The 70,643-nt window shown below is 44.1% G+C and overlaps 4 protein-coding genes, 1 non-coding gene and 1 pseudogene across 16 annotated transcripts in view; 1 reads left to right on the top strand and 5 right to left on the bottom strand.

Moving 5' to 3' along the window:
* The window catches only part of LOC133887029 (uncharacterized), a 7,010-nt gene extending 675 nt beyond the window's left edge, over positions 1-6,335 (bottom strand). Inside the window, exons 1-3 of one of the 3 annotated variants that reach the window (XM_062326937.1) lie at positions 4,759-6,334; positions 3,747-4,636; positions 1,317-1,542 (exon numbers count right to left, since the gene is read on the bottom strand). In XM_062326937.1, coding sequence (XP_062182921.1) covers positions 1,404-1,542; positions 3,747-4,636; positions 4,759-6,087 — 2,358 coding nt within the window. In that variant the 5' untranslated portion in view covers positions 6,088-6,334 and the 3' untranslated portion in view covers positions 1,317-1,403. Of the gene's footprint in view, positions 1-1,316; positions 1,589-3,746; positions 4,637-4,758 lie in introns of those variants that run through there. The other 2 variants (XM_062326936.1, XM_062326938.1) reach the window with 2 other exon arrangements.
* A 16,844-nt stretch (positions 6,336-23,179) lies between these two features.
* LOC133887416 (GDSL esterase/lipase At5g03610-like) lies at positions 23,180-36,084 on the bottom strand. Of its 3 annotated transcripts, none has more exons than XR_009903555.1 (5): positions 35,601-36,084; positions 24,523-24,747; positions 24,111-24,420; positions 23,770-24,047; positions 23,180-23,642 (listed from the first exon to the last, which is right to left on the bottom strand). XR_009903555.1 is itself a non-coding variant. In XM_062327363.1 (3 exons), exons 1-3 carry the CDS (start codon positions 35,629-35,631, stop codon positions 24,266-24,268), a joined length of 411 nt encoding a protein of 136 aa, XP_062183347.1. In that variant the 5' UTR covers positions 35,632-36,084; the 3' UTR covers positions 24,057-24,265. The 3 variants fall into 3 exon arrangements, 1 of the variants encoding a protein (XP_062183347.1); XR_009903556.1 differs by having other exon boundaries at positions 24,139-24,420; XM_062327363.1 differs by lacking the exons at positions 23,180-23,642; positions 23,770-24,047 and having other exon boundaries at positions 24,057-24,420.
* A 742-nt stretch (positions 36,085-36,826) lies between these two features.
* LOC133887432 (peroxidase 4-like) lies at positions 36,827-39,339 on the bottom strand. The gene is made up of 4 exons (XM_062327383.1): positions 39,033-39,339; positions 38,700-38,891; positions 38,422-38,587; positions 36,827-37,380 (listed from the first exon to the last, which is right to left on the bottom strand). The coding sequence occupies exons 1-4, from the start codon at positions 39,246-39,248 to the stop codon at positions 36,989-36,991; spliced, it is 966 nt and encodes a 321-aa protein (XP_062183367.1). The 5' UTR covers positions 39,249-39,339; the 3' UTR covers positions 36,827-36,988.
* A 16,368-nt stretch (positions 39,340-55,707) lies between these two features.
* Positions 55,708-55,779, top strand: TRNAP-CGG (transfer RNA proline (anticodon CGG)). Its single transcript has one exon. It is a non-coding gene; the product is annotated as a tRNA-Pro (tRNA).
* Positions 55,780-55,915: 136 nt separating this feature from the next.
* On the bottom strand, positions 55,916-59,469 carry LOC133886862 (PLASTID TRANSCRIPTIONALLY ACTIVE protein 6, chloroplastic-like; annotated as a pseudogene).
* A 180-nt stretch (positions 59,470-59,649) lies between these two features.
* Positions 59,650-64,248, bottom strand: LOC133886860 (uncharacterized). 8 transcript variants are annotated; one of them, XM_062326748.1, is made up of 7 exons: positions 63,347-64,248; positions 63,104-63,255; positions 62,944-63,018; positions 62,180-62,283; positions 60,486-61,328; positions 60,255-60,407; positions 59,650-60,167 (listed from the first exon to the last, which is right to left on the bottom strand). In XM_062326748.1, exons 2-7 carry the CDS (start codon positions 63,186-63,188, stop codon positions 59,787-59,789), a joined length of 1,641 nt encoding a protein of 546 aa, XP_062182732.1. In that variant the 5' UTR covers positions 63,189-63,255; positions 63,347-64,248; the 3' UTR covers positions 59,650-59,786. The 8 variants fall into 8 exon arrangements, with proteins under 8 accessions (XP_062182732.1, XP_062182735.1, XP_062182739.1 ...); XM_062326751.1 differs by lacking the exon at positions 63,347-64,248 and having other exon boundaries at positions 62,437-63,013; positions 63,104-63,224; XM_062326755.1 differs by lacking the exon at positions 63,347-64,248 and having other exon boundaries at positions 62,803-63,013; positions 63,104-63,224.
* Positions 64,249-70,643: the final 6,395 nt, after the last annotated feature.

The raw sequence follows: 70,643 nt of genomic DNA, 5'->3' as shown, positions 1-70,643 counted from the left end.
TGTATCTAAATTAAGATGATATATCCAAGAAGTGTATGGATATGTCATAGAATTTGAGAGTTATAAAGAGCGTGTGCCTGCCTGTGCAACCTTAACATACTGTCTGATAAAAAAGTTCAAAATGTTTCAAGCTTTAGAGAATTAGCAAAAGGCATCGATCAGGTAGCATTTGCTTCAATTACTGCAAGCTATCCGCAAGGTCCCATATTACTATCGTTTCTTTAGCTGAGCATATATCATCACCATTGTTAAATCAGGCACCCCTTGGCAAAGGAATAGCGAGACTAGCTTATCCGTGCCATTTTGGGTATGCAAATAAAATTTATGTGCTTTGACATAGCATGGGAACACCAAGAAGTTGCAATTGCAATCACAAAGAAGATGTCGGTACTAAATCGTTACTCGTTGCAGTCATGGATGTGGGAAAGAAATGTTAGTTCTTTGCGTTGGAACAGGGCGGGGCAACCATTACAGCGCAGGCAAGAAGCTAAGAAGAGGGCGGGGGAGAGGAACAGGAAAGGCGGCACCTTGGAACGGAGGGGCACGGGGGCCCTGGGGGATTCCGACTCGGAGGCCTTGTCGTCGTCTTGGAACTGGTCCGGCTCGGCGTGGAGGCCCCTGATGAGGAAGAATCCGACGACGGTGGCGGAGAGGAAGATGAGGATCACCCGCAGCGGGCACATCTCCGCAGGTTCCTTTTGATTATTGAATGAAGCGAACAAGAAGAAGAAGAAAAGAGGGAGATGGCGGATCCCCTTCCCGTCCCTTGATTTTCTTTTGACTTGTCCGCCCCTCCTCCCTACGCCGGCCGAGCACCACCTAACGCCTCTCGCAACTTCCTTTTGATTATTGAATGAACCCAAGAAGAAGAAGAAGAAGAAAAGAGGGAGATTGTGCAAAGGCAAGGCGAGCAGGTGGAAAGAGTAGCTGGAATCACCCCCACCCACCCCGTTCAACAGGCGAGCAAGAGAGGGAGAGGGAAGGAGGAAGACGAGGCTGCAAGGGTTGAGGAGGCGAGGCGAGCTCGGCGTTCCCTTCGATTCCTTTCCTGGACAATGGTGCTGGACCAGATCCAGATGGCAGCCATGTCAAAACGCGCTGGTACACTCTGGGCCCACCTGTCAGTGGACCATACCTTTTCTACGTTGTCCCAGGCAACGGTGCTAACACAAGCTGTAACCACAATAGACCCAGTGATCGATCATAAGTGTGAATGAACTCAGAAGGTTTAAGATGACATGCGCCCAAACATCAGGTGAGAGGCCTAATGCAGCAATGCGTGTTAATAGGTGAGTGCTACTAAACAAAATGATTACCACTTGCATCACAGCCCAACTCATCTCCTCGACCTCTACACCACTGAGAGAGTAGACAAGGAGGTCTTGTTCGTTCTATATTAAGTTCTATGCTGTCTCTTTTTCATTGAATGACCACACTAACTGTACATCAGGATTACATGAAAATAAGCCTCCGCCAACATGTGACCCAGACGGTGATGAAATATGACCACCTTCCTGAGTTCCATCCAGCACCAGCTCCTCCCTGCATAAATCATGACCCAACGAAGTCGTGAGTTGCGGTGATTCTTCTACAAAAAACAAGCATCTCAATTCATCAACCAAAGAAGGGGAAAGAAGGAAAAAAAAATGCAGCACATCTGTTGGAGTACTTTATTTATTGCCTAGAACAGTATTAAGGGTCACTTAATCTGAGCCGCACAGTTCCCCTACAACTTCTAATGAAATTGCAGTACAACCACCCTAAGGGCATGATTCATGGTACAAAGTGAAGATTTTAGGTATGCTTACTTTCAAGCAGATAGAAAACTCAAAACAAGCAAACTAAAGTACCAAAAGATTGAATTTGAACTGAAAAAGCAACTACCCTAGCTTGCATCTTGAGCAACCCATACATTTGAGAATTCAAAGTCACTAAAGTTCACACCATGTAAATTATAACACAGAAATTTGTGGGAGTTTAGCAGGAATCAGTATAATTCCCACAGGGATCCTCTGAAGTCCCTGCGTTACCAACAGGGCCTGAACAGTTAATAGTCCACAAAAGACCTAGAGGCATCAAACGATAATGTTTTTATATTTTTACCAGGATTCAGGTGCTAGTGAAAGATATAAGATGAACGCTATCTGATACAGGTAATATTGAGAAGGTCCATGAACACTGTTACAAAATTGGAAGATACTAAACTGATAAACCTATGATTAATTGTCTGTACTAATCAAACTTGAACAGCAGCAACTTTATAAGCATCTACTCATCTGGTATGTTTACTGTCAGCTAATTTTTTCTGCTTGGAGGAAGGGTTTCGTGGATGGCCTCTTGTTGCACACTCAGACTCAAAGAAAGTTCCAGGCCTCCTCTTGTTGCCTGGTTTGATGCTTTAGCTTAGTTTGTTTGTTATCCTTTCTCTCTCTCTGTATCTAGTTACTCTTTTCCCTTTTGGCCTTTTGCCATGTACAGTTCTTCTCTTTTATATATTTAACATAATCTTTACCAGTAGGGGCTTCCCCTACTGTATTCCTCGAAAAAAAAGGGATGCTGAACTTATAATTAATCCTCTGGCAGAGTCCTACTACTCACAATTGGAATGAACATGTATAAAAGCTACTTCTGCTAAGCTTCCATCATCTCAACGTCTATGGATTGGTCAAGTACCTCACTCCAGCATGCAACCTGGTCTGTTTGAACCTGATGCTTCCAGTCATGCTACCCAAGTATTCCAGGTTTCCAACCTGACTCAAAGTACTAGTTTTACTTGCTATTTTATAAGGCCATTAGGGCCATGAAGGCGACATTAAGACCAGGTTTAAGACTTGTTTTACTTGCTGTTTTATAAGATAAATAGAGCAGAAAATGCTGTGTCAGTTGCAGCACAAAAAATTCATGTGTTCTCCAGCGTGTTCGTGTGTGTTCATCAAGGTTGAGTCCAACATACATAACAATACTTGGTTCTACTTGTTCAAATACATCCATTGCATGTATTTCAAATATAAACATCCATGTAAAACTTCCACCTAGTCAAGTTCAAAGATGAAAGAATCATCCATAGTTTCCATACACTCCAAGCATCACATACTCACATGGTTTTCAAAATATAAGATGATACACATTCTAGCACAGGGCACTGTAGAACTCCAAGCACTTGGTTGTACTGTATGCCAAGACAATGCACTTTGCTTTCTGTGGCATCCAATTTCTCTGTTGGTAAACATTACATAAATTTCATGGTTGAAAACTATTACGAACCATATTGAGGTCCTAATAGTACAGCTCTTTTATGATGCACTTCCAATGTGGATTCACATAAACTTCAATAGTCATCCACAAGTACACATGCAGATGTCACATATGTGTAACTATGTACATACAAATAGATGCATATGATCACTTTAGTGTTTGTATGAATTGATACATGGAGCTATACTAAGCCATAAATTGAATAACCAGAATGACTCACACAATTCAAGGAACAATCATCAAGGTGAAGGATGACAACTATTAACTTTTGAATTGTATCCGAATGCCTAGCTAAAGTTGACAGTATTAATATTGGTATGCAAACAATGACTGTCACCGTCTAGGGGGAGGATGACAACTATTCTCTTATGAGTTATACCAAGTTCCTAGCTCAAGTTAACAGCAACATATTTTGGTGGTGATGAAAGCTTCATTGCACCAGAAAATTTTGAAAAGAATAAGAGGGAGTAAGGGACACTGGAAGGACTTACCTAGACCAAGGATGACCAGGCGGCCCAAAGGGGTGTGCACAGGCTGATTTGTATGGAGACCCAAAAACCAAGTTGTTGTGTTTGTGCATAGCTTTTTCTGACAAATCATGTGGAAGGAACAGACTAGGTGTATCAGGTGGCAATTGCTGGAGGGTGCTTCTTGTTCCACCATTCAAAAAATTGGCACCATGGTTAAATTGATTTGTGTTTGGTAGAAGCCATTGATTCTGAGGACCTTGCAGGCATAAACTTCCCTGAACCAATGGCGTGCTCCACATTTTCCATGTGCCTTGTTCACTGCTAGCCTCAGGCAAAATGAAACCATCAGACTCTTTTGTAACTGATAACTGTGGAGGCTCAATAGGCTTTTCTTCAACTGAACGTGGTCTTGAGAGAGGAGACTCAATTGGCGAAGGCCTCACATGCGATTCCTTGGTGACATCACTCGAGATGAACCCACAATCCAAGTCCATAGGGAAGTTATCTAGAGACTCTGAAACTGGCCCAAGCAATGCAATTGCATCTGGATCATAGCATGGGTCCTCAAATTGTTCTGGTTCTTCAAATACTGTAGGTTCTGCCTCATCGTAGAAGGGCATATGTCCAGCTGGAAAATGAGGCAGTGGCTTGTTGGCAGGTGCTTCATTAACTGGTGGAAAACCCGGAAATTGCACGAACTGGCTTAAATTCGGCTTGCTGTCCAGAGGAGGATACTGAGACAAAAAAATATGAGCATTGCTTATGTGCGCTCCATTTGCTTCTGGCTTCTTATTCATCTCATGAGCTGAAGCTGTAACATCAGGACAAGGGGGCACTAACGCTGAGCGACTGAACAGCTGATGCCATGACTTTTTAAGGCCAGTAGGATGTGGCTGCACATTTGGACTAACCTGCATATAGCACAGTACAAATAAAGGGAGGATGTCGGTTGGTAATTGGGGCGAGAATAATTAATGACATTTGTTCTAACAATAATAGTTTACACTAAAATAGCAATGCCCTTGTTACTCACAGGTCGATTAAAATTAGTCCACGAATTTCTGGTCACTCCAGCTGTAGCAGATTTGGGCACAGCTTGTGTGGCTGCAGGTTGGACATTTCTTTTGACTGCATTACTCTGGTCAATTGCAGGAATAACAGGTCTACTAACCTTGTTAACTTGAGGGACTGGGGCCTGAGAACTTCTGTCAAAGAAAGAACCACTGCCAAAACCTCTTGAAGAAGATAAGAAATCACCCGTAATACGGCCTAAGTACTTGTTCTTGCTCTCCACTATCTTACTACTATGATTGTTAGCTTCAAAGTAATGAGGCTTGTAGCCCTCACGCCTCTCTAGGACGCTCTTTCTGTCCAAGTCTCGCTTCCTATCGCCTTCACAGCCCAATCTTCTGTCAATGTCCTCACAATCTGAATTGCTCTTGCTTGACCCCTTGTCCTCTTTCTTCCTCCGATCCAGCCATCGCTTCTCATCCTCCCTCCTAGCATCCTTCTCCCCAACAGGGGTAGCACCTTTAGATTGTTCATCAGCCTCTGCTTTCTCATCCCTCAGCCTCCTGCGTTCCTCCACAAGCTTTGCCATCTCCTCCCGTTGCTTCCTTTCCTCCTCCTCCAGCATTTCCCTCTCCATCCTGGCCAATCTCTTCTCTTCCGCTTTCCTCTTTGCTTTCTCCACCTTACTCTCCTCAGCTTTTCCTCCATTCTCCGCTCTCTTGGCCAACCTTTTACCATCTGGTCCCAATCCTTCGCCATCCCCTGACGACGTAAATCTGAATATCTTCCTCAAGAACCACCTCATTGTCACGCAAAAGGACGAGAACAAGTGCCATGAGAGTCCCAAGAAGGAGTTGTTATCTCCTGGGCACCGCAGGTCAGGCCAGTATGCTGAATCACAATCCTGAGCACAAGGCCATCCCATCGGGACCTTCCCGGATGAACTAAGGTCGAGCACGGGGCGCTTGGAAACGTGACCGCAGTAGGAGCACATGAACTTGCCGCCGCCAGGGTTCTGGTCCCTGTAGGGGTTGTTGCAGTTGCGGCAGCGTCGGGTGGCGGTCTTGCGGAGCTTGTGGAGGTCGAGGGCGCGGGCGCGGCGCTCCTCGCGGAGTCGGGCGGAGCGGCGGGCGCGCCAGAGGGAGAGACGCGGGAGGAGGATCTCGTACCAGAAGAGGGTGAGGAGGAGGACGGAGACGCAGGCGAGGCGCGGGGAGGTGACCTCGAAGCGGTAGGCGGCGGGGAGGAGCAGCTGGGAGGTGCCCCAGAGGAAGAGGAGCGGGACGACGAGCCACGGCAGCATGGTGGCGACGCGCCGCGACCACCGCTGCACGGAGCACAGTATACACATTATCCGCCCGCCTCCCTCGCCGGCTGCTCGATCGCCAGCGCCGTCGGAGCCTCCTGAAACGATAGACCGGCGGTGGGAGAGGTTGCTTGCTCGGTCGGAAATGCTGCGATTTGATTTGATTTGATTTGGGAAAGGGGAAGAGGGAAACCCTCGAATGGAGGAGGGGAATCAAAGGCGGCTCCTTTTTTACAGATGCGAGATGCAGCAGCTAGGAGGTATGGGTACGCGGGGGGAGGAGCTTGAGGAGGGTGATTTCTACGGCGAAAACCCTAGCTTTTGTTTGGATGACCTGTAAATTTTATTTAAGTAAATTTCGTAAAACTACATATATTTTAATAAAATTATTATAAAACTATAAATTTAAACAATAATTTCACAAAACTACAGATTTAGTATTAATAATTTCGCAAAACTACGTATACTTTGGTAAAATTATCGCAAAATTACAGATTTAAGCAATAATTTTACAAAACTACAGATTTAGTGCCGATTTTATCGTAAAACTACATATTCTAGAGGAGTTGTTCTCAGCCCCATTATCATGATGACCGGGTCCCACTTGCAGCCTCACAGCAATTGCTAGCTTGTGAAACGGACCATCTGGAAGTTCATGTGACTGCAAGCGGGGCTTATCCGTCAGGTTAACAGGTCTGTGATAGAATCTATAGTTTTACGATAAAATCGGCGCTAATTTTGTAGTTTTGTGAAACTGTTGTTTAAATCTGTAATTTTACGATTTGTGGTAATTTTGTCAAAGTATATGTAGTTCAATGATCTTCCGGATGGTCCGTTTCATGAATTGGCAACTGCTGTGAGACTGCAAGCGGGTCCAATCGTCATGGTAACGGGGCTAGGAACAGCTCCTCTAGAATCTATAGTTTTACGATAAAATCGGCGCTAAATCTGTAGTTTTGCGATAAAATCAGCAAAAATATGTAGTTTTGTGAAAATATTGTTTAAATCTGTATTTTTGCGATAATTTTGTGAAAGTATCTGTAGTTTTGCAAAATTATTAGCACTAAATCTGTAGTTTTTTAAAATTATTGCTTAATGTAGTTTTACGATAATTTTATCAAAATATCTATAGTTTTACAAAATTTACTCATTTTATTTTGGTGAGCTCTGATCGATCGGCGGGTGAAGGAGGATGAAGGTGAGAGGGCTGCATACAGCATATATAGTAGAGATGGGGAAAAAAATAGAGCCATCGTCTCTTGTTTTTCTTTCTCTCTGAGGAGTTTTCCTTTTTTTTCTATTTGTTAATGTTTTCTCCTATTTTAAGATTATTTTATTTCTCATCCTTTAACCTAGCACTAAGTCCCTCTTTTGGAACCAAATGAATTTAAAGAAATTTATTACGAGCATAATAAAAGGAATTTATATAAATTCATGGTAAACAGCTTAATTTCAATTTTCCCCTCTCCGACACAAGTGTGAAACAGAGAATTTGAATAATGTCAATACTTTAAGTATACGTGACATAGCTTTCAATAATGAACGTATCTTTTCTAAAACCGGTTCACAGTTTACATTATGACTTCATAGTATACTTCGTTTACAGTGAAATGCCTAACACTAAAGGAAAAACTATGAATACCCATAATAAATCTTTTGAGTTTGATTTTCATCCTACAAGCAGGATTGTTGCTTGTTTCTCAAAGTTGATAATTATTGGAGATTCCCTCCCCAATGACATGAGCACCTTCTAGTGATGTGAACACCGCAGATTGTCTTTCTTGATATTCCATATCTAATATTTGTAGGATTTCCATATTCATATAAGAACTTTCCTCACAAAAACTTGTATTGCTAGATGATATATTTAGTATGGTACTTTAGCTACTAGTCGAGGTCCGCATATCCTACAATGTAGGATACCTATAGTATATTCCTACAACTAAATGGAAAGTCACGGTTTCCATGTCAATTTTGACAACAACATCAACAAGAAAGAATGGTCACGAGGATTCGCCAAAACGTTCAACTTCTAATGTACTTTTAACATTAAAGTAATGTGGTTTAACTTAAGCTTTTGATTTACATATAATGATTTTGCTCCAAACAGTCTAATTTTCTGTGTCGAGAGCTCTGGTCAGCTCGCGAGTGAAGGATGGAAGATGAAGGTCAGAGAGCTTCACGCAGGCAGCGATGGGGAAAAATAGATAGAGTGTCACCTAGTCGTCTCTTGTTTTCCTTTCTCTCCATGGAGTTTGCCCTTCTTTTCTCTTTGTTAATGTTTTTGCTCTATTTTAATATTCTTTCATTTCTCATTCGTTAACCTAGCACCAAGTCCCTCTTTTGAAACACAAGGAATTTAAAGAAGTTCTTTACAAGCATAATCAAAAGGAATTTACATAAATTCACACTAAATGGCTCAATTCTAACAGAAGAAAGAAATTTTCCCCGTCTCCGACACAAGTGTGAAACATAGATTTTGGATTATGTCAGTACTTTAAGTATCTGCAACATAGCTTTCGATAATGAAGGTATCTTTTATAGAACTGATTCACAATTTACATGAAGACTTCATAGTATACTTCATTTACTGCAAAACTACTACTTGTTGCTAAATATATTCGGGCTCTGAAATACAAGAGTTCCTAATGCCTTCTCATTCAGCTCCAAACTCTTCACTTTGCATAGCATTAAAAGAAAAATTATGAATACCCATAATAAAGCTTTTGAGTTTGATTTCTCTCCTACAAGCAAGATTGTTGTTTGTTTTGCTCTAAGTTGGTAATTATCGAGGCATGAGCACCTTTTCCATAATGATATGAGCACCTTTTAGTGATGTGGACACCACGGATTGCCATCTTTGATATTCCACATCTACTCAAGCATGAGTTCTATGTTCATATAAGAATTTTTTTAATAAAAAACTTGTACTGTTAGATGATACATCTAATATGATAATTTGCTTACTGGTCGAGGTCAGCATACCTTATAATATACTATATATATAGCATATTCCTACAAATAAGGTGGCAAGGTACGATAATATCAACAAGAAAAGAGCGGTCGTGGGGATTCTCCAGAACATTCGACTTTTGAGGTACTTTTCATTTTCATCATTAAAATAATGTGGTTTAACATAAGCTTTTGATTTACATATAATGACTTTGTTCCAAAAAAAACCTAATTTTTTTAAGTTCCTAGAGTGGAAATCTTAACTGTGCATAATATACTATTTCTTTAAGTAGAAAGTTTTTACATTATATTTTTCTTATGTTAATTTCATAAATTTCTTTTATATAATTAAGTTATCTACCAATAAAATTGTGAGGAATCGTCCAAACAGTATTCTAATTAATTATTAGGAGGATCATTATTCATAATCATAACCTCAATGGTTAACCAGAATATCATCCCGGTAGTCCCGGCACGTGTTCTGTGCTCAAGATAGGAACACATGTCTTTCCAACATGTACATCATAATATAACTTAAGAAAGAGCGAGTAATTAAAGTTATATTACAAATTCTTAAGCATACAACCATTTGTAACAGTTTACAAAAGAGAAACTACGCAGCGAAAGATTAAAATCTTAACGACAACCAAAGGAGGGAGGAGTCATATGCTCTTAGGCTCCACCCCAAAATTTACGCCTCATCAGAGTATGATGCACTACTCTTGCCCACCACCTGTATCGGCGGGCACGAAGTAGCCAAACACCGCCTCACCATCAGCAGCAGAACCTAAAAGCGCAGAAAGTGTTAGAGCCAACTATACCAATAGATGGCCTTAAACGATGCAAGCGGTTTATGACATTCGGACTCCTCTCCCGAACTACTCAGAGGACTCCTCATGGGCAGAAGATACCCCTAACACCACCCACATCTCGCCTCAATCTCACATCTCAACCATCCATCTCAACCTCATCGTTATATCTGTGAACAGCGATTAAGCCCTAAGCTTGCGAACAACGGCAGCACCGTCGCTCGACTTCTACCGAGGACCTAAGCATTGCTAAGCATTTCGAATAATCCTTTAAGCTAGACACCAACTATATCATTAAGACTACAAGGATAAGGATTCATCAATAAGTTAAGTTAGAGATAATGCATCAACATAGGTTCTACCCATATCAGCCCGACACTGGACTCAACATATGCAAACATACATAAAGCATAATTTATCAATTTAGACTCCAATTAATTTGAACAAAGGGTGCAGTATGTTTAGATGCTTGCCTTGCTGCTCCGAAGTTTGCCTGATACTTCCCAAATAGAACTCGCAGAAGTGGTGTGCCTCGGTGTCGCCCTCGATCACACTCGCGTCATGCTCCGGTTCTTCGTTCACTACTGAAGAACGCATGCAATGATGAGTACGAATGACATGCAATGACGGATGCTCCACAGTGCATGATAAGGTGGAGATGCAATGCATCATGACATGAGTTTTAAAGCCTCAAGATTTTCTTAATTTGGATTAATGTTAAGCATCTAATCATTTCTTGGATTAATTAAGCTTAACATAAAGCTTAACCATAAATAGGAATTTAATCATATATAACATGAGGGTGATTATTTTTAATAAGCAGTGAATCAATTAATAAGATTTACAAAATTAATTTCATTAATTTTGGAGTTACTAATATTTAATTATGGATTAATGAAGCTCAAACCTATTTTATTAACCCATGCAATTTAAATACACCTTTCACAGCTCCCAGTATTTTTAACATGTAGATAATGATCATATAAACCTAACAAAATTGGTTTCGTAATTTTTGGAGCTATATACAATTTTCTATGTATTTTACAAGTTTCAGCCGAATTATGTGTTGAACCAAAATTCAATTTCACATTTTCTGGAATATCCGAATTAAAAATAGCCCGAAATCCTTTTTGCACCCAAGCCGAGCTAGCCACGGTCACTGACAGTGGGCCCGGGCGCTTTGACTTGGGTCAAAATTGAACCGCGCCAAGGCAAACCACGGCGGGCAGCGCTGGCGCGATTCGCCGGCGGCGGACTCCGCCTAGTCGAGGGTAGCACAAGCATCAGCGCGCCAAGGGGAACTTGCCGGTGGCAAATGTGGTCAATGGCGAGGTCCGGAGAGCGATGGCAACAGCGCATGACGGTAGCAACATGACGGCGACCTGGTCCGAGCGTGCCGGCGGCGAACAACAGCCCAAACGGCCCAGTCGATGGCACCTACAGCTTCTACGCGTGACAGCGAACACAACGGTGCGACTGGCTGCCGATGGGCCCTACGGCAGCTCGGCTGGTGGCGTGCGTGGGGAGGCGGCAGCGGCTCAGCCACTGTGTAGGAGCACGTTGGCGACGCACCAAACAAAAACGGACACACGCAAAAGATTCAAGAGATCGCAAGGAGGCTTACCGAGCAACAAATTCGAGAGGAGGAGGCTCAGAGACGGTGGCTCAATGACGAAGGGGCGGAGACAGGTGCCGACAACGAAGAAGATGATGGAGCAAGCCTCAATCCGACTAGGAAACACGTCAATACAGTCGGGGAGGGCTCGGTGAAGCTCCACCCGAGCTTTCGGGGTCTTAGCCGGGGCGGAGGTGAGCTCGACGGCGTGGATTTTGCCGGCGGTCGGCGTGATGTTTGGCTGCGTTGCGCTACGGCTCTAATCTAGGTGCGCGCGAGAGGAACGAGGGAGAGGGAGAGGAGGCCAGGGAGGGATAAGGGCGACGCCCATGCCTCTAGCCACCGGTGCCGTGCCCAACTCATCCGGTGACATGGCCGGCCGCTTGAGTCAACAATTTCGGTGGTGAGAGGCTATGAGGGCGAAGGGGATGACGGGTGGGACCCCCTGAACAGTGATGACCGAAGCAAAAATATCCTCGCCACTTTTCTAATTCATTTGTATCTCTTCCTGTGGTCCAAATTTTATGGAACAAATTTTGTGTGAAACTATAATTCTTGTGCAACTCATTTTAACTTTTTTTTTTTTACCCCAATAGACTGAGCCAATTTCCAATTAAAATTCACCAAAAATGCAAGCTTTTCTAACTTATGGTAATTTTTATGCCTTCAAGATAATTCTCAAAATTTTTGAAAAAATTCATTTATATTCTTCACATGACATGAACTAATTTCTAAAATTGTTTACAGTCCTATGTTGTATAGAAACTTTGTGAGATGCTTCACAAAGCACCATTTAATATTGACTTTAACCATTTATGTTTAATTTAATTGCAAGCCAAAACTTGCTCAAAACAATAAACATGATGCTAATAATGTTCATTAATGCTTAATGGCTTGATTAATGATTTTTGGGCTATCACAAAAATGCCCCATATCCACGCTAGTAACCCGCAAACAATAGTGTGGTGTTGGTTGTGGGCTTTTCTGGCCATCCAGGGGAAACGATCATGCCCAAAGCCTTCCCCTCCCCTCCCCCCTCTGTCTGGTCTCTGCCTCACTCCACTCGGTATTCGTACCGACAGAATTTCTTGTAGATCGAAGGAAATCCTGCTATAATATTTGCAAGTTGTGATCATGGTAGCCATGGCCAACACTTGTCTCGTCTCCTCACATCCTGCAGTCTCTCAACCGGCAACATCAGTGCTAGGGGCAGTAGGCCAGCCATGGCCACTGCTGGATGTGCTCCGGGGGGGGGGGGGGCAGCAGGAGCCCCCGGTGGAGCGTTAGGGTTCTCCTGTGCCGCTCCTCCTCCATGGCCAGAGCCAAAGGGGGCAGGAGGATGGAGGACTACAACACCGCCATTAAGCAGATGATGCGCAACCCCTAAGAGTATCACCATGATCTCGGTATGGGCTTATCCCATTATTACATTTTGTGATAGCCCCCTACCCTGATTGCTACCGATGCTAGAAATGGGTAAAGGCTAGATCTTGCAACATGGGCTGTTGGTTTCTTATCCAAAAAGATTTGGTTCCTGTTGTGGTGAGAAACTACAGCATGAGAGAAATGGAATGGTGGACAACCGAATGAACTCCCCCTTCCCCCCTCCCATGACCTTCTTAAGGTCTTATATATAAGAGAGAAAAAAAAGGCTAAATCCTCCTCTTACCCTTGGTGGTATACGGGAATTAAAACTTGTGCTATTACATATGATTAGGCTGACTTCCTTCATGTGCCTATTCCTGGGCTATTGGGCCACTCCCCCAATAGTACTCCCTCATCTACGGGCTTCTAAGCGTGAAGGGCCTACATATACAACTAAGTATGACTCTTAGCTTCTCAAGGTTTGGAGCATCTACACTAGGAACCCATGACACCGGTACGCCTTGCTAAAAACTCCAGCCAAAAATCCAGTGGGAGAAAGAGCTGAAGAAAAGAGCGTGTAAGTCACATGGGCCTAGCAGCTAGCCCATCCTAACACCATAATGCCCAATCTTTGCATAGGAGCTTTCCAAACACAAAGGGGCTTCAAGCAAAGCCTAACAGAGTCGAGGGAGCCATGTCGCTCAATGTCATGCGGCTGCTGCGAGGCCGAAGATGTAGAACCACAGTGACGAAGCTTGTCGTAACCGAAGACGTCATACTCCCCAGGGCATGAGTGGCATCTCCGGGAGTACTCACTGAAGTGTGCTAGAGTCGAAGGTGTCGTACTACCCCGGACGTGCTAGGTGCCTCCAGGAATATCCAACGAAGCCTACTAGAGTCGAATGTGTCATACTCCCCTGAGCGTACTAGGCTCCCCGAGAGTACCCGATGAAGCCTTCTAGAGTCAAAGGCATCGTACTCCCTCGAGCGTACTTGGTGCCTCTGGGAGTACTCGACAAATCCTGTCGAAGTCGAAGGCGTCATACTCTCTCGGGTGTACTTGGTGCCTCTGGGAGTACTCGACAAAGTCTGCCGGAGTAGAAGGCGTTGTACTCCCTGGGGCATACTTGGCTCCTCCGAGAGTACTCGACGAAGCATGCAGGAGTCGCAGGCGAGCCGAAGCCATTGACAAAGTCCTTCGGCTTGGCGAAGTCAAAGGAGAGACATGGCAGTGAGACTCGATGAAGTCATAGACGGAGAGCAACGGCGATGTCCAGTGAAGCCGGGGGAGTCGTACTTTAGGGATGGCAATGGGTACCCGTTACCCGCTACCCGACAGGTATTTACTTTATTAGGGGTTGCGTATGGGGCATTTTTCGTATCCACAGGTTTGTTAGCAGGTAAAATCCTCACCCATCAGGTACAGTGGGTTCGAGTACGCTCTCATAGTACCTGAACCCGTTTACCCATGGGTCCGGGGTCCCCCACCACGCACCAGGCCACCAGGCCACTACCCACCTCTTTTATCCTTCACCCGGCCCAATCCCAAATGGCCCATGGCCACACTCAGATGCCCATCGCAACTCGCAACCCTAACCCCGCGACGGCGTGACCCCGTCACCTTGCCCAGAGCCATAGCCCCTAGATGCCCACTCTTGACTGCGAGTCTATGAGTCACGCTCGCCTGGCGGCTGGCGCCCCTGAACTGTGAGCTCGTGACCACCACATTCGCTGCTCTGTGAGACCACTAGATCGCCGAGCTTGTCGCCTGGTCCAAGACGAGTACGGCAGTTGCGTCCTCCAGAAGTTCCTGTAGAGCGCCGCCAAGGACATAAGTGCATTTGCGATTTGCATTGTTTGTTCGGTCATGAGTGTCCACTTTCTTGGGCATGCATGGGTTTGGTGTTTTGATCTTGGCATCTCTAATCTCATAGCGCGGTGCAGGAATCTCTGGATCAGGAGCCGGAGCGCGAGTTGGCACGGCGGATCAGCAGCTACTAAGTCTAAGTCGCCCTCGCCCGGTTCCCCGGCCGCCACACAAATACACGACCGCACCACAGCGTCGCATGGTGTCACACTCGCCTGACGTTCCAATTCACCAGCCAGTTGCGTCGCGTGGTGGCACTCCACCGGGATTGTCGCCCTCCGGGACGCCAGATTGAAAATCTGTGCGCTCTCTGCCCCAACCTTTTCTGTAGAAATTAGAATATTTTCTCCTGCATGCGATTATCTCAAGTGTTCTATAGGAATTCCTAACTTTGTGCCTGCTTGGATCCTCTGAATTAGTACGATTCATACTCAAATATACGATGGTGAAAGAATTAGAAATGGTGGCGTTCTTTGCTGGCCTCGATTGGGGATTTTCAAGATATAGTACTTCATCGTGCTATTATTGTGCTGCTGCCTGCTGAAGCGGGTGTGGGTAACCCGTCGGGTGCCCGTTACTCGCTCGAGTACGGGTATGGGTAAAAATTGTACCCGTGGACGGGTATGAGTATTGTAGCATGCACGTTTGTTTAAGACGGGTACGAGTATGGGGTGCTATTACCTGGCGGGTCTGGACCCTTTGCCATCCCTAGTCGTACTCCCGCACGTGTACTCCCTCATGCGTACTCCCTTGTCTCGAAGCTAAAAGCATCTAGGCTCCTAATTCGTGTTTTGGTAATTAATGACAATATATCTTTGTGGACTAACTTATTTATTTGAGTTATGAAAAGGTTAGTCACAAAGATGTTGCGGAGCTAGAAGATGAGTGAGTGGAAAGCAAGGAAAAGGCTAGCTCAAGGCAAAGATATTTTATAGGGCATTTAATTTTGCCCGTCAAAGGAGTTTAGAGAAGAAAATTGATCGGATTTATAGGATAAGTGCCGTACTATTAAGAGGGATTGATGTGTGTTTATTTGAGGTCTCTATAGTGCCAAAATTGCTCAAACTTGCATTTCATATAGAGTTGAAACTTTAGTTTGAGAGAAACCTTTGAAAAAGGTTGCCATTGGGAGCTTCTGAGTTTTGGCGGTCTGACTGCAGTAGAGGGCGGTCTGACTGTTGTATAGCATGGCAGCGCTGCTCGTTTTCATGTGTGGTGGTCTGACCGGTTCATTAGGCGGTCTGACCGCTGTATACCTTTGTTGGAATGAGTTCGGACCACAGTTGAAAAGTGTTTGGACTTAATGCCTGGTCTGACCGGTTTGTATCTCGGTCTAACCGCCAAGGAACAGAGGGCGCTGGAAAGCCTCTGCTCGGTGGGCGGTCTGGCCGCAGGGTAGGCCGGTCTGATCGCCAAGGGCCGGTCAGTCTGACCGCAATAGCCCTTTAGGTCTAACCGTGCACACTAAGAGAGTTTTGAGCCTGGCGGTCTGACCGTGATGGTTAGCGGTCCGATCGCCAGCCGATGTCCAAAGTCAACCTGACCGTTGTCTGTAGCCGTTATACGGGGGTGATCTGACCGCCATTTGTGCTACGGTCTAACCGCCACATGTGCAGAAGTGTCAGAACAACAGTAACGGTCACATTTGTGGTAGAGGGCTATAAATAAGGTCATGGCTGGTTCTTTGAGCTCTCTCTTGCACTCTAGCACTTAAACACTACACTTTGAGCTATTACCTTCCTCCTCTCGCTCTCTTGGCTTAGTGTTGCATTTTTTAGAGGTTGAGAGCATCTAGTGCATATTTTCTAAGAGTTTGAGTATTCAGGCACTAGTGGTTCTTTAAGCAAGCTTCATCATCTTGTTACTCTTGGAGGTTGCCACCTCCTAGACGGCTTGGAGGTTGTGACGCCGTTGAGCCCTTCAAAGAAGATTGTGAAGGAGCCGCGGTGGTAATTGTGAGAGGCTTGAGCACGCCTTGCCAGAGCGGTGAAGTGCTATGCTAGTGGAATCGAGGCATCGAGTAGTTCTTGTTCAATTCCGACTTAAGGTCAAGTTGCTTGTGTGAGCCCTTTCTCGTATGAGAATTGAATACTTGATAGAGAAGCGGATTGAAGCTCGAACTCACCTCAATGTCGATTAGGGGTGATCGGCAAATCACCGATACCACAAGAAAAATCTCTTGTGTTATCCTTGAGTTATTTACTTTATTGTCGAGCAATTTACTTTCATGCAATTTACTTTCCTAGAATTTAAATTGTCGCATGTCACCCTAGGATCGCAAACCTTAACATAACTCTTAGTTGTTTTTATATTGCTCTAGTGATCTTTAGTTTGTTTTCGCAAGTTTATTTGATCGCTTAGTAATTAGTTTTTAAAACCGCCTATTCACCCCCCTCTAGTCGGTATCCTTGATCCTACAGAAGCTCAGCATAGTCGAAGGAGAGCCGCAATGATGAAACCTAGAGTCATACTCCCTCAGGCCTACTCCAGTGTCGACGAACCCTGGCGTAGTAAAAGTTGTGGACTAAGTCTCGAGGACTGACAGGGTTGCAATTGTAAAGTCGCTCAAAGTCCGAAGTGCTGAAGACATGGTGAGCCAAAAGGCTAGAGCCAACGGAGGCACTTGTTCAAAAGTAGCAGTTAAATTCATGTAATGTTACAGGGTTGGTCGTTATCCCTGGTATAACCCCCTACTCCCTGTTTAACCGGCGTTGGAGAACAGGCTATGTACTCCCCCTAATACGAAGCCGAGGGAGTTGTACTACCCCAGGCACGCTCCAATGTTGACGAAACCTGTTGGAGGTGAAGTCATCGATGGATTCGAAGGCATAAAGTTACTTGCTGTCCAGTGGTGGTGGCGACACCTGACAAAGCCGAAGGGGTCATACTCCCCCAGACGTACTCCTCGCATTGACGAATCCTAACGTTGGTAAAGTCGACAAAGTTGGAAGGAGCTCGATCTGTGAAGGCTGAACCTTGATGTGGAGAGACCAGTGCCAAAGTGGAGCTCGATCCACAGAGACGGAACCTCGATGCGGAGAGGCTACCGCTGAAGCGGAGAGGAGCTTCATCCGCGGAGGTCGAACCTTGACACAAAGAGGCTAACCTGGACTTGGAGAGTCTATCGCCGAAGTGGAGAGGAGTTTGATCCACGGAAGTCAAACCTCGATGCGAAGAGACTATCACCGAAGCGGCGAGGAGCTTGATCCGTGGAGGTCGAACCTCGATGCGGAGAGGCTATCGTCGAAGCAAAGAGCAGCTTGATTCGTGGAGATCGAACCTCAACGCAGAGATACTATCGCCGAAGCAGAGAAGAGCTCGATCTGCGGAGGTCAAACCTTGACATGGAGACACTCATCCGAAAATGACAAGCTTATGATGGTAGCCCTTAGAACCCCAACCAATTTCATTTTGATTCCCTGCTAGCCTGCTACCGGACCTTTGTCTTGCAAGTCCCTTGCTGTGGGGAGCTTAACTTCGGCCTGACTTCTGTGCAGGGAACCCTTAGGCTTCAGCCCGGCTTCGGTGGTAAGTCCTTAGACTTTGGTCTCGAGGAGTCCTTAGACTTCTCGGCGGGGAGCCCTTAGACTTGAGCCCATCTTCTCTGCGAGGAGCCCTTAGGCTTTGGTCCGGCTTCGATGGCGAGTCCTTAGATTTTGGCCTCCAGGAGTCCTTAGACTTCTTGGCGGGGAGCCCTTAGTCTTCGGCCTTTCTTCTCTATGGGGAGCCCTTAGGCTTCAGCCCGGCTTCGATGGAGAGTCATTAGACTTCGGCCTCAAGGAGTCCTTAGATTTCTCGGTGGGGAGCCCTTAGGCTTCGGCCCGTCTTCTCAGCGGGGAGCCCTAAGGCTTCGGTCTGGCTTTGGTGGTGAGTCCTTAGACTTCGGCATCAATGAGTCCTTAGACTTCTCGGCCTCATTTTTACGACATCCATGTGTGCAAAAAGTAAACACTTTGGCGCATTATGACGCACATGCATGGAGAAAATTAATACTTCGATGCGCTTATGCCATGCATGCATACGAGAAGCAAATACTCGGAAGCGCTCATGCAATGCGCGCATGCGACAACATGATATTCCAAAGTACTCATGCAACATATGCATGCGAAAGGTACAAATTGCGAAACACTTATGCAACACTCGCATACTTAATGCAAATGCTTCAGCACTTGCAACATGTATGTGTATGAGAAGTAATTGCTTTGGTGCGCGTATGTTAAAAACAATGCTTCGGCACATCACAACAATTCATTACTGTAACTTCCCGATAGAGTCGCGATTATACACGCGATGAAATGATTTAACTGAGCATACACACAAACGAATCTTGACAAGCTAAACAGCTCGTGCCGCTTCATGTAGGTGAGCTAAATATGTTGCGAAGGGATAGCACTCCTCTAGTGCTAACAGCGATCATGCTCTAAACTAGAAAGATTGCATCATGTCATTTCAGATACTTCCGGTGATATATATTTGGTATGAAGCAGCAATGCAGACAGTGCCTTAGCCATGCACCAGTGTCATACCCATTTCAAGAACAATTTGACTGCACACCCTGCTGCTACCACCAAGCAAACAACAGCTCCGTTGGCAAGCCAGAGAACTCCTAACGCATGGCTAATCTCTCGGTTGCATCCGAACCCTCTAGTTGGCACAACATTTTTGCAGGGAATGATAGTAGAGGGACGGTGTGTACCTAGTGACTACAGAACCTTTCATCACTGTTGGTTAAAAACCGTTTTACTGGTCCGTGAAGTTAAAAAACTATATTACTACTTTGCGGTTCAAAAACTAATTACTAAACCCTAGCTAGCCGTCATGGTAGAACCAAAGTCGGCCTGCGAAGATGAGGGTGGAGGCTTTGCACGGCCTGTGAAGAGAGATGCTTCAGGCGACCAGTGGATTGCCCGGGATGTAGACGACACCATTTGCCTATAGACGCTAGCACGGCCTCCCGTCCAATGCATGCCAGGGTTAAAGTTACCGACCGGAGCTCGGTTACCGAGCTCCAGCGGTAACCGAAAATTCGCGATAACCGTGGTTACCGGTCAAAAATTTAAAAAAAATTCGGAGAAAATTCATTTGACAAATTTTGAAATTTGAAAAAAAAATCGCGATTTTAGCCGTTCGGTAACCAGTCGGTTTGGACCGGTTACCGAGCGATTTTTGCGATTTATCGAGCGATTTTCTCGAATTTTCCACATTGTCGGTAACCGCTCGGTTTTCTCGATTTATCGAGCGGTTTTCTCGATTTTCAGTGAAGTTAAAAAAACCCAAAAATTATCTCAATCTTCTAAAATCAATAACTAATTCATCCGAGCTTAAAATCAAGTGAAACAAATTTTGTTGGTTTACTTGTGACATGATCTACATTATAAAAGTATTTATACTCATAAAAAAGTTCAAAATTTTCTGTGAGAAATTGTATTTGTTAAACCAAGTTAAATGCATAGTTTACTCTTTGCTAATTCAAAAATCATGAAACTAATTTTGTTAGTCTTCTTACATGATCCTATGTCTTTTAAAAATACATGAACTCATGAATTAGTTACTGTAACATGGATGATTGTGTAAATGTGTTGCGACTAGATTAATTCATAACTGACCTATCACACCTCAAAAATTAGTGAAACCACTTTCATTAGCTTATTTGTACTATGATTTACATAGAAAAAATAATAGTAGACATGAAAAAGTTAATTACAGTATTGTTTCTTAACATATTCACATTATGTTTGTGAACTTTGTAAAAAACATAGAGAAATTAATAAAACTCTAAATAAAGTGAAATCAATTTTAAAGATTTTCTTAAAATAATTTTTACACAAGAAAAATATATGTTTGCATGTTACAATTTTAAAGAGTCGCATGCTTCAATTTTTTTTTCAAACTTCCTCCCCATAGAATATGATGCAAATGACATTATTTTTGAAAAACATTTTCACAGAAGGTCTTAGAATTATGTCTATTTTTTTAAGATCTTTTTTTGAATTTTTTTATTTTTTATTTATTTTTTCGAATTTTTTGAATTCAAATTCGGTTACCGTTCGGTTTCTGAAACCGAACCGGACTGAGAAGGTCGGTAACCGCGATTTTTGAACGGTTATCATCGTATTTGTGAACCGTGATGCATGCTTCGCAGAAGCTGCATTAAACTCGCAGCATGTGAGCTTCCAACGGAAACCGAGGCCAATTTTGTTTACATAGATCTCTCGCTACACCAGCCTTAACATAATGCATGTGTTCAAGGGTAATACTCCCGGATCTATCAGCAATAATTCGAGGCTAAGCTATAACCATTCTCCCAAGTGAGGTTGGAACGAGCTAGCCATATATGCTTTTAAGCAGTGTTGTTCTTTGGTTTGTTATCGATATTATTTGTCTTCCATACCTACACGTCTAATATTTAATATCTCATTATTTGTTTTTCATATCTAGATATCCAATATTCGATTTCCATACATTTTAAAAATACATTCAATCTCTTATTATTTAATTTCCTTACATTTCAAAAATATACTCAATCTCAATTATTTGCCTTACATACTTAGACATTCAATATTTGCCTTCCATATATTTATCGTCGGGTTTCTGTACGTCGCCTCCCGCACTTTGGCTACAGCACCGGGTTTCTCCAGAGGGTGCGTCGCCGTTTGCACGTCGCCTCCAGAGGTGTGTTACGCTATATTCTTTTACTTCTTCGGATTGCTATATACTGAATTAATTTCACGTGTATGAAACACGTGTGCAGTTGCTAGTGCTTTTAAGCATGGTTGTTCTTTGATTTGTTATTGGCGTTAACTTGGTACATGCAAAAAAAAAAAGGGGAGGGTGCTACTAGTATATGCCAAGCGCCTGCACCGGCTACTTGTGGGTGTGAGACTACCCCTCGGCACACCGATGCATCAGCAAGTCCGGGTTCCACTCCAAGCGAAGCCGAATTTCTCTTTGTGGAATGAACAAGGATTGGGGAGAGACTTATCTGCCGTGGAGGTAGGCCGGCTCCGCAAGGCCAATGGAGAGCGTGTTGGTTGGCTGCGGAGGTTGGCGGCTCAGGCTGGGCTAGGCAGAGGAGTGGCCGGTTCGAGGAGAGGAAGAAGATATACAGTAGCATGATGAGGCTGGGCTGCGCCCCCCCTGAGCACCTGGGCCACCACGCGCCAGGCCAGGACGCGCCTGGCTGGGCCGCTCGCCCATGGCTGGCCCACAAGGAGCACCAAGAGCGATTTTTCATTATATTTTTTAATTTAAAAATTACAAAACTATATGACTATTTGAGAAATTTGCAAAATTAGGCTCCTCTCGCTCGTTTATTCGGCGTGGAGAACTTCCCGCCTATCAAATGGACGGGAAGTTTTAAATTACAAAAATGGCATGTTCCAATTCTCTCAACCTTTAAAACACTACCAAAATAGTTATGACAAACTCTGAAAAAAACTATGATGCAGAGGATGCTAAAAAGGAATATGATTTCGTTTGAGAGAGACTGTGATGATACTTGAGAAGGATGCATCGTTGCAGGTCCAATCACGTGGAATAGAGTTGTATAGATAGCAGTGTCGCGTGCAGGCGGTGAGTCTGATGTCAAGCCAGGCTTGTCTAGCAGCTCTCGTTGAGTGGTAAATGTGAGGAACCAGCGACTTAACAAAACAATACTTGAATTTAATTAGCCAAATAATTTGTTCATACTAATTAAACATGGTAATTTAATTAATTATTTATAGGTTAAATGGAGAAGGTAAATTCTACATATGGCCCACCTGCCATAGATATACAATTTTGAGTTCTTCTAGAATCACCTTGGATATGGATGAGTATAGTAATTTAAATATTTTAACTTGGAGGCGCACATGTATGCCACACATGAGAAAACGTAATTTTGTTGTATGGATAAACTCAAGCCAGCACATGGTTACTTTCATTGTATTTATCTTCCACGTAACAGCACCCACAATAAATAAACCAGCTCCTAGCTTTGCCATCATTTATTAAATAAGATGAGACACTTCCTTGTGTGACCCATTGATACTGAGGTATATCCAAACATGATAAACACTATGCGCCAAAACCAGCAGCACATCAACTGGTTGCTTTTACTTCTGTCCAAATCAATTGACGCACATAGAATACTCAATTTTTATTGGTTGGTGCTGAGTCCACCGATTAAATAGAATCCCTGACTCATGGGGCCATCAGAGAATGTTTGTTTCTTTTTTTGTTGGCGCACAAAGCTTCAACTGGAGTAGCGGCCAATCAAAGTCACTGGATCATGATGACTTTTTGTAGCGGCCAAGTTACTCTCTTTTATTAGGTTGATTTGACATTAATTTACTTCGTACATTGTAGATGGATCGTGGCTGGATAAATGGTTCTCGTACGAACCAAGGGTACCTTAATGGATCTGCTGTGTGTATCACATACTGTTGTGTGTATTTTATTGTTGATATGTCAGTTACATTCAGTAATATATGGATTCTATACTGTATATATGAATATACATACGATTTTAGAAATACAACCATTGGCCTCTATTATATAGTACAGACGGTCACGAATAGCTTTGAACAAGATCCGATCAGACTTTAAATAATGATGAAAGGTACATACTAGAAAGCGTGTCATGTCCAAAACATTTTTGGCCAGAGAGATCGAGTATAAGCCTAAATAACCTAATTAAAATAGACTCGATCTTAACTAATGGAAAACCTAGCTAATTAACAAGAGCACTCATGCGTGGTACGTAGCTAATAGCTACCAAGAAGAGATGCCAAGAAAACCTTGATGGGTCCTTCCGGGAGCTCCATTACGGCCATCCAGGCGGCCTGCATCGGATGTATGTAGTCCCAGTAGAATGACTTGTTCGGGTTAGAGCATAGGGTGTACTGCGCGTTGCCGTTGCGGTCATCTTGCCCACCGTAGCCGTTTGGGTCGGAGGTATCGCAGCACGGCGTGTACTTGTGCTTGTGCTTGAACTGATTCAACAGCGTCGAGCCTGGAAACCAGAACAAAAAAGTAAAAATAACAACCGTTCCATCATGTACAGGTGGATCCGATTAACAACGGATGCATTGTCATGCATCTAAGAATATAAAGCATGCATGTATGTAGTACGTACGTACCGGAGTTGGGTTGCACGAGGTTGCTGAATATGGTGTAGAGGTCTGAGCACGAGTGCGATTTCTGATTTATCCAACTTCTCTTTGAGAGCCGTGTTGTGCATGTTGGCGAGCATGTTGTCGTGGCTCTCACAATGGTTGTAGTTGTTAGACCAGGACTGCCACAGCGTGCAGCCAAGAAGGGGCAGCGAGTTCACCAGCACCTTGCCCACACCCAGCTTATGTAGTCCCCTCACGCCGTCGAGGATCTCGTTTGTCATGTTTCCGCTCAAGGCGATCATCTGCATGCATGAATTAATACAAGCAAAAAGCAGCAGAATTATTTAACATCAGCTAGCACCCACCGCGTGCACTTGTTGAATTAATAAATACTCATGTCGTCGGAGCTGTTCGTGTGGTCGACGTGTGCATAGTCATAGCCGACGGAGATGGCGACGAGCGCTACCGAGTCCTCAAGGTCCTCTTCCTCGATGATTCCGTGGGTCACTAGCCTCCTGAATTAATCGATCTGCCTGCCGAGCGAAGGCACCTCCGGCGACCCCTTGTCATACATGCCGGAGCCGGCCACGGCAAAGTTCACGCCAAATGGGTCAGCATCGTTCCGCTTCCGAGACCTGTTCGGCGGAGAGGACTCGTCGCGCCCCAGAATCTTTGCTGTAAATTAATAACGACCCATGCAAGCAGTGACATGCATGAATAATTAATCTTTAATTCTGCTTCAGTAAGGCAGGATCTGCATGAGCTTAGCTTAATTACCGAGGAAATCTGACTGTATTAGGCCGTCAGAGAAGCGCCCGGCTGCACGGTTGCCGTGGGCCGAGTCTGAGCTGTTGTACGGGTAGTACCATTCACGCGACATCAGGCTCTTTTGTGATGTCGGCAGGTGGTTGCCGGTGTCGGCGAAGGAGTCACCGAACACGAATAGCTTATAGTTCCACCGCTGGACGGAGGGCCCCTGGCGCCGGGACTTCACATGAGCACCTGCATGCTAGCAACCATGATAAAGCTAGCCGATTGATATAGCGAGAACAATGCAGAAATCTAGCGACGAGAAAATTAAACCCACGGCTTAGAACGAGGAGGAAGCATATGGCAAAAGGAATAATCTTCATGGTCGCTAGCTTGCAAGCACATGAGAAGGAAACCGTACGTGGATGCGAGGGGACCTGAATATGTAAATATGGCTACACCCTCCGTTGCTATTTATAGATAGATATTGGCAGCTATTCTATAACGTCAGGCTTTGACTTTTGCATGGTACTGTGCTAGCATGCATGCGTACGTGACGTGTGACTATACGAATACGTGGCTAGCTGGCCGGGGTAATCAATCTGTTTGAAAACAGAATACGATTTATCTCTAAGCGGTACGTATGCATAATTGTGAAGAGCCAGCACTGCGTACGTGAAGGGCTTTAGAATCTCAGCATGCATGGTTAGAGGGAGGCGTAACATAATAAAACTCAGTCGTCCGGGCTAATCTATTGCTACTTAAAATGTACCAAAAGAGTCCCGCGCTGGACTCATGAGTCCTACGCGCTCCCACGCCTTCATGCGCCCTCCCGCATGGATCCCGCGTCCTCCCGCGTGCTTTGAGTCTCGCACCCACGTGGTGAGTCCTGTCTTTTTTTCAAATCTAATCATCGAGTAAAATATGATCAGTTGTAAATTGTTAGATATATAGGCTTAGCCCAATATATTTAAGGAAATTTCAAATAAATCTCAAAGGGCCAACAAGTGGAGTTGGGTGTGTATTTTTAGTCCCACCTTGTTAGTGGAGGTGGAGGGGGATCAACTAATAAGAAATTGTCTCATCCACCCACTTAGCATGTGTGGATGAGATGATTAAGAGAATACACGCGCGCTAGCTTGCCTCGCCGAGGCCGAGGGAGCACTGCATCCTGCGTGAATGGTCCGCCGAAATCGGGTCCAGTTGCTTGCGCAGGTGCGGCCTCTTTTGCAGTTTTATTCTTTTGCTGCATGGGCAAACAGATAAATATGTAGGAATGGTGTCGGTTAAGAATCTTATCGTGGCACATAATAGAGTCTGATAGTGGCGCGTCTCAACCGCGCAATTCTCCCTCTATATATGTATCTGCCAGCCGCCGCCACAAAGAACATACACGCATTAGGGTTTTACCTATTTTCTCTCTGTTGTGCCATCGCACATAGTCTACTCCATCCCGTTGTGCCAGCGTGCACCGACGAACGGTAGAGTAGGTCTCCGGAACCCGTCACTCTTGGGATCCTGCACTGGGAGAGGGCGAGTAAGGTTTTTGGGAAGCGCTCGGCGCGACTGCTCACGATCTGCTTGCTCTACATCATCGCGATCTATTTCGACTACTTCTTCTTCTTCATCGTCTAGTGAATTGACATAACGGGGGCATCTACATCTCACGCTGCCATCGAGTACGTACATCGCGATATATATTAGATACCTAGTCGAAGCTTGTCAGGCTTGTCAAAACCTTGTCGAGGATCGACGAATCTAGTCGGAATTCTTCTCGAAAAGCTAGTCGGGTGTAGTCGGGGCTCATCGGAGCTTGTTATTTGCATATGTTCCTGTTCTTGATTCTACCACTCTTCACACACGACGGGCAAAGGTGGGAATCATAGATTTCCAATGAGGCTTCATAGACTTCCCCCTAGTCTCAGGAGAACACGGACCCAAAGTTGACAGAGGAGTAATTCTTCAAGATAAGGATTTGTCATTCTCTAATTTAAGAACACATCAAGGAAGCAAGCGTCGTTGACTTAGATTGTACCTACTACCTTTAACATGGGGAGGTTAATGTCTGGATTTATGACTCCTTGGTGAGCGCCTTTGCGGCACCTACTGCCAGGTGTGCGGCTTCACAAGATGGGCCACAGATGTGAGTCGAAGTGACTCTTGATGCAGTCTGTCGGAAGATCTATTTTTTATTTAGCATCTCCCAGATATTAGGATGCCCAGCTAGTCTTGGCCGCTCACTCTTCGGGCCGAAGACTGGAACGACACTCGTAGTGTTTGACTCAACGGGTGCCTTCGCCTTGTTGCCATTTTCGGCCAACTTACTTGAAGACCTGAATCGTCTAGTGTTGTCAACGGAGCCTGCATTCTTGTACATCTACATGATGTGTGGTACTTTCTTGAACTCAAGCTTGGTAGCCGCGACGGCATCGCCAAGCGAGTTGAACGTCTTCGGGTCGTGTCTTGATACGTCGACCAACCAGTGTTGTTGCATGCTGTGAATGCACATTTGCACAGCATCTTCTGGATACATATCTCTTGTGAAACGGACATTGTTGTTTCTAAAGTGGATGATGTAGTCTTCAATCTTCTCATCATGCATTTGCTTAATTTGGGACAACTCTAGCGAGATGTCCTTCCTCATGGTGATGAATTTTGATTTTAATAAATCCTTCATAGCGATCCAACTAGGCACCGAACCCGCAGGTAGACGGCTATACCAGCGGAAGGCAGCTCCGGTCAAGGAATCTGAGAACTGACGTAGTAGCAATGACGGGTTGTTTGCGGAGTCTCCACACACCGACTCGAAGTAGACGAGGTGCTCGGTGGCATCATCGGTCTAGTTGCTTGCGCAATGCAGCCTCCTTTCGCAATTTTATTCTTTTGCTGCATGGGCAAACAGATAAATATATGAAAATGGTGTCGGTTAAGAATCTTATCGTGGCACGTAATAGAGTCCGATCATGGCGCATCTCAACCGTGTGATTCTCCCTCTATATATATCTGCCACCCGCCGCTGCAAAGAACATACATGCATTAGGGTTTTGCCTATTTTCTCTCTGTTGCACCGTCACACGTAGTCTACTCCATCCCGCTACGCCGGCATGCACCGATGAATGGCAGAGCAGGTCTTCGGAACCCGTCGCTCTTGGGATCCTGCACCGGGAGAGGGCGAATAAGGTTTTTGGGAAGCGCTCAACACGACTGCTCACAATCTACTTGCTCTACATCATCGCGATCTACTTCGACTATTTCATCTTCATCATACTGAATCGACATCACGAAGGCCTCTGCATCTCATGCTTCCATCGAGTATGTACATCACGATCTATATTAGATACCTGGTTGGAGCTTGTCGGGCTTGTCGAAACCTTGTCGGGGATCGTCGGATCTAATCGGAATTCTTCACAGAAAGCTAGTCGGGTCTAGTCGGGGCTCGTTGGAGCTAGTCGGAGCTTGTTATTTGCATATGTTCCTTTTCATGTTATATTTAGCAATTGAATTAAATTAAATCTAGAAGTGCTATTTATCTAACAATACAAAAAACCTTATTGTAGGCACTTTGATTTAACGATGGCTAGTTGCTGATGCACTGAGACCGAACAAGTTTACCGGTGTGCACTTTAAGTTTACCGGACATTGTTTAGAATACATTGACACAGTCTTTTACATATGAAAAAGGTTAAAAACATCAAACAAATGCACATCACACATTGTTCAGAACACATAAACCTAACTAGCTAAACGCAATCCCTAGCTATACATCATTGGTCGATCGATGCCATATTCCAAAAGGATGAAATGATTGACATCATGCGACGCTGTCTTCCAAAAAGACGAAAAGTGATCGACAAACTTAGGTCGATCGGCGCTGTCTTTCAAAAAGATGAGATGATATACATCATCTCAACATCCTACGTTTTCAGCATAATATCAACCCAAGCATCATCTTCAATGAGCAGCTCATAGTCATCTGGATCTCTGGCTGCAACTTGACTATCTCACGCATGAGCCAAAACCAGACAGCATTGCTACCAAACAACCACCCATGGTTTAGCAAGAAATGTGCGTTCAAGCCTATCTTGCAGTTGACGAAAATATCTCTATTGTGACCAACAACAATGAAGAAATTTGCAACCGGAAGAATAGAGATGAGAACGTGGTTGACAACATACACAGGGTTGACGGAGGGGGCCTTCATAGCAGCGAAGAAGATGAAGTCCACCCAGCTAAAGTCGATGCCAGGCATCCACGCCGTTGAAGTCGCCATAGGGACAACCTCATCCTGCCACCTCCTGATTGCCGTGAACTGCACCATGTAGATCTACGATGGAAACAAGGCTCTGCCATCAGTTACAAACCCTAACTAAACATCGATGGGAAGCATATGATACTCACCTCGGTGCAGTGAAAGGGATTCGGCCTCCGGCAAGATTTCGCTTCTCCGACGCAGATGCATAGTGAGGACTTCTCAGTGCAGTGGAGAACACTTGGATATGGCGAGTAAGGAAGAACACTCTTTCTCGCTTTATATTGAGGGGAGACGAGGGGTTGTGTGTGTGGAAAGCCAAAAGAGTCTGGGAAGATGAGCGGGTTGTGTGTGTGTGTGCGAAGGCAAAAGACACAGGGGAGACGAGCGGTCAAATTTGAAACCATTCGTGGGTCTTTAAATACGGACGGTTTTCATAAAATACATCTGTGTCTATCATCCAGACATAGACGGATCTTACAAGAAACCGTTTGTGATAATATCACAGACGGTTTTTGTGTAACACCATCTGTGTATGTATGATAGTAACAGATGAATTTCTAAAAATCGTCTGTGAGTTCAGACACACCCAAACGGTGGACCTGTTACAGACTCGTCTGTCTTAACAACCGTATGAGAGTATTTTATCAGTGATATGTCCTAACAAAACATCTGTGACACACCGTCTGTTTTCACTGATTCTGTGACAGTGAGTGATGAAGGCTTTACAAATAAAACAAAGTCCCACCTACAGGACTATGCATCCATGCATACACACGTGCAGCTTTGTGTACGAGTCAAAGAAGGCAATGATCAGTTTGCTTCTTCAATCTGTTGGCTGTCAACTTGAGCCATTAAGGCCTTGACTAGACACCTGAATGTTACTGAATAAAGCAGCTCAGCAGCTCAGCGCCCCCGGCTTGCTGTACGGCTATTAGGCAAGCTTGCATGTCCATTGACTCGTTTAACCCAGGAACTCTACTTGCAAGCATGTGCCAAGTATACTCATCCACACCATGAGACGAACCAGCACTCGACTAAGTGTCATGCTGATGATTTCAGAAGTTTACAACAGGAGAAATCTCCTATGTGTCAGCATGAGCACAACCCTACTGCTCACATACATTCGTGTTTCCGCACCTTCAAGGCGGTGTACCATTTGAAGTCTCCTTTTCTCCCTGACCAATGAGGCTGGCACTTTCCCTCTTCCATGACTGACAAGGTTGGAATTTCTTTGTTCGCGACCGACGAGGACGAACACTTTTCAAGATTTCATTATGGGATCCGCACGACGAGGCCGGATGTCTTTTTGCTAGAGGCCGATGAGACTCTGGCACTCCACATTTTATGCATTGTGTTTATGCATACTTAGAGACAACTCTTATTTTGAAAACAATGACCATTAAGTGCGGCTTAATCAAAGTTGCTTTGCAGCCCAACACTATGGATGTAATTAACTGGCAGCCTCACAAGGCCATAGGAACCAAGAGCCGTACAATCGTCAGTGTCAAATGTACTTGGCGTAATGTAAAGCGTGGGAAACTGTACTTTGTAATTCAATGATGAATTAATAAAGCATTGTTTCCCTCGTACTTTGTCTTTGTGTATTTATGTTGTATATAGTATACTGGCATACTCGCACTTATCTAAAATCTAAGTCGTAAAGCAACTCCTTCAAGGAGAGTTTCTCGTTCGCGAAACAAAATGGCGCGCCTGGTGGGACTTGGTTCTCCTCCCATCTTGTTGCGTTGCGCTGGTCATCAAGATGGTCTCTCGAGTCTCTAAGTGCTGCTTGCGAAGAGGTTGTCGGAAAAGTACTAATCAAGAGATGCTGTTGTTGCAGGTGGATTCATCCCTGCCCGTGACTCAATTCCCATGACCCTCCAGTTCGGAGCGTTTCCACCCGTGGTCTTCTTCAAGCACGAGGGCGAAGTCTACTCGAAGATGACGCAAGAGATCACTCAAGCTCACACGATGAAGAAGTCTCAGAAGAGAGATTTTGCACTGATCAAAGAAGAACGCCGCAATGTTATCATTGAGGCTAACGCTATGCTAGAGGGAACCGCCCTCATTAAGAAAACTGAAACCGAGTTGGTAGTAGCTTTAGATACAGTTTGCGAGAGCTTGCGTCAAAGCACTGCCCTCGCCCATCAAGCCGGATGACCACATGCACGTCGGAACTGCTGGCGGACGATCGTCAAGACCAAGAGGCTCCAACACGGATTTCCTCTCGTCTCACCTCACTCACTACTCCAGAAGAGGAAGCGGCTCCAAGTGAAGCCATTCCTAACACATGGACATATCATGCGTCGTGAGCTGGGCTCCCTGCCCGATAAGCTATTATTGAAGAATTTCTATCTCAATGCCTTGGAAGGAGGCGTAGACTCTACAACCCCACTCTAGCTGGCTTCCAGTACTAGGTGCCTTGTTTCCACGTCAGCGTGATGTCCAACCCATCTACATCTAACCACAACATGAACCAGTTCGCCGTGCTTCTGAGTGAAGTGCCGGCGCCTCGTCCTGATGAACCGCAAAGACAGCTACAACAACTTAGAGACCAAATGAATGGTATCGAGAGACAACTTCGAATTAGCACTACAACAGAGACTCCACGGACTGGGGGCAATCCCCGTCCTACAAATCGTTATGAACATCAAGATCGTCACGTCGAAGCTCCTCGACAAAGAGGTCCTCCGTCTTCGTCCTATCAGCCACACCAAACGCGGTGACCTACTAGGTGGGATCAAGAATCACGTCATCAGGATTATTCATATCCGAGAAGGCCAAAAGGCATGACTAGAGGCTCCCCTATGACGCGGCTTCTTCCTATCATGAGGCCCTGAGGCGTGAGGCTCCTACACGACCGGCGCGTCGTCTTGCTTCACCTACGAGATACCAAGCCTAGTATACTCTCAATGAGAATCAATGGAGGCGCGAGCGAAAGAAGAGAAACCGGCAAGCCTGGTTCCGCTAATTACAAGACCTCATGCTACGTCACGTTCAAGTTCGCGTCCGGGCAGATGGTCAAATACGCCCGAAAGACGGGAGAGTTAGCGTTCGAATAACCCGAACCTCGAACAAAACCTGAAATACAACTTTCTTTTAGGGCGCTTGGCCCCAAAACCATGACAAGTTCAAGACGTTGGCATCATCCCTGTTTCAACAGGGTCGGCCACGCAACAACAGAGGGTCGATCCACCTCAACCCTCCCTCATCATCGTAACTAAAGATAGTGAAAAGCCTATAGCGGAGGACGAACCTACAAATGTCCCCGAAGAGATTGCACCTCCATCTACTATTGCACCTCAGCAGCCTGTAGAGCCAGGCTCGGACGCTTCGTCGAATTACGATGCTACGTCCGAAAGTTTGAAGAAGTCTAATGACAGAGACGTCATAATGTGCGACACGATTAGTGTCGTCACACCCGAAGAATCAGACACCGACTAGGAACCTCTTCCCATCACACACGAGCTAGCGTACTCTTCTGAAGAGGAAATTATGCCGAATCCTGGAGGCCACTATCGGACTCTATTACGTGCCACGATAAGATTCTTAACCGACACCATTCCCACATATTTATCTGTTTACCCATGCACCAAAAGAATAAAACTGCAAAAGGAGGTCGCAACTGGACCCGATTTCGACGGACCATTCGCGCAGGATGCAGTGCTCCTTCGGCCCCGACGAGGCAAACGAGAGCGCGTGAGTTCTCCTAATCATCTCATCCACACATGCTAAGTGGGTGGATGAGATAATTTCTTATAAGTTGGTCTCCCCCACCTCCACTAACAAGGTGGGACTAAAAATACACACCCAGCTCCACTTGTTGATCTTTTGAGATTTATTTGGAATTTCCTTAAATATATTGGGCTAAGCCCATATATCTAATAGTTTACAACTGACCGTATTTTACACGATGATTAGCTTTGAAAATAGACTAGTTATGCGCGTTGCAACGAAAGCCATAAAAACTTCACTGAGAAAATCTTTAAAAAACCAAAATAACATGGGACTCATCACGTTGGTGCGCACGAAAAAAAAAAGACAGGACTCACCACATGGGTGCGGGACTCAAAGCACGTGGGAGGACGTAGGATTCATGCGGGAGGGCGCGTGAAGGCGTGGGAGCGCGCAGGACTCATGAGTCCGACGCGGGACACTTTTGGTACATTTTAAGTAGCAATAGATTAGTCCGGGCGACTGAGTTTTATTCTGTTACGCCTCCCACTAACCATGCATGCCGAGATTCTAAAGCCCTTCACGTACGCAGGGCTGGCTCTTCACAATTATGCATGCGTACCGCTTAGAGATAAATCATATTATGTTTTCAAACAGATTGATTACCCCGGCCAGCTAGCCGCGTATTCGTACAGCCACATGTCACGTACGTATTCATGCTAGCACAATACCATGCAAAACTAAAAGCCTGACGTTGTAGAATAGCCACCAATATCTATCTATAAATAGCAACAGAGGATGTAGCCATATTTACATATTCAACTCCCCTCGCAGCCACGTACGGTTTCCTCCTCATGTGCTTGCAAGCTAGCGACCATGAAGATTATTCATTTTGCTATATGCTTCCTCCTCGTTCTAAGCGGTGGGTTTAATTTTCTCGTCGTTAGATTTCTGCATTGTTCTCGCTATATCAATCAACTGGCTTTATCATGGTTGCTAGCATGCATGTGCTCATGTGGAGTCCCGGCGCTAGGGGCCCTCTGACCAGCGGCGGAACTATAAGCTCTTCGTGTTCGGTGACTCCTTCGCTGACATCGCAAAAGAGCCTGACGTCGCGTGAATGGTACTACCCGTACGGCAGCTCGAACTCAGCCCACGGCAACCGTGCAACCAGGCGCTTCTCCGATGGCCTAATACAGTCAGATTTCCTCGGTAATTAAGCTAAGCTCATGCAGATCCTGCCTTACTAAAGCAGAATTAAAGATTAATTATTCATGCATGTTGCTGCTTGCATGGGTCGTTATTAATTTGCAGTAAAGATTCTGGGACACGACGAGTCCCCTCTGCCGAACAGGCTTCGTGAGCGGAATGATGCTAGCCCGTTTGGCGTGAACTTTGCCGTGGCCGGCTCCGGCGTGTATGACAAGGGGTCGCCAGAGGTGCCTTCGCTCGGCAGGCAGATCGATCAATTCAGGAGGCTAGTGAGCCACGAAATCATTAAGGAAGAGGACCTTGAGGACTCGGTAGCGCTCATCGCCATCTCCGCCGGCTACGACTATGCACACGTCGACCACACGACCAGCTCCGACGACATGAGTATTTATTAATTCAACAAGTGCACGTGGTGGGTGCTCGTATTAATTCATGCATGCAGATGATCGCCTTGAGCGGAAACGTGACAGACGAGATCCTCGACGGCATGATGGAACTACAAAAGCTGGGTGTGGGCAAGGTGCTAGTGAACTCGCTGCCCCCGCTTGGCTGCACACCGTGGCAGTCCTGGTCCAACAACTACAGCCATTGCGAGAGCCACGGCAACATGCTCGCCAACATGCACAACACGGCTCTCAAAGAGAAGCTGGATAAATCAGAAATCGTCCTCGTGCTCGACCTCTACACCATCTTCAGCAACCTTGTGCAACCCAATTCCGGTACGTACGTACTACATACATGCATGCTTTATATTCTTAGATGCATGACAATGCATCTGTCGTTAATCGGATCCACCTTTACTTGATGGAACGGTTGTTATTTTTACTTTTTTTTGTTCTGGTTTCCAGGCTCGACGCTGTCGAATCAGTTCAAATAACAAGTACACGATGTGTTGCGATACCTCTGACCCGAATGGCTACTACGGGTAAGATGACCACAACAGCAACGCGCAGTACACCCTATGCTCTAACCCGAACAAGTCATTCTACTAGGACTACATACATCCGACGCAGGCCGCCTAGATGGCCATCATGGAGCTTCTGGAAGGACCCATCAAAGATTTCTCTGGCATCTCTTCTTGGTAGCTATTAGCTATTAGCTATGTAACACACATGAGCGCTCTTGTTAATTAGCTAGATTTTTTATTAGTTAAGATCGAGTCTATTTTAATTAGGTTATTTAGGCTTATACTCGATTTTTCTGGCAAAAACGTTTTGGACATGACACGTATGTACCTTTCATCATTATTTAAAATCTGATCGGATCTTGTCTAAAGCTATTCGTGACCGTCTGTACTATATAACAACCGAAATCAATGGACAGGGACAATCCTTGCGAGAACCCTCTGGATGAATTGGTGGCAGCCTGGCTTATGTGCAAGCACGACGGCGGTGCAAGCAAAACAATGAGAGAAACACATAGCAACCGGAGAGACGCCAGCCGTGCCATAAACAAGGCACAACGGCGAGTACAGGCGGCACGACGGCAAGGCTATCGTGACTCGCGGCCGGAGCCCGGGCTTCAATAGCGCATGGCCAGAACTTGAGACTTCAACGGCACACAGCTGGAGCCCGGTGCTTCAATAGCACACAGCCCGAGCTCAAGCGTCCATGGTGCACAACAGAGAGAGAACCGGCGGCCGGGCCGCGCATTGGCTACCACCTCCGATTTGGCTGTTCCAGGGATAGGGTCTGGGCCGATGGCGACACGGCCACAAGCACGGCGAGCACCACAGCTGGAACGGCGATGACACGAGCACAAGCGCAGAGAGCAACACAACACGAAGGCTGGGGACAAGCATCCAGAGCAGCAGCATAGCAACAAGCACGCACGCGCATGGCTCCCCGCCTTGGCCACCACCCGAGAGGTGGCCAGAGGACGAGCTGAACCGACGGTGGCACATAGCATCAACAGCGGCCAACCACCTATAGGAGAGGAGGAGGGGAGATCGCGGTCGGGGACTCACCAGAGAGGGCAGCAGAGGTTCGGCCGGCCATCGGCGCAGCACTATCGGTGACGGCGTGGGGATGAGGAAGACTGACGAGCTTGAGGGCGGCGGCGGCACAAGACCTGAACGGCGGTGACGGCTTGATGGTGCAGCATGGCTTCGCCGAGGCTCTCCAAAACTGATCCCCCTCGGGCACCCCCTGCCTCCTTTATAAGGAGCGGCCCAGGGTTCCCTCGAAGGAGATAAACGCTTGGCCGTCGAAGAGTCCGCGTGAAACACGATTATGGGCAGAGGGGATTCCGCCCAAATCCGCTAGAGATAGGAGGGGATTCAGTTGGGGATTTGACTCAATCCGACTCAAACCGGGTGGAGATAGATAAGGATTTGATTTGAACTCGTATGCGGCTTGGATAGAGAGGGGAGGCGGTCGGGAGCAAGGGCGGCACGCCCGTGTTCTGGCTGCTGGGGCTGCTGCGGCTCGAGGAAGAAGAGAAGCAAGGGGGCGCCGCCCCTTGGGCTGGCTCGGGCTGGAGAAGAAAAGAGGCTGGCACCCTGGGCCGGCTCAGCTGGGCCAACTGAAGAGAGGAGAAGAAGAAAGCGGGCTGGGCTGTTTTGGGCCAGAGAAGGAAAAGAAAGAAGTGGGGAAAAGAAAAAGAAAAGGCAACAGCCATGGGCCAGGCCGGCTGAGGGGTAAAGAGGAGCATGAGCTGGAGTTGGCTTGGGGCCAGCCTGGGCTCTTTTTTTCTTTTTTTTCTTCTTTTTCTCTCTCTTCTTTTTTCTCTTTATATATAATATATATATATATGGCGAGGCTATTCTACGCCTATGCGTAATTGCTATTCACACTGTGCATATCCCCCAGTTAAAATTCCAAACACTGTGATTTACAACCTATGGGGTGTGCGCAGACATAAACTATAGTTAGTATACCTGCAGAATATACATACAGTGTATCTATATATATATATACATATACGCCCGCTATGCATTCAAAATATAATAAATGTGAAACCGACACTTACGTCAAAATACTGTCGTACATGCGCAATCTTTGGAGCCTTACTTCTAACTCTTCGTATTCGAGCCCCGGCGCTGGCACAAGAGGCCCCTTTGTGACCACCTATACTGAAAATATATATATATATATATATATATATATATATATATATATATATATATATTTGTTTGCATTGCTGACGACACTTTTTTTTCTCGTGCAAAATATATTAGACATAAAAAAGGACTGTGAAGAGAACAATCGTTACATATTCATTATTTAAACAAACCGACATGTGAACTCATCGACACGACACAATGATTTCACAATTGTGGAAACAAAAAATGTAGAAGTTACAAACATGTTAAACGTGACTGATAAGGTCTCAGTAGATAGTACGCATTGCCTCTTAATTAATCCTTCTGCAGTTGTTCCTGATCTCCCCATTGGAGCCCGTCAGTGGCATAATGTCACCCATCTTGATCATGCCTGCCACAAAATCTGCGAAGAATGTGCTTTGGCTACTAACATATGATTGGACTTGTGCGTCGGTGGCTCCGCCATTGAAGAGCTCCTGATCAGAGTGTAGAAGCCCCTTCTTGCTGACAAGGTTCTTGTAGTAGTCGTTCTCAAAGACGGTTGGGGTTTGAAGATCCAGAGGCGCCAAGTTGTTGTCGCCTGAACCTGAGGTGCTAGGGCAACCTGATTGCCTTGTGCTTGCAAAGGCGCCATCGATGTTGGTGTCATTGTATACATGTGCTCTGAAGTTTGTGCAGCGTGCTTGACCTATCGTGTGAGAACCTGACAAAATTAAGAGGCAAAGCAACACATAAGAATATAAGTTAGATTTACAAAATGATAATTCAATACTACTTGCTTTGGGGGCATTGTTTTGGAAGCATTTACAAAATGATAATTCAATACTTGCTCTATTTTATGAAATTTCGATAAATATTGCTTGATGCAAAATCTGTGTGTCGATAGTCAGATCATTAAAATCTGCATCTAGATTATTCAGCTAGTGGAAGAACAGAAATAAACATGATCCAATATTCCAAACCATATATGGAACACATCAATGATTGGCCACTTTCGATCTTTTCACGAGAAGGTTGGTCACTTTACTTAATTAATTTAGAACACATGTTTGTATTAAAAAAGTATTCTCCAAATTTATAAGAAAGAAAAAAGGTATTTGATTCCAGACATGAAACGAAAGAAAAGGAACAATATGTGTGGCTGTAGTTAGCTCGTAATCTAGTTGCGGGGAGATGCCGAGCGATCGACTTTATATATGCATGCTTTTAGTATTTCGACGAATTTGAGATTTCTGATGGCAGACTGATCTTTCAATTACAGATAGTTCCTTGAAGCTGCCATTGTCATCGCCAGGTTTATAACATGCAAAAACTTACAGCTTTTGCAAATAACTTTCATTTTTTTCTTCCAGAAACCCAAACCAACAACCTGTGGGTTGTCTCTGTCACCTTTAGAAACTTTTTGTCATTCCATCGATAACCATCGTTTACCAACTCTCTTTGCTACGTGTTTGTTTAATAATCCAGACAAAGAGGGAAGTTTGTTTATTCTTTGAAAGTAACCACAAGCTCAAGTTAAATTCTGAAGCCAAAACCGAGCTATCAGTTCCGTTGGTGATAGTGTCTACCAGCTACCATCGAGAAACAGAGTGTGGAGTGGTTCTTTATTTGATATCTTTGTTATAATTTCCACAGTTGACTTTTGACGAAGTTGATCACTACAAGTTTATTTGGGGAACATGATAATTAATCAGTTTGTTAATGCGTGCAGTGGGAATGTTATTTTGCATGTAGTAGTATGTACCAGAGAGGGCAACCATGTCCGTTTGGGAGAGGCCTTGCGCGGCGAAGAGGGAGGTGAGGTTGGCGAGTCCGGACGTCGGCGGGGGGATATTGTTGTTGGCGCCGTTGAAGCTCGCCGTCCTCGAGTCCCTCCTCCCGACTTTCACGTCCCAGCTCGGCCCGCCCAGCTGCACCATGCACGTACGTTAATTATGTACTGCTGTTTCAGACTTTCAGCTGTTAAGAGCAGCAGCATATATATATATATATATATATGTTACTGCCACTACAGGTACTTACGATGACGACGCTGTCCCTGGCTGCGATGGCGAGGATGTCGGCGCAGGAGACGACGCTGGGGCACACCCTCTCGACGGCGGACTTGATGGCGTCGATGACCTCGAAGCCTCTGACGGACCCGTTGTTGGGCGTCGCCATCTTCTCGCCCTGGAAGCTCGGTGTGTCATCCAGCAGCAACGACGCGTCGCACCCCTGCATATGCATGAGCACACATCCACAAAACTAATTAACAAGTTCATCGCCACCACCAGAGTATATATATAACACTTGCATATTAATATTAATCTCTGGTTAAGTATATTAGTCAGGTTAATTGATCATTGTGGTCCGTACTTGGACGAAACAGTCGTGGAAGAAGAGGCGGACGATGGATGCGCCCATGCGCTGCTCCATGGCGATTGCCGACTGCACCACCGGTTTGACGGCGTCGAACACGCCGGGGCACGAGTAGGAGTAGAAATCCGTGGAGAGCTGCGCCGACGAGGTGCCGGCGAGCACGAGGAGAGCGATGATGGTACCTCTGCATGTTGCAGCTGATGGTCGAGCCATTATCGATCGGTGGATGCTATACTCCAATTCCTATTCCGCAGCAAGATATATGTGCAGATTGCTGCTGCCTGTCTTGCCTTGAGCTAGCTGCTGGGACATGGATATATTTATAGCAGAAAGCCCTGGAGTTGGTATGTATAAACTATAGTAGCGCACACACCATACGCATCAGATATAATTAGATTACATCATGTATATATGATCCTCACCTACTCTGCTGGACTTCGAGTTGAAAAGGCAAATCAAAGGGCGTTGGCCGCACACACAGCACAGGAATGAATCCCGCGTTTCACACAGGCCAGGCCTCGCCTAGCTACAGAACATATTCTACGTACGTACGTACGTACGTGCCTTTGTTGGAACGAATTGAAGCAACAGATCGAGCAGAGAAGTTGAAGCCTGGTCTGGTTGCAATCATGCATATATTCCGGCCGGCCGTCTGTGACTTTGTAAGAGTGACATATATATTATGGACTGTAGCATAATGCGTGCACATCGGACATCACTGTAGACTGCTGTTGACGACTGTAGTCTAGGACAGCGTGCAGAATGCAGATAGCAGTTCGACTGGGGTCCGTTCTGGTGACTGAGACCAAGCGCTAGGACCACACCAAAAAAAAAAATTAAAGCACCAATTTTCTTGGGGACGGTTAAGCAAAGCAGCCATGCATATGTTCCTGCTAGTGCATGCTACCTGTCTATGTTTCCGCCAACAATTTCTGGATGCGTTCCCCGTAATATAATTCTGGTAATCTGACCAAATTTTCCTGCAACAGTCTCTTACAGCACACATATGTCATGGTTTCACTACAATCCTGCAAGTATCAGCATGGCATGATCCTGCCATCCGATCCGCTTGGTTTAGGGTTATTGCATATTTGCAATTTACAAATGGTCGAGCTTCACGGGGAGAAGAATTTTCAATTCTCTTACTGGCCTGGAAGCATTCTGGTCATCCACATCATGTATAGATACTGCAAACATGCATGGACCATATATGGTCAAATTTGTATGGCAGTGACTAGTCAACTATAAAGTCTCATTTCAAGTTTACAGTCTAAAATCGTCATGGTTTGCTATCGCCATTTGTCTGCCACAATATACATGAGCAGGAGTCAACAGTCTCCAGTCTGAGGAGGATATTTTGCTTCAAAGTTAGGTTGTTTTGAGTAGGATAGGGCATGTACATCCACAAGCCCAGAGCAGTTCAACCTGTGAAGTTCCTACCATGCCTGGACCAGAACACTGCTCCTATCTATCTATCTATCTGTTAGTGTATTTAAATTATACTATGTGGATTGGCGAGCCTACTCCATGTCTATTTTTTGTTGGATAGAGTATGACAAAAGAAGACTAAAAAAATTAGGTTCATCAAATCTGGGCATCTCAATATTGATTTATGAATTTATCAATATGTAACACATTCATTTAATTATAGGAAAAACGGTGGTACTTTCATGTATGCACATAATTTTAACATGTAGAGGACAGTAATATGAACCTAACAAAAAAAAATTCATATTTTTTTGAGTTTTAGATATTTTTCTATGTATTTTAGATTATTTTAACTAATTTATCAACATGCGTATATGTATATATACATATACAAACCTATAAGTATATATATATATACACACATATACATATATACATACATCTAAAACTATATCTAACCTTGATTCTAAAACTATATGTATATTCTAACCTATGTCTAGTGACTATCCTACCATATTTGTAAAAAAAATCTACATCTAACATATGTCAAAACCTAGCATTATTGGTTATCCTACCGAGTTTGTAAAAAAAAATTAGAGAAAAAACATAGCTCTTTTCTCCAGCAGAGCTTTGGCGCAAAATTTCCCCTCCCATTCCATCTCCTCTCCTCTCCTCTCCTCCCTCCCCCTCGGCTCAACTGGAAGAGAATAGTGTGCTGACGTCGATAGGGCAGTGCTGAATTATATATTTAAAAGGTCTTATCCGTTCAATAGGCAAGATCTCGCCCATCGTTGTAGCACACGAAGATCTTGCCCGTTCACTGAGCAAGATAAAGTTCTTATCTGTTCAGCGGACGAGATCAAATTCTCACTTAATAAACGGGCAAGACATTGCTGCAACCATTTATTTAATGCACTAATCGTTGGAACCCACTTGATCTCGCTCGTTCAACAAAGAGCGAGATCTTATCCTCGCCCGATGAACCGGTAACAGTAACCTATAACTGATATTTTAAAAGCACTGTCACCTTCATGCAGCTATATTTTTCTTTTATTCAATAGCGCGCATGTATGATCCAAGCTAGTTCTTTTCAACATTACTTACACAAGTGTATTACCCATGTATCACACAAGTTTTATGGTAAGTTACTTTTGGTCACTAATTAAAATGGTTTTTGCTTTGCGTGCATATGATACTATAATTGTTGAAAGGAAGGGGTGGAAAAACTTTTCGATTGTACATGTGTTGGATGATACTAAACTAAAGAAATAAAGTGAGGCAGTGAAAACATGTAACCATCATGCATGTTTGTTTCCTCCGATTTTACCTGAAAGTCGAGCAATATTTGTGTTTTCCGTTTCTGACTTCTCCATGGCAGGACTAAACGGATGAAATGTCGCTGATCTGCAGAGATTCAGTGTTGATGGATTAGTTCATGAGTAGCCATCACTTGCGATAGGTACCATCGTAGCAGGTTAATTTGCAGGTGACCACTTTAATCATCTCTCTGTTAATTGCAGTGCATTACACAAACGAAGAGGCAATCTTGCTGATGGACATATATATACACCCTGCGTAGAGAAGAAGAAAAAAATATGGATGGAAAAGAGTTTCTTCAGGCTAAAAAGAATCGACTGAATCGCGTGTGTTAGATCTGTCCTTTTTTTAGTCTACTAGTCATCATTCGCTTTACTTTGGATCGATTATTTATTAAACGGGCAATCAAAGAGGATGAATGATTGCGTAAGTTAAATTTAAATTTAAATTTATTCTAATTAAAAAATCTAAATTAATCTCATATTTCGTACTACATAGATTGCTATTACATCATAAAAATAATACATATATATATATATGGGTCTGATTACTGTCAAATTTTAACAGTAAAAATTAGATAAAGTTATTGAACTAACTCAATAAGAATTAAGTCAATCGGATCTCTAGATCAAGAGTTATAACCCTCACAAACAAACTGTAACAGATGGTGACGAAAATTTATTAATTCATAATTTCACAATTATGAAAGAATTACAAAAATCAACTAATCAAACTTTTCATAACCAAGACAAGTAAGTTAAACCAAAAGATAAAAAAATCAAAACCGGAAGACAAGAACGATAACTTAGAGAAAAACCAAATCACAAACTCATCAACTTATAAAATTTAATATTTATTGTATGGATGAGTTGACAGGATGCATATACACAACGTCTCTACAAGAATTTCTACGAAATCCCAAACCTGAGATTTTTCTCTAATCTTTCTGTTTAATCCCACTCGATCCGTGTCGCTCGTCAATCTATTTTTTATATCCAGCCAGCCTCTCCTGACCAAAGACTGAATAGGTTTCCCATCCACATAGGCAACAACAGACCGCCAAGTACCATGCCACTTCTAAGCTAGTGTTCGCGTGGTAGACGACATGACTTAGATGCTAGTTGAGGTCTTGACATCTAGTTTAGTTAAGGTCTTGGCGTCCAGTCTAGACACGTCTAGCACGTCTAAATTACGATTAGACGCTAGAACACACATGCACATTAATAAACAAACAACTAATTTTCTGAGCATAATATTTTTCAACTTAACTCAATATCAGCCCAGTAAACACCAATATCACGAGTATATTACATATATCAAAAATACAAATATTACTATATTACTATATGCATACCCAAACATCATATTAGTAACACATACATATCACCTATGTCATAATGTTAAATCACTTTGCTTTGCTAGTTTCAACACTAATATAATTTTTCATCACTCATGATCTCATAATCTCCCCCTTAATGAAGTTGGCAACATCTCTTGTGAACATTGGTAACACCTTTTCAGAGATGTTTTTAAAATCAAGAAGCAAAGTGAAAAACCAAAAGATCAAAAATTCTCCCCCTTTCTTCAAAAACAAAATTTCCCCCAAAGAGAAATAAAAAGAAGAAATGAAAAAAAATAAAATCTCCCCCTTTGACAAAAAGGAGAATAAAATACTAATTTCTCCCCCTTTGACAATAGATTCATCAAGAATACAAAATAGATAATAAAATATTTTTGTTGTTTCTTTTTATCATTTTTTATAATGATAAAAAATAATAAAATCTTTTACCAACGCATGATCTCACAAATATGTCAGTTATTTGTGCTTGAAGAGAGTAGTCTAGTTTCATTGTAAGTTACTTTTCGGCACTAATTAAAGTGGTTGTTGCTTTGCGTGCATATGTACTAGAATTGGTCAAAGGGGTGAGCAAGCTTTTCAAATATGTTGGATGATACCAGACCAAAGAAAAAAAGCGAGGCGGTGAAAACAAGTAATCATCAAGCTTGCGTGTTTCCTCTGATTTTACCTGAAAGGCGAGCAATATTTGTGCTTTCCGTTTCTGACTTCTCCATGGCAAGACTAAACGGATGAAATGTCGCTGATCTGCAGAAATTCAGTGTTGATCGATTAGTTCATGTGTAGCCATCACTTGCCACAGGTATCATCGTAGCAGCGGAATTGCAACTCCGCAACATGGTGTGCACGTGCTCTCTGTCTCTAGATCGTTTATCCCTCTTATCCATCTATTGATTCTCTTATTTACTTTTTTTTTCTTCACTTAATCTCAATACAAATGTATGACAACACGTTGTGGAATCTTCCATGGTAGCAGGTCTGCAGGTGACCGAGTTTAATCATCTCTCTGTTTATTGCAGTGCATTACACAGAAACGAAGAGGTAAGCTTGCTGATGGACATATATATACACCCTACAATAATTTTGGCTATAACCTGCGTAGAAAAGAAGAAAAAATATGGATGCAAAAGAAAAGTAGATTGAGCTTTTCTTTCTCAGCGTTTCTTCAGGATAAAAACAATCGACTGAGTCGCGCTTGTTAGCTCTGTCATTTTTTAGTCTACTAGTCATCATTTGCTTTACCTTCTGAATCCCCTTTGTGAGGGAAGAAGCTTTTACCGTTTATTAGTCAGATCGAGGAATTAAATTGGAGCAATAATATATACCTTAAATGTGTCACCTCAGATGACTCGATCGAGGTTTTGCATCCACAGCATGCAATCAACAACAATTTTTAGCGCGGAGAGAAAAGCTTTCTTGCTAACATTCAGCTGCTAAATTTCACGGTAGAGATGAGGTGTAACCTTTAAGTATTTTAGGTTGCCGTTAGATTGTCCACAGGGATGCGACTGTGTATTGACCTGACACTGACTGTAGGCATATCTTGTCACCCACCTAAAAAGAAGACGAGGAACAAAACTTGAGTAAGGTAAGCTAGCTCTACCAATCAAATCGGTCGAATTATTCATGCAGAGAACAAGCTAGGCAGCTGCTGCAGACAGGAAAATTACAGATTCCACAAATATGGTGCTCAAATCAAACCTTCGATCATAGAGCGCGGTTAAAGAGATTTTTATTTAATTTGGATGGCAGTGAGATGGATATGTTGTTTCATCCATATGATGTTTATTTAAATAATAGAATGTAAAATATAAATATAATTTTTTTCATAATATTGGAATCATGTTTATTATTTGTGAATAGATCTAATTTATAATTTTCATTTTATGTGTTATGCAAATTGATTTTTATTTGTTTTCTTGATTTTTTGAAATTATTATTATTTTTAATGTTGTCACCGTATCTCATATTATTTTTTGAAATACATTATAAATTCTTTGATATTATTTTTGTGTGATAATCCATAATATGTTTGCATTCTGTTGTTTTAATTTTGTTATGTTTGATTATAATTGATTTGAAAAAGTGTGTTGATTGCTAACGTAACTAAGTTGAAGTTTGCTAACGTAAATTTGTTGGACAAATGATATCTACAACAAAAAAGTGAAAGAAAGGCAATGCAAGAAATAGTCTGAGAATTGGACTCTATGATTTGTTTTTTAATCTTCTAAATTGTTTCATTTAATTGTTGATCTATAGTTATAGTTAGTCAATCAATTAATTCGACGGTTAGATATTTTGCTTTTTTACGAGAATTTTTAGAATTTTCTTAGAATTAACGTGGAGGCACCAAAAGAAACATTCAATTAGTAAATATAAGATATTATGCGCATCATGCTATTTAAAAAAAGAAGTGAATTTTTATATATTTGTACCATTCTAATGTAACGATAGAAACCAATAAAACTTTTTTTATCGAAAAAATCAAACATCCTACAGCAACAACTACTCCCTATTCCCTAACAACTACTACTGCAGGTCCATCCATTCACTTGAATGACCTGGCCCGTACGTCCATGCATGTGGCTTATGCTGACCATGCAACAACATGCATGTACCTATACAGGGGAGGCAGATTAACCGACAATATAATTTGTTTGGGAAAAAGCAGAAGACTTTTCTATACCTCACTGCAGCATGAAGATGATTACTACGGAGTACGAGATTGCCCCAAGGATTGAGTTAGGTCGTCGTCATGCATGGCATGCAGCTGTATGATTTTGACACCTTTTGATGCCGTGCCTAGCTTCACTCTTGCTGTTTAACTATGCAAGCAAACTTTTTTAGAAGTCTGAGGGTTTTGTTAACTTAGGAAGGATTACAATCCTTCCGGAGCAGAGGCGCAAGAAAACAGGAGACTATGCCGACAGATTTTATTGTGATGCCAACAGGGTACTATTTATGCAATTATCCAAAAACAGATATTATTTTTACAATTTTCATTACTTTAATATTATTTTAAAAAATTCTTACAAACCTTTTGCACAAAGTGAATCAGGATTTGTAATCAAACGCAAGCCTTGCTTACCTAGCAGCGCAATATTAAATAGCTGCAGATCTCTGAAGCCAAGGCTGCCTCCACATTTAGGTGTGTAGCCATTTTATCCCATGACAGCTAGTGCATCGACATGCAGGAATTTTGCATAAATCCTCAGAGAATTTAAAATAGCTCATGCTGAAAGTTAGCATTGCTTGAACCACTGATTTCAGGAGTGTCTCTTTCCCTGCACAAGATAGCTTCTTTCCACACCATCCTTGGACCTTCCCACTTGCTGTTTCAGCCTAGTAATCAAAAGGCTCTTGACGTTAGGCGACCAGTCGCGGTTGGGAGGCCCAAGTAACGCTCATAAAATGCTTTAGGAAAAAATAGCGAGCTCCTCCTTAGCTTCATCTCGTGAATCTTCATTTGTGTTTTTACTGAAGAAAACCAAGCTCTTTGCCATATTCGCCTTCTGTCCAGAGCATGTGTTATACAGCGCTCCAAGATCTTATTTAGCCTCGTTCCATTCTCCCTTCTTGCTTGGATATAATGAAGATCAAACTATCATCTGCAAACAACAACTGATTAATCCACGGTGCTTTGGTACTGACTCAAACCCCGCTGCCAATGAAACCCATTCGGTAATGTTTTAGGAGGGCCGATAGACCTTCAGCACATAGAAGAAACATGGCTACAATGCATTTCTTTATGAAGGAAAGAGGCTTATTGCCCTCTCTCGCCGCCGCAAACGGCACGGTAGTAACACGTACACCTCATGACCAAGGAACCCCACTGTTCAGCAGAACCCAATTTCTTCACCATTGCAGGTATTGCCATTACTCCCGACCGTATGCTTCCATCATGTACAGTTGACCGCGCAGAAACTTTTGTTTCCTTTCTTCCGACGCATTGCGTGGATGCATTCATAAGCAATCAACACGTTGTCATGTTGATGTTTGGTGGCATCTCATCTCCCCTCCATTCAAGAAACTCAGTACAGCAAGTACTGTACTACATGGTTCTTCACAAACCCAGCACATTGTACTACATTGTAATGCGTGTGGGATGCATGGCATGCCGTGACGCATCTACCTGTTTTAGTAGTAATCTAGACTCCGCACAGCATAGTAGATTGATTTTGACTCGTTTGTCAATGTATCGCTTTATAAGAAATTTCTATTGGCTGTGTACATTCTAGTCACGCGATTATTTCATTTTGATATGACGTTAAGTGTTATTAAAGCTTTCTTTTAAAAAAATGCCGTGGCCTATCTACTCCCGGCAAGCCAAGAAACTCGCCGTACGTGCCATCTACTCCCGCCGGCACTTTCGATGTAACTAGTTCAAGTAGCGCTTTCTTAACTTCTTCCTCTGCGAAGGGCGTACACAACAAACTTGTTAATGCAAAACCAAACTCTTTTTTGTCAGTCTGTAGTTTGACAAACAGAACCAATCGAGCTTGCTGAAACCTAACGACGCTTTTGCCAACGGCATACGCATGCATGTAGTTTGACGAACTCACCTCTTTTTTAGTTTGAACTCAGCTTGATTATTGGTGGTATCACTTTTCTCTCTCTCTTTCTCTCTCTCTCTGCAAAACTACAGTACAAGTCTCTCTTTTTGCAAAACTGCAGTTCGGTAATTTTCAGACATCTACGGTTCAAAAAAATAACTTTCATACATATAGAGTTACTGAAGAACACATCGCGAAGTACTGAATCGCGTTCAATAATGCGTTCAGTAATGATGGTTGTCAGTAACATTTCTTGCTAACGTTCAGAAAATCTCAGTTTTCAGTTCAGTAATCTAGGTGGGTGTAGCTACATATCCAAGGTGTAGAATAGTATTTCTATACTGGCTTATTATCTATAAACACAAAAAACTATGCTACATGGGATCGAGCTTGTGTGTAAATTACAAAGCAACAACATCAAATCATGTAAGAGGCAGAGACAGTTTTGGATCACAAGGTCGACCAAGTCACTTCGACCATGATAGAGGCCTGCTTAAGCTTTATCTCTTGGCTGGCGCATCCATGCTTGCTCGCCTTGAAGGAACTTGAACATCATTGTAACTGACGCCTCCTCTCTGACCAGACAACCTGCTGCAGCAGCTTGAACTTGAGATTCATAACGTATTCTTGACCACGGCAACGACAAATCTTTGCAATTAATCCACATGGCTCAGCTCACAGACAACGCCATGGAAGAACTGAATCTCCTTCAGCCCGACTAACGAAAGCGCTAACAAGCAAATCAAAACCCTCACTCCCATGCACTTGTGGATTGTGATACGTCGACTTGTATCGTCGCCTCCACTGCTCCGTGGAGCATTGCCAATGTTACGTCAACCGCGCTGCCGCCACCATGGATGCGGGTCAAGAACGGCTTTCGTGCCGGCCTCCGCCGATCAGCTGCAGGTCATCCGCTTCTTCTTCGAGCGTGATGGGGTCGTCCCATCACGCCCTGAAATTTTGGCCAATTTGATCGAGAAGATTTGCATCATGGGTCGTGCGATGTGCCTGAAGCAAGTTTCTTGATCTGGAAAGCAATCTGCCGGGTCCGAGAGTGCCATCGGGGGCTCCAGCCGGGTCTCGTTGCGGTCGGAGATCCGGTAATCTTGATGCCACTCCTCCTTGTCGTCTTCTCGCCATGGTACTGTCGGGCGGTACAGGAAGCAGACTGATCAGTGGCTGGCTGCCACCAACGCAATCAACTCAGTCCTCAAGGTGACTCGCCGTGATCTTTGTTCTTGTCAAATTCGCTGGTTTACATATAACTCATCCATGCTTTGTTCTGACAGTTTGTTCCAAACTTTTAAAAAAATATTAGTTCTGCCAGCTGGAGCTTTTACAATCAGGGGCGGATCTAGAAATCAAGCACGTTGGGGTCACCATAGAGACATTTCATCCACTAAGAGCTTAGATTGGCCAGAATACTTTGTATATCTTCATGAGCACTAGATTTCTTCATGTGTTTGCCTAGATGGCATTGGTGTCACTAGACACCACTCCTAACATGCTGGATCATCTCCTGCTTACAATTATGTGTGCTAGCACAAAAGAACTACAACAGATACTACTAAATTTAAACTTATCATCACGCTGTAACTGCTACTTTAAGCTTCTCGTATAACCTTTGCCGTTCTTTGATCACTAAAGCAAGAAAGGTGACTATTATTAACTATTCGTTTGTTTTATTTTCTTTTTTTGGGTAGAACTATCCATGCATGACACCGAGCATTGAATCCAATATTGCGTTCCGTTTGTTTTTGCTCAAGCATCCATCGTTTATTATATTTGTAGGAAATCGGAGATTTCGGAATTATGGATTTTGACTGTAAAAGCATCAATGCAGTCATACGCAACATTCATCAGTCATGACTATGCCTGCAATCACACTGTTAGGAAGGATTCATTTCATTCTATGCTCTGATTGGAATTATGCGAGCTGTAGTGTAAACCCCCTGTGTAGAACTGTTTCCTGTTTTGCTGCACAAAATTGTAAAACTAATCCTTGCCATGCATTTGTATTTTGAGTAACATCTCTGCTTCCTATAATTTCAAAGTGATGATATATGATCGAAATACACTCCATCGAAGCAAGTCTTCCTAGTGGTGTTATTCTTGTGTTATTATCGGAACAATTTGTTGTCCATGAGCCTGCAAGTTCAAGATAGGTAGCTGAAATACTAGAAGGCCATACCGATTACTGTGCCGAAACATCCTTCATGTTATTTTATTCCTTTTAAATATATGCTTTGAAAAGCAGTCGATACATCTTTGGAGAGGACTGCAGCATCAGGAAAGGGTCACTTCTCCCTTCAATGAAGATTACAAGGTACTAAACCACAAACCGGTACAGGGTGCAATAATGTGAGTCCTAGTTTACCTTCCTGCAGTTTTTCCTTATCTGTCCACTTGATCCATTGACGGGAATAATGTTTCCCATCTTCACCATGGCCATGCTGAAATCAGTGAATAATTTTTCCATGTCTCTGTGCGGCCAAATCATAGTCAGGATTATTATGGTTAGTAACCCGGGAAATGTGAAGTATGAAGTATATGTGCAGGTTTGGCGGCACTCGCATTGACAAAGCAGTCATGGAAGTGGAGGCGGAGCAATGATGCTCCCATGCGGTTCTCCCTTGCGACTGAGAATCTCACGGCTGTTTGGATGGTGTACAGTGCATTTGGGCATGACTTGTCATAGAAACTTGTAGTAAGCTGAGCTGAAACCAAGCTTGTAGCAAAGAACAAGGCCAAGACACTGCAAGTGAGGGGTTTAGAGGAAGCCATTTTGTTCAGGGATTTACAGTAGTGTGTTGGCCAATGTCAATGTGCACAGATATTTATAGGCAGAACTTGTGCACATGCTAAGTTTCTCACTTTATGCAAGTGATTTTGAATACTCTTTGTGTTTTCTTATTTATATTTTCTTCATCAGACTAAGTGGAGTGGTCTATAATCCGAAAGTGCATTGAAGTATTTAGCCGATATGATCAGACAAAGGCATGCCTACATTGACTGGTACATTCTGTAGTTTAGTATTTCAAGTAAACATAGTCCTAATTTTTCTGGGGACAAAGATATAAGAGAATATTCATATAAGGGAGATCTTTGATGTTTAAAAGTTTGCATATGCTGTGTCTGACCTTATCTGGTAAGACGATGTTCTATTGTTATATGGTGGTAAATTCGAGTTCCTCGTAGAGGATTCATGTTTTTTTCTTACTGGCGGCCCTTACTGGCTGAAACCTTTATATGGATATCTGACTTGTTCTCCTACAGTGTGGCTATTGTTGTTCACAATAGAATCTACCCAAATCTGTCATGGATTTACCTACTTTACAAACGTTCGACTCTGTTTATAAATCATCTGTAGTGTTTGTTTCATGATAAGTTCATAAACATCTAATCGATCTATAGCAAAAATGACTTTTTGGGGACGTTCATGTTATTTCGGATGCTATATGAGTGTGCAAATTGCTGGGGAACACGTAAGAAATTGAATCTCCTCGGTAATTAGATGGCATCTGCTCAAGTATATTATGAGAGACATAAAGAAAGGTTATAAGGAAATAAAGTGCATTACAATCATCAGAGTTCTTTATTCAGTGCTTTGGAACTGCATGGATGGTTGGTAAAGGTGATGATTAACTAAAGAATCATAACGTATAGCAGAGGTGTTGCTCAGTGTTTACTTGACTGTAGTCAACTTGTAGTGACAGTTCTGAGGTACCATGCAAAAGGATGACAGTTAAGAACAACAACCGTCACTGGTGGTGATTGCAAGAAACTGAAAGCCAAGAAAATGGCTGAAATTAAGTACTTCATTTCAGAGAGCGAAGATCTTCAGTGCCAGTGCTGCACCACCAAAATCACGGAGCTATGTATCTTGGACTCTTACAAAGAAACATCAAAACTTTTTGTTCTTCACGTTCTGCGCCAACTTGCAGCATCACCGTCGCTGTTACTGTGGAGTTGGAATCCAAAGAAATGTTTGGTTTGTGTCGATCTGATAGCTCAGTGTTCAATGCCACCCTCAGTTTGCACTCTACTCAGCATGATTTAGATTGAGTTTTCTGTAACATATCATGCAAGGGCATACATTTGTAATGGCTTCGTGTATGATACACAACCAAGCCAAAATTAGCAACACAAGAAGAAACTTCAACGAAAGATCGACACAAAGTATAATCCATACGAGCAACTTGCATACAAGCTAAAGATCGAGTCATTAGTACCGTGTTAAGTAGCTCTTTTTTTTCAAACAGTCAAAGCTCCCCTCGTTTTCAGATCTCAGTATCTGCCATGGTACTATGCTACAACTACAAGCTTGGACAAAAGGAACATTAGCGGGGCATTGACCAGTAATCACTAAGGTACACCGCCTCATGTTATGTTGTGGACGCCTTTGTGGGCCGGTCTTATCGGCGCAAGAGGCTTGGCAAGACCGGCCCTGTGGCCACAACTTCAGAGGAGACGGCTTAGAATAGATAAGATTGTTTGGATTGCTTTGTTAGAGATAAGTTAGTTGTATAGAGATAAGTTAGATATTCAAGGCATTGTTTGTTTGGATTGTGAGGATGCCGGCTCTATATAATGAGCCGAGATTAATAAATAAAGTAGCAAGATTTAGATCTAAATCCTACTTAGAGTGTCCATTGAGAGGGCGAGTTAGCTATCCAATCTTGCAATTCTCCAGCCATAACATAAGGTATTAGAGACACTCTTGATCCTGTGCCGTCCACCTTCCCCTGCCACCACCTAGTCATTCTCTTCCTTCTTACTATGAGCGACGGCACCTCCAGCGATCTCAAATCACTTGCAAACAAGCTCGATCAGCTTCTCCTCGCCGTCACCAACAATTTCAATGAGATCAAGCACATCAAGACCTAGTAAGCCACCCTTAACGTGGCAGTGAATCGCCTCCAATCACAGAAGATGGAGATCAGCGCCTTGTCCAACAAAGGTGATGATGACGGCAAACCACCAAGCGGCATGAGTGGCACGATTCCTATGGTGGCTCAACACGTCCACAAGCTGGTGTTCCCATACTACGATGCACAAGAAGACCCGTTGTCGTGGCTCAACTAGTGCTACCAGTTCTTCTGCGCGTAACAGACGCCAGAGGAAGGCAAAGTGTGGTTGGCGATGTTCTACATGATCGGCGCCGCCCAACAATGGTATTACCGACTCGGGGGCATGCGACTCGGGCACGCTGGGTGGCGCGTGCTCAGGTGCTAGGCCCAGGGAGAAGAGGAAAGGGGGAAGGGGAGAGGAGAAAGTGGGGAAGGAGAGAGAGCTGGTTTGGCCGAGTGCACGCGCGACGGCACGGCTCGGGAGCGCGGGCGAGTGCGACGCGGGAGGGGGCGGCGGCGCATGCGAGGGAGGGAAGAAGCACAGTGGCCCGGGTGCCCTAGGGCGATGCGGCGCACGGGGAGATAAGAAGCGGCACGGCTGGGCCGGGCCGGGCCGGTGCAGTGGGGAAAAGGAGCCAGGTAGGTCGAGGCAAAAGGCCGGTCGGCTCTATTCTTTTTTTCTTTTCCCCCTCTTTTTCTTTCTTTTTTTCTTTCTGTATATGTGTATATGTATATCAAGGGATTGCGCATATACACGGCAAAATACCGTCGTACACTTCTATCTAAAATTTCAAATGATTATTTGGGCATCTAAATGACTTCAAATGAAAAGGTTTTCAACTATAAAGTTGTATATCTCGTTGAGGGCTATAATTTTCATATAAAGTTTGTCCTCATCCAACTTCGTATGAAAAAATTATTTTTTTAAAAAATAAGCTATCATCTAATATCATAGATATTTCACATAAGAAACCATCTGAAAATATAGGGTTACTTTAAGTGAACTGTCTCTGAAAATAGATGATAGTATCTTAAAAAATTCATAATTTTTCATACGAAGTCGGATGAGGACAAACTTTATATGAAAATTGTAGCCCTCAACGAGTATACAAATTTGTAGTTGAATTTTTTTTCATTTGAAATCATTTAGATATCAAAATAATCGTTTGAAATTTTAGACATAAGATACCAATCAAAAGATATCTGTAAGATAAGTCTTGTTGTTGATAATGGGGGTCTTTAATTTTCTTCTTGTTGATCTTCTTTAGAGATGTTAGAATTGGAAGTATTCTTTTTCTTCTCCTTGTTTTTTTAGTTTACTTGTATTAATAAGACTTATGGTAACAATAGTATATCAAACTTATATGTGAAATTTTAATTGATTATTTGGATATCTAAATGACTTTAAATAAAAAGGTTTTTAACTACAAAATTATACATCTCGTCGAAGCCTATAATTTTTATATAAAATTTATCCCCATCCAAATTCGTAGTTATGAAGTTTTTAAGATAACATGTCATCTATTTTTAGATGTGATCCCTTATGTGAACCGTTTCTGAAAATGGTCCTTCATTTCTATAAACGGTTCATATAAGAAACCGTCTCTGAAAACAATCATTACCACAAATAATTCATATAAGTAACCTTTACACATACGGCTTCTTATGTCGCTCACCTTTAAAAATCGCTCAGACAATTTGCCATATGACTTGTCTGTGGAAAGACAGCTTGGATGTCTCGAAAATAATTTTTGTAGTAGTGTATATAAGTCTCAGAATTCTATCATCGATCTGGTTTAAGTTTTTTACGTATAGCGCTCCGATGCGATGACTTGATGAAGCTACATTGCGCATCTAGTACATAATATCATTTCTTTCTTATAGAATTTGAGTATCAGTTGTCATTTATAATCGCAATTAGTAGGGTTCGAGAACTGAAACTTATTGGCAACTTAGCTATGACTTGCTGATTGTAGGCCTTGGAATTTTATCTGCAAATCTTCAGCCTCTTCATCTTTTATTTCCCTACTTTAATTTGATTGCAAAATCTATGTGAATGATACGATTATTAGGCGGATCGAAAGAAGTTCAAATTAAATAAATTACTTGCTCCGGTCATTTCTTTCTTTTTCCGTGGACCACAAGTACGTACGTCAACACGGTTCAATATTCATAATTATCCGACACTAAGCTATGGAGCTTTCAGTATATGGCCCAGAAGGGGCTGCTTTCATGCACACCCAAATAAGCTAATTAACAAACTAAATAGCAATATCAAACACATTCACTTGCTAATTGCTCTCAAACAATGAGAGAGAACATCTCACAGAAAAAAAAAACAGTGAGAAAGAAAGCTAGCTAGACATCAAAGTTTCAACTTATGTTGTGAAGATGAGGTCGCCCTAGGTAGTTAATCCGATGATACTTGCTCTTGTATGACGAGGTGCGATCTCTTTTGTCAAATCGATCGATCAAGTACAAAATTGCATTCACTACTAGTAACTAGTAAGTGATCAATAGAGAGAAGAAGAATATATGGATCGGATAGGCCAGAATAAAAGTACAATTATTCAGGGACTGGCATATATATGCATCCAGGAATCAGGATATGCATGCTATGATTCTTCAGAGACTGAATACAGAAAGCTAGTACAAAAGCAATATATGGAGACTAGGCCTGCAGGATGCTTGCGTGGTGACGCAACACAAAACGCGTCTTCTTCGATCGGACGCATGCGTAGAGAATATGCTGCCATGCACGCTTCTCGTCGATCACTAGCTAGAAATAAGCTTGCTCCAAGAGCTAGCATGCGTGCGCGATGGAGATGGATCGGAAGAACAAAGATCGATGCATGGGCTTATTCTTGTACGTTTTGCATGCCTAGAACGATCGAGAAGTATACATACAAGGTCTCGTGGGCGCGTGAACTGTGCATGCCTGCCTCTCGCCATTTCGATCTCTGATTAACATGCACTTGAATGCTTGCATACATGCAGCAATATATATGATCGATGGCATGCAGCGTCTTAAGAACATTTTCTCTGGAATCGGCATTCTGAACTAATTTGCGTAGCACAAGCGGCTGCACATCTGGTGTTCTATGCTAAACCAGGTGAGAACGACGATTCATAAGTGTTGATATAAATAAACGATTGTTAGACAAGCTGGGTGTTTGGTCTAGTGGTATGATTCTCGCTTCGGGTGCGAGAGGTCGCGAGTTCGATTCTCGCAACACCCCGCATTTACTATTTTGTTTTTTTGTTCTGTTTGTCAAACGCAGTTGCAGAGTTGTTGAGCGGTAGGCTGCTGGAAACCAGATTTCTCTTTTCACATTTTGTTTCCCAGCAAGCTTGGCAAACATTCAGAACACGTCCCTTCTGATAAAAAAAGACTGCAAGTCCGCAGAACATGAAGCTCAAGCGCCGCATATTCGTTAGCTTGGCTACTCAACAAAGTAGCCCATTCACCAGAATCTTAGGTTTTGTGCATGCATACTCCCTAGATGACATACATTCTACTTGCTACAACTAAGATACACACAACTTATCTACTTCAAAATGGCATATCTCACTTGATCACACCGGTTGCTTGCTCTGATTAATCAGCGGCAGAGACAGCAAAACCGCTGCATATCATTTTTCTCTTCAAGAAATCCAACAGCCATTTCTTCAGAACCAATTCAAGTAGTTAAAGTCTCTGAGCTTCCTAAAATGCTTCTCCACATCTTGTCTTGACTTTGCCCACTCTTCTCTTTGAATGACAGTGGTTGCGTCGTCCCTTTTAGTCTGATATGGTAACATCAACAGCCAAAATTAACTTTTGAAGCCCATTTACGAAACAAAAGGCTAGATATTTGAAGCAAGCAGACTACCTTGTCAATTATTCTCAAAGACTCCCCTCCATCACGTATGAGTAGCAGGTCGTTGCGCCTATCTCTTTTCTTTCCTTAAGGAACACTAACCTGTCACAGACGAGTGGATATCAGTGATCTAAGTAAAACAAAAGCAGGTATTTTTTATTTATTTATTTGATATTGGAGGCATGCAGAATTTTCTCAAAGATCATTAAACAGATTGAAAATTATAACGGTTTGACCACAAATTTTCGTTGTCAGATACATCAAGATAACACATTCAGAGGGTACTAGGATTTACATTAAAAACCCCAAGTATCGAACTTGTATGAATGCCATTGAGCTATGACGAATAAACCAATAAGATACAAAAGATAATTGTGTATTTCGATACAGATGCATTAATTTGGATCGGACAAAGATCGCTAGTGAAACTAACAAACCAAATGTACATGCAGTAGCTAACAAAGCAAATGTTAAGTTGCTTGTGGAGCTTAATCTTCCATGGCCAGGGTAAAATGAGAATTTAGCAAACACGAAACATAACAACAATTACTCCAAAATTATCGAATGACCAATTCATGGAACCAAAATATAGCAAAACATACTTTATTAATAGAATCAATGACATAAAATTTAGATTTTGAATATCTTACCACCACTTTTGCTCTTGTGATTGACCTTGTTTTGGAGTCAATGACATAAATCTCCTCAAAATCAAGGAAGAAATCTGGGTCATCCGAACGCCTGTTTCTGTAGTGTTTGGTTAAGAAAACCTGCAATAAAGAAATTATGAGGCGTTCATTTTGATTTGTGAATAAGGAAATCATGAAGCCAGAAGTGCACGTGCTTAATGTATCATAACATGGAGTAGCAACTAGCAGTGTCGAACTATAATAGTATAATGTACATAAACAATAAGCAGAAACACATGTTATGCAATAACAACAGTCACATTTCACATTCTAAGGTGGAAATCAAGTTAAAAATGGCCTAAAAGAAGCTCACTGATTAAGGGTAAGCAATGTTAGCTAACATGGCAACTTTAGTAATTTTAGTTCTTCACTTATTTATTATTTTAGCATCTACAGTATTTGAACAGCAAAGACAACAAACAATGCATCATGCATCCCACTAGGTGAACTCTAAATTCAAATAACCTCTACATGAGGAAATGAAACCTCTGACCAGAATGCTTTTCAAGAAATTTCTCTGAAGCAAATTCACACGAGCACTAAATATACATTTTACCTCACAGGTCACAAATACAATCAGCAAGGGCATTTCCTCACCACAAGACTACTACATGCTCCTACTTGAATTGTACAGCTACGGCAAGAAGCTAGGGAAAACATCATAATCTTTATCGCATATGGACAGTAACTTGTAAAGCAAATTCGCCAAGTCCATCTTGGCTTTTGGCAGAAAGAAGCATAATAGAGTGGCAGAACAAATCAAGAGAGTAGACAAAATTCTCAACATACCTTCATGATCTCCCTCTCTGTCTTGTACAAGGGATCACGCAAATGCTCAACTGGTGGCTCACTTACGTGGTAGCGGCCAAAGTTTTTCTTGGTGCACCTCACGTACTAGTAAATTGCAACAAGGAAAGCAACAATTACACCTCAAGGCCGACTCACATTCACCTGAAATACGAAATAGCTGAAACACAGGGGCACCTTCTGTGGCATTGGGGCAAGAACCCTCAGAATGGAGTAGATATCAGTGTCAGGCGGTGTGGCATACATCTGTTGCACACAAATGCCATGTTCAGCAGAACGAGCATCGCACAATTGAGTTGGAACAACGCAATTGATACAGTTTTTCAATTTGGATTATTGGATAGCACTGCCATGAACGTGTCTGATGAAATGTCACACTGACTAGAAGCATCGTCATAGACAAGTTTGCTGAACAAGAACAATGACCCTAGCAATTACTGGAGTATAAGAGAATGAACCATAGATGTATGAATTAGAAGGGACCTCTCTGAAGTCGAAGACGTCGTCGTCGGGGTCGGGCACCTTTCGGATAAGGAAGTCGCAGTGGAGCAGCCTTATCTTGTGGAACTCGTCCTCGTCGACGACGGTGTCGGAGGCGGAGTCCTGCGTGGAGACGAAGCTCTCAGCTGCGACCATGGCGATGTCCCCTTCCTCCCCGGAGAGCGAAGGCGGCGGCGGCGGCTTGACGGGGGCGAGGAGGCGGTCGTAGTCGACGTCGTAGTCCTGCTTGTTGTCGATGTCATCGTCCTCGCCCACGCTGTCGGCGTCGTCGGGGTCGAAGTCGCCGAAATCGTCGTCCATGTCGTCGCCGTAGGCCGCGGAGACATCGCGCAGGCGCCGCGGGCGGGGGAGGGATCGCGGGCTGGTTCGGAGGGAGGAGGAGAGGAGGCGGCAGCTTGGGCTTGGGCTTGGAGAAGGGAGAGGGCGCGCGGTGGTGGCGGAGGCATGGATAGGGGCAGTTGCAGCAGGAGACGACCAGAGTGGTGGCCGCCATTTCGTATCGTGTTCCGGCAAGTTCACGAAGTCGTTCTCCGAAATTCGCGAATATCGTATGAATTCGGTAGAAACCAAACAAATTTTGTTAAATTTTTAATTTGAATCGGACCGAAATACAGTCACATTCTGAATGCGGTATGGACCGAATTCGTTGAAAACCGCGAATTTCAAACGAATTTGTGAACTTGTTCCGGCTCGCCTGCCTGCCGGTGCCGGAGGTTTATTTTGGGCTTTTCGAGCCGCCCAGGGACCGTCGCACGGATCACAAAGCACTGTTCCCATCTCATCTCTGAATCTTATATTCCAGTCACACTCCGTTGTGTTTCTTTTTCTTGCTAAGTGCAATGAATGTTACGATTTTCTTGATACCGTTCATATGTGCTTACAACCAGTTTTTTCGTGTGCATTGATCTTGTCCAAGTGCAGTTTTCAATATATAACATAACAAAGTTATTCATAAAAGGTACTATTGAATTAGTATGAGAATACCCCCTCCGTTTAATAGCCGACACTGTTGACTTCGGACATAGGTGTTTGATCATAATTTTTTCAAAAATTGCACATGTAAATCATCTTAAGCATATAACCTTCTTAAAATACTTTTAATGGAAAATCTAACAATACTATTTCCACCTTGATTGTCTAGATATTTTAAAAATTACTAGTGGTCAAAGTTGTAACAGTATAGTCAACAGTTAGGATTATTGAAAAACGGAGGGAGTACAACTTAAGCACATCCCATGTAATATTACAGAGCTAAGCAGTGAACAATTCGATTAATTAGGAGTCAACATAAGCAGTGCAAATGATACTAGAAACAAATGTTGTACACTACTAATGACACATCTGAAATCTACATAATTAAACATCGAATAATCATGGTAAATTTGACATCTAAAGTTCAACAGCATGGCAGCTGCAAGGCTCCAAAACATGTAGTTTTACTGTGGAGGGAACCTTAGGTTCGATGTAGGTTCTGATAGCCAAGACCGCTCTGTGAGCTTCCATGAGAATATCCCTAGCCATTGGGGAGCATTTGCCAGATTTGTTGTAAGGCGCACAACACCTGAGAATACTCTGAGGAGCCTCCAATGTCAGGCACTCAAGTGATGTTATACTCTCAACAATATGGCATGTTAGCTCAACCAAGCTCTTCGCAGAGCAGAATCCTGTGATCTTCACACTCTTAAGGTTGTGATGGTGCAGTTCTCGCATCTGCCTGAGATCAGCAGGATCTGCAAAAATTGAGACATGCTCCATGTATCGCTGGAATACCTATGATGAAAAAGAAAAGAAAAAACAACTTTCAAGTGATGGTTCACCATAGCTACTAATATAATAGCAGTATGAACACCGACTCACATCCAAGTTGAAAGTCTCCAGAGAAGGAGCAGCATCAAAAAAGGAAGCCAGGCACAAATAATCATACGTCGGGGAAAAGGGTGATCCATTAAGGGCAATACTCAAGTGCCTGAGGTGGATGAATTTGCGGCGCAGCATTGGTTTATGGGCCCTCTGCATAAAGACGTTAGATTAATTATGCTCCAAGCTATGACTTGCTGTAGTATGCGTATCACTAGTCTACAGTTATACCTCTTTGCATGAAAATATGGTAAGAGCTTCGAGATTTGGCATGCTGGATGGAAGTTTAGCAAGAGCATAAAGAACTGAACCGGAACGGTCCATATATAGGTTCTTCATTTGCAAAGTTTCTCCAAGCGATACTTGTACCGTGTTGTCTCCTTCAAATGAAAAACTGGAGAGATTTGGAGCTTTATTGTCTATCACTTTCAGCTTGGCGCACCCAAATACCTCCAGATAGCTGAGCCGCTGCAGTATGCAAGGTACCTTCAGGCAAACTATACCATCGCAGCATCTGAGTTCCAAACGCTCCAAAGAGAAAGAATGGGAAAGGAGGCACCCTAACTCATCCCCCGTAATACGTACAAGACAAAGATGCAGTCTCGTCAGACTTCTTAAACAGCCAAGTGTGACTGTAGGATGGAAGGAACAACGGGCAAGGTGAAGATATCGGATTGAGTCTCCACTCCCGTTCGATAGAAGTGAGCATGGGAAGTTGTACTTTGCCTTCTCTCGAATCAGTGTAAGTGTGAGTTCTTCAATGCCAGGTGTAACAGCAGTCTGAAGCCAACTGTTGAGATAACAAGAGTCCTTTTCACTGAAATCTGAAGCAATCTGAATCTTAAGTTTCTTCACGCCAATCCCTGAGTGCTTTTTCAGAATGTGGTCAACTTTGCTGTAGAAAACTCTAGCTGATTCATCCTTTCCACATGCATTTTCATTCAAGCCCAATGTTTCATTACTGAAATTGAGGTTGGGATGGCATCTCCAGGAGCGTAGGAAGGCACGAGACACACAGGCGGCTCGGGCAGCATCTCGCATTGGCATCAGGGAATGTATATGATGCCAGATGTCCTGCATGCACAAGCATGGGAGAAGTTCAACATTAGAATTGTAAAGGCAAATGGTTGATTCAGATGAAAGCCAAAAAAAGAATAACATAAGTAACATATGGAGTAACATTGTAGCTCAGGCCCAGGTGCTGCATGATTGCACAAAGGGTTCACGGTGGCTACTTGAAAAAAAGGAACAATTTTAGTGGCCTGATTAGAAACTATGAACTTTATACTTAAGTTTTACTACAAAAATATACTCTTACCTGAATCAGGCATGTAGTGCTCCACAATATTTGTTTCTTGCATTTGCAGTTACAGTGTAAGATACGTGGCATAAGCCTTAGTGACTAAACTGATGAGATAATAGATTGAACAGAACAGATAAAAGAATGCCATCCTACAAGGATATGCAGCTCACAAATTACAATGGACTGCCTGTAATGGTCTAATGGAGATAACATGTCACGTTTGTTAGAAAATAACCATTTCTTTCAGATTGTACAATTTAAGGAAGATGAGACGGTATGGGGATTAATGGCAAGTGCTCGTCATTGATGGTAACTTGAGAACCTCCCAGTCTAAGAAAAACCGACTTTTATGCATTGGAGGCCTGAAGATGGTTGCGATATTATTATGCTTAGGAGCAAACACTATATGAAGACGATTTTGTAATGGAAAATTAATTATGCAACAGTTGGAAAAAGAGCAAAGCTTCCAATGCAGCAGGATTGTAGGAGATTACACCATTAACATATCAGTTCATAAACTTTATTTAGCTAGCATTTGTTCACTGATTTATGCAATTCAAGTAGTCATCATGATGCTTTACTTGTTACTAAGCTCTTCCATTATCAACATTTTATGCCATACCTCTGGAAGGCTTGGTCCTGAATATATCTGTACTTCACCCTGAGAATCGTCATCTCGTTGGCAGGGTGAGCCCTTTCTTTTAGCCCGTGAAGCAATCAATCCATCTGCAGCACAATATGCATGGTTATGAACAATACAGACATTTGAGGAACAAAACAGCAAACTCCAGCACACCAGTGCACACAGAGTAGTCCATTTTTTTTTTCTCTCGTCCAACTTTTGTGCAACAACACTAAAAACTTGTAAAAGAAACCAACTTCTTTTCAGTCTAAGGGGAAAATCTTCAGTTCAGCACGCATATATTTTTCTTTTGTTTGCAGAGCATAGCAATCTCGCCAATCTAGTTCAAGACAAAAGGAACAAGACGGTGTAAGGCCACCAGCCATTGCGATCGATATACTCTTGGACAACCGCCTTTGACCTCCTACCTGACAAGGTTCATCTAGGATCTTACCTATACAAGTTAAACAAGGAATTGGCTTCCCTGCTAACTTGAACACATTGGTAGCATTATTTGATCCCTGAGATGTTTTATTCCTCTGGAAATCCCCTTCCACCCAATAAAAAAATGTTTTTTGTGTGTACAGATTCACATCAAAACAATAAGGAGATGGGTGGGGAACCTTAGTCTACTCAATGAAACACGAAAGGGGTACAATCTTTGTATCCACCAAATTAGTCTGCAAGAAACTAAACAGCAATCGCAATATAACATAAGTTTTTTGTGCCCTCCATAGAGAAAGAAGCGCATCTGAAGCAGCAACCATGTCTTTCTTGTTCCCCTGTCCGCCCATCAGGGAGACAAGAGATAAGACTGCAACAAGCCGCTGCCGCCTGGCCTTGGCATGCACAGAAATTACATGAAAAGAGATTAATAACTCCCCTGTCCATCAGGGAGAGAGGGAGCAGGAGCAGGAGGCTTACTACTGGCTTGGGCTTGCCGGCGGCGGCGCTCCTGGTCCCGCTGACGCTGCACGGGCATGAGGCGCATCAGATTCAGGAGCCCCATGGTAGACTAGACTAGATGGGGACTGCGTCGACTCTCCTGTTCTTTTAATCTCCCTCTTCCTGTCTGCCTGCCGAATCCAACAAGGAAAGGAAGGCCAAGGCCTTGCCTTTAATAGTGAGGAGGGCCGAGTAGGACTAGAACTTGTAGAAGAAGAATACCGCGGGACTGCGGGAGCCGGAAGCCGAGGCGAGCGGCGGCCTCCGCAACTGCCGGCGTCCTGGCGTATCGTGTCATCGTCTCCTTCACAGGGGTTCCACCGCACACTTGGTCCACCTCCACAGCCCAGCATCTTCTCGGGCAACACTGTTGGGTGGAGCGGATGGTTGATGAAACAAGCCAAGCGAGACAGGCAGATCTCTCTGCCTTCCGCGTTGTTGCGTGGTGTGATGCTCCGGAGAGCATTCCGGGCAACGTCGTCATGCAGGTGACGGAGCCGGGCCACGACATTCGCTATGATGACCCTGTCATGCAGCAGTTATTCGCCAATCTCCCGCCTCACATCACGGAGATGAGGACCCTAGCCTACAGCGTCGGCGTTTAGCTCGTGTCGCTGGCAGAATTCCGGACTCCTTCCTCCTCCGACAGCAGCGGTTCTACTCCACCGGACGAGGGTGGAAGTTGGCCGGACGGTCTTCCTCCGGGGAGACGCTTGACCTTCCTGCCACTTCCTCCTTCCTCTGCCGGGGCCGGTGCGACAACGTCTGGTGGTTCGGCGCGTGGCGTCCACTGGCCGACCGGAGCCCTTCCACCGTCCTCGGCTTCCGTGTTCATCTCCTTGGGCACTTTGTGTGGCAGGTTGGGACGCCAACCGTTGGCCTGTCTCGGGCTGGGAAGCCAGACTGCGCCGTTGTTCCCATCCTCTCCTGTGACCTCACGCCTCTCAGGGCCTACGATCCTATGAGCGAAGAGGCATGCTGTTGCCAGAGGTCAACCAACCTAGTCCGCGCTAACCCTCGGCCGTCTCCACCCATAACGCTGGTTTATTCGAGGCACCGTCGTCCCACCGTGACTGCTGGAGGCCTCACGGATTGCGTTGTCACCCCTCTCTCCCCCACCAGTCTGCACTCCATGGATGCTGCTAGCACAGGGATGGGCCGCTCTCCTTCTTACCAATCTGTGGTGGGCGATAGGCGTGGCCCATGCGGCCTCATCCTCAGCGCGCTCTCGTAGGAGTGGCTCTGCGTTGCGTCCTGATAGATGGCTTCGCCACCGCTCCTGTTGTCGGACAATCAACAGTCCTTCGGTGCGGAACCTTGATGCGAGCAGCACCCTGTTGGAGTCCGGCAATGCCGATTGGGTCTCTGACGCTTCAGGAGCTACTTTGGGTTCCTTCATTCAAAGGCTAATCAAGGAAATCCCCACCCTCTTGGCCTCTCCTTCTCGTGGCAACAGCTCTGTTCCGTGCCCGGCTATGGCTCCCAAAAGGAGCTCTAGGTTGGCCGCGTGCTCCGGTTTATCCATTGTCCGGCCCTCCAAGAGAGGTGAATTTCTGCTAATGCGTCGCCTTGGTTTGATCAAGGACAGAGAGGTGGTTTCCTCTCCACTACATCGGGCCTATATTCGCCTCTTCGATCAACCGCTGTCAGATAACCATCTTCAGGCTATTTGCGCGCTCTTCCCCGGTCAAGACCTGCAGACCGCAGAACCTGGAGACGCGGCAGGCTCTCTGGCCTGTTAAGCGGCCGCCATCCTCCGTCGACATTTTTCATGGATAGGTTCAACATTTTGAGTTTGAATGCCCGCGGGCTCAACCAAAGAGCTCGTAGGGATGTAGTTCGTTCTATGGTTTCAGACTACAAGGCTTCGGTTGTTTGCTTGCTTGAGACCAAGGTTGACGCTGTGTCCCCTCACCTGGTTAACGAGATTTGTGGCTCATCGGTTTCTGGCTACTCTCACCTGCCTACATCCGGCACTAGGGGCAGTGCTTGTTGTCACCTGTCTTCCTTCGTCCAGACGATGCGCTTCTCTATCAGCATCCAAATTTCCACGCCAAACGATGGCGCCTTCTACTTGACCGCTGTCTATGGTCCCAATGATGATAACCTGAAGGACGTTTTTCTCTTGGAGCTCACAAACGTTCGGTCCCTGTTGCCAGGGCCATGGCTTCTTATTGGTGATTAAACCGGACAAGAACAATGACAACTTTAACAGATGGTCCATCACCAAATTCCGGCGCTTCATTACGGAACATGAACTCAAGGATCTACATTTGTTTGGACGATGGTACACCTGGTCCAATGAAAGGGCCTTCCCCACCCTTGTCAAGCTGGACAGAGCATTGGTTTGTTCGGACTGGGATGCGTTGTTCCCCGATTGCCATCTTCAAGCTCTCATGTCCGACTGCTTTGACCACTGCCTGCTTTTGCATTCGTCAGCGATTTGTGAACGGAGACAGAGGTGTTTTCATTTCGAGACGTTTTGGGTTAAGCTCTCGGGTTTCCTCGATGCAATGCAAAAGGGCTGGGTCCTGACGACCACCGAGCTTACAAAACCACCTTTTGTCAGGCTCGACATTTTGCTGAGGTGCACCACCAAGGAGCTTCAGAGATGGAGTAGCATACACATCGGCAACATCAGAGAATAGCTTCTTGTTGCACGAGAGGTGGTTGCTCGGTTTGATATGGCTCGGGAAGGCAGGAGCCTCTCACCTGCCGAGTTCGATCTTCGGAAACGACTCAATTTTCTCTGTCTAGGGCTGGCCTCCCTTGAGCACACAATTACGCGTTGTCGGTCTAGACTGGCTTGGATTCGGGATGGTGACACCAATACTCAGCTCTTTCAATCGTTTGCTTCATTCCGGGCCCGAAAAAACTCCATCAATTCCTTAACCACGTCGAACGGTGTGGTCACCTCTCACTCTGACATGGAGGAAGCGCTCTATAGCCACTTTAATTCGATCATTGGCTGCTCCCCTCCCAGAGCCTCCTCTATTGACCTGCTCCAGCTCGGCATTTCGCCTTATGATTTGCAGGCGCTGGATGCACCATTCAGCGAGCAGGAGATCCATGAGGCAATTATGCGATTGCTGTTGAACAAAGCCCCGGTCCAGATGGTTTCACCGCGGAATTCTACCGAGCTGCTTGGCCTATTATCCAGAATGACGTGACCATCGCTATCACAGCCTTCCGTTTGGGAGATCGGAGGGGCTTACACCTTCTAAACAATGTTTTGGTCACTCTGCTCAATAAGAAGCAGGATGCCTCTTCGGCGTCCGACTACCGCCTGATTAGCCTCATCCACAATGTTGGAAAGTTGATCACCAAAACAATGGTGCTTCAGTTGGCACCTACTTGAGCTCCATGATCAGCAGTACGCAAAGCGCGTTCATTGCCGACCGCTCAATCCACGACAACTTCAAGTTGGTTCATTCCACTGCTCGACTCCTCAAGAGGTCGAAGAAGCCCAAAATTTTGTTCAAGTTGGACATTGCTAAGGCATTCGACTCCGTTAGCTGGCCTTTTCTGCTGGAGGTCCTAAGAGCTCGGGGTTTTGGCCACCGGTGGTGTAATTGAATTGAGGCAATTCTTGGTTCCTCGTCCACTAAGATCCTCCTCAATTCCATTCCTGGACCTCCTATCAGGCACACCCGTGGGTTGCGACAGGGAGACTCTCTCTCTCCCTTCCTGTTCGTGATGGATGCAGACGTCCTCTCCCATCTCCTCACCAAGGCTGATGACCAAGGGGTCATAGACTCGACCAGGCACAGTTCCATCATTCACCGTTGCTCCCTTTACGCCGACGACGTAGTTATCTTCCTATTGCCTACCGTGAGGGATATTCGACCACATTTGGAAATTCTTCGGTTCTACGGGAGATCATCTGGGCTTTCAATAAATTTGCAAAAGTGCGTTGCAGCCCCTATTTGTTGTGACGATGACTACATCCGGACGATCAACGACAACCTGCCATGTGCTTTATCCCCCTTTCCCATACAGTACCTGGGAGTGCCACTCTCGCTTGGTCATCTTCGGAAGTGCCACTTACAACCACTGGTGGATCGCGTCGTGGCCAAGCTCCCGGTTTGGCAGGCCAAGTTGATCTCCAGGCCGGGTCGTGCTACTTTGGTCAAGTCAATGCTTTCGTCGACGCCCATACACACTCTCATCTCCATTGTTGTCCCACCTTGGGTGCTCAAAGAGGTCGACAAAATCTGTAAAGCTTTCATGTGGTCTGGGGAGTGTGCTGTCTCTAGGGGCCGTTGTGCGGTTGCTTGGGCCAAGGTCTGTCATCCGGTTCAGCTTGGAGGACTCGAGATCCGAGATCTCTGCTTGGCGGGCATGGCTCTGCGCCTTCGATGGCTTTGGTGGCAGAGATGTGATCGCACCAAACCTTGGGTCACCTTGCCGTTGCAGCACGAACGAAATGTCTGTGCCCTCTTCAATGCTTCTACCGTGTTCGTGCTCAGCAATGAGGTGTCAATCCTTTTCTGGACCGACGCCTGGCTCGGTGGCCGTTCCCTTCATTTAACGGCGCCTGATCTCTTCGCCTATGTCGCTTTGTCGTCGCGAAAGAAATCGGTGCGGGATGCTTTGTTCAATAGAAGCTGGGTCCGGGACATTACCGGTCCTCTCTCCATGCCGACAATCTGTCAGTATTTGGAGCTTTGGATGCAACTTGAAACAGTCACCTTGGGTGACGAGGACGACGGGGCGATCTGGAGGTGGACCTCTTCCAGAGATTACTCGGCTTGTTCGGCATACCATATAATGTTCCAGGGTGCGATCCTCAACGATGGTGGCCTCCTTGTTTGGAAATCCTGGGCACCGTCTAAGGTGCGTTTCTTCGGTTGGCTTGTGCTCCACTGTCGCCTCTGGACTAAGGCTAGAAGAAAGAGACGTGGTTTACAGGAAGACGACTCTTGTTCCCATTGCTCTCAGCAGCCGAAAACTACATATCACCTCCTCTTGCATTGTCCCTTTGCTCGTGAGGTCTGGTGGCGCGTCCTGGGAATATTCGCCCCTACGTCAGATGCCTCGGTGATGGACTGGTGGTTCCTGCTACGGGAGCGCACTGGAGATGAGTTGCGCAAGGGGCTTGATTCCCTGATCCTCCTAATCTGCTGGCGACTGTGGCTATCGCGAAACGACATTGTGTTTAACAATCGACGCAAGTCCTCAGATTCTTTGATGGCCACCATCTGGGAGGAGGGCGGTCGATGGTGCTCGGCCGGTGCAAAAAAACCTTGCTGCTCTCACTCAGCGCCTGCGAAGCGGCGGCTCGGTCCTTTAGCCCATGCTGCCGCTTTGGTTTCCAGTTGTTCAATTTCTGTATAATATTTTTTTTATAATCGTTTCTATTTAATCTAGACCGTTTCTTGGTCATTGTGTAAAGTTCAAATAATCCTTCTTAATACAAAGATGTGCAGCTCTTCTGCGTATTTGAGAAAATAAATTATTGGATGTAATAGTCTTTCTTAAGATGTTTCTCTGTTGATCGAGTTCTTGCGTGCAGCCTTGTCGAGTGTGCTCGGAAGACGGTTCGTGGTTCGGCGGATGATATCGGCTGGCTCCAGCGGGATGAAAGCTTACCTACAGCTGAGGATGGAACAGCCCGATTCTTGGAGATCCTGGACTCTGTGAGGTCAGAACAATTTCAAACTGGATATTAATGTTTACAATATGTGAAATTGCTTTTACTAGTATGTGTGATACGAGGTTCATCTCATATACTCATGTGGTCATTTTCATTCACCTTCAGAAAAAATGAGCACAAGCTATATACCTGATTCGATGGTTTATTTGTTGCTTCCAGGTTAGTCTGCTACGACTTCGATTGTGAACGGTCGATTTCCCAACTTTCATGATGACATTGGTTTTCTTCTTGCTGTTTAGGTTTGTTTAGTAACCATGGGCCGCTTTATTTTGTCAAAACAAAATCATACTTCTCCAAAATGGGTTTGGCTTGTCACATCGCCAAAATTCATAGCGAGGTACTCCCATATACTAACGTGTACTTTGCTTTTGACATTTTATTTTCATCCAGTAAGATTTATAAAACCATCCTGCAGTCGTCAGTAAGTAAAAATGCGAGAGAGATAAAGGAATACATAGAAGAAATATACTGGGGATCAAGGAAACGCGTTCTACTTCTTGGTCCCAAAGTCCATATGGGGGAAGCCCAGTTGCTTCAGATATCCTTCGCGAGGGGCAGCTTGGTGACTACGTCAGGTTACGTAAACTCATGGAAAGTCCTTAACGTATATGCCTTGATCATTCCAAGCATTAATCAGCTTGTGCAATGGACAACAATGTTCTTGATCTGTTCATTGTCTCGCCTTCAGGGTGATCTGCAGGCTCTAGAAGATCTGACTTATGAAAGGAGGAAAGAATTCCTGAGACAGCATCTGTTACCCCAGGAGGTTCCAATTGTGTCATTCCACACAGAGGCAAGCATCACTCCCAGTGTGCTCACAGCTCTCTCATGTTGCGCACTTTGAGCTCCCGGTTGCTGCCGATGGCAATGCCACGAGAATCCCGATTGTAATGCCACTTTCAGCTGCAATGGCAGCATGCTCACAACTGCTGGTGGCAAGGTATGGTGAGAAGAGTAATGGTCTCGTGACAAGGAAGGATGCTGAGGTTCCTGGGTCAGTGTTCTTTGCAATCTAAACCTGGAAGAAACTTCATATCACCTCTTCTTTGAATGCCCCTTTAGTGCCAGATGCTGGAATTTTGTTGGTATTACTTGGGATCACTCCATCTATTTTTTTGATATGATTCAGAAGGCAAAGGCTGACTTCCACCATCAGTTCTTTATGGAATTATTTATTATCACGGCTTGGGAAATTTGGAAGCAGTGAAATGCTCTCATCTTTCAAAGAGAGATTCACTCTTATCAGTCTTGGAAGGCTTGCTTTGTACATACTGTAAATCTTGTCTTACTCAGGATGAAATCCTCTCTTAGTCTTACCTTCTCCTCTTGGCTTAATAGCGGGTTGTAAGTTCCCTCTCCTGTTCAGCTTTTCTAGCTGTTTTTTATTAATATATAGAGGATTTTTACGGTACACCTAAATGAGTGTATACCGTCTATTTTCTTCATCTGGTGGTTTAGATTGGCTCAATAATACTCTATTGCCCATCAGTATCATAGGTATCATAAAAGAGTATCATGGGTATCATAAGGGTATGATTGAAATAAAAAACTATGATAAACTTGTAAATTATATGTTTAATTAGGGAAGATCAAAATGTTAGTTTATTCTTCGGATAAGCTTTCATTTATTCTGTTCATTTCATTTATTAGGGTTTCCACCCTCCATCGATCGGTCGATGATAGGTGGCGAAAGTCCGAAGTCCGGTCAGTCAATGACGTAATTACCCCTAAAGGTATCAAGATAATTACAATAATACCTACTAAAATGGACGGTTGAATCACAACAATGATACTCTCCATCATCTAGTATCATAGTGTACTGTAAAGGTTCTCAATATATATACCACAATAGGGTGTCCCCTA

The sequence above is a fragment of the Phragmites australis genome, chromosome 12, assembly GCF_958298935.1.
Source record: "Phragmites australis chromosome 12, lpPhrAust1.1, whole genome shotgun sequence".
Taxonomy (NCBI): Eukaryota; Viridiplantae; Streptophyta; class Magnoliopsida; order Poales; family Poaceae; genus Phragmites; species Phragmites australis.
Note: the sequence above shows the minus strand (reverse complement) of the source record. Positions and strands in the feature narration are given on the sequence as shown.

Bases quoted from the DNA above. Each gene is read 5' to 3' on its own strand.
- LOC133887416 (XM_062327363.1), bottom strand. From the start codon at position 35,631: ATGGCCGGCCGAACCTCTGCTGCCCTCTCTG. The intron at 24,748-35,600 runs GTGAGTCCCCGA...GCTAGCATGCAG, and splicing joins AACCTCTGCTGCCCTCTCTG to GTGCTCATGTGAAGTCCCGG. The intron at 24,421-24,522 runs GTAATTAAGCTA...ATTAATTTACAG, and splicing joins AATACAGTCAGATTTCCTCG to CAAAGATTCTGGGGCGCGAC.
- LOC133887432 (XM_062327383.1), bottom strand. From the start codon at position 39,248: ATGGCTCGACCATCAGCTGCAACATGCAGAGGTACCATCATCGCTCTC. The intron at 38,892-39,032 runs GTACGGACCACA...ATGCATATGCAG, and splicing joins TCCACGACTGTTTCGTCCAA to GGGTGCGACGCGTCGTTGCT. The intron at 38,588-38,699 runs GTAAGTACCTGT...TGCATGGTGCAG, and splicing joins CCAGGGACAGCGTCGTCATC to CTGGGCGGGCCGAGCTGGGA.
- LOC133886860 (XM_062326748.1), bottom strand. From the start codon at position 63,188: ATGGGGCTCCTGAATCTGATGCGCCTCATGCCCGTGCAGCGTCAGCGG. The intron at 61,329-62,179 runs GTATGGCATAAA...TTGTGCATGCAG, and splicing joins CAGGACCAAGCCTTCCAGAG to GACATCTGGCATCATATACA. The intron at 60,408-60,485 runs GTATAACTGTAG...GTCTTTATGCAG, and splicing joins CCATATTTTCATGCAAAGAG to AGGGCCCATAAACCAATGCT.